This window comes from Salvelinus sp. IW2-2015, linkage group LG23 (assembly GCF_002910315.2).
Source record: "Salvelinus sp. IW2-2015 linkage group LG23, ASM291031v2, whole genome shotgun sequence".
NCBI classification, from domain to species: domain Eukaryota; kingdom Metazoa; phylum Chordata; class Actinopteri; order Salmoniformes; family Salmonidae; genus Salvelinus; species Salvelinus sp. IW2-2015.
In genome coordinates this window covers 11,286,272-11,347,219 of record NC_036863.1, presented here as the reverse complement: position 1 = coordinate 11,347,219, position 60,948 = coordinate 11,286,272, and the positions used below count along the sequence as shown (strand labels likewise).

The 60,948-nt window shown below is 42.1% G+C and overlaps 3 protein-coding genes across 6 annotated transcripts in view; all 3 read right to left on the bottom strand.

Moving 5' to 3' along the window:
• Nucleotides 1-571: 571 nt before the first annotated feature.
• Nucleotides 572-30,903, bottom strand: tbcelb (tubulin folding cofactor E-like b). 3 transcript variants are annotated; one of them, XM_023967618.3, is made up of 9 exons: nt 30,644-30,903; nt 27,979-28,197; nt 27,545-27,694; nt 26,472-26,611; nt 18,103-18,284; nt 17,094-17,356; nt 13,844-13,970; nt 13,374-13,490; nt 572-2,518 (listed from the first exon to the last, which is right to left on the bottom strand). In XM_023967618.3, the coding sequence occupies exons 3-9, from the start codon at nt 27,684-27,686 to the stop codon at nt 2,161-2,163; spliced, it is 1,329 nt and encodes a 442-aa protein (XP_023823386.1). In that variant the 5' UTR covers nt 27,687-27,694; nt 27,979-28,197; nt 30,644-30,903; the 3' UTR covers nt 572-2,160. The 3 variants fall into 3 exon arrangements, with proteins under 3 accessions (XP_023823386.1, XP_070290461.1, XP_023823385.1); XM_070434360.1 differs by having other exon boundaries at nt 27,979-28,191; XM_023967617.3 differs by lacking the exon at nt 30,644-30,903 and having other exon boundaries at nt 27,545-27,698.
• Nucleotides 30,904-41,334: 10,431 nt separating this feature from the next.
• Nucleotides 41,335-55,500, bottom strand: riox2 (ribosomal oxygenase 2). Its single transcript, XM_023967870.2, has 10 exons — nt 55,366-55,500; nt 54,645-55,073; nt 53,953-54,072; nt 52,427-52,555; nt 47,869-47,972; nt 47,430-47,535; nt 46,910-47,081; nt 43,678-43,766; nt 41,912-42,061; nt 41,335-41,567 (listed from the first exon to the last, which is right to left on the bottom strand). The coding sequence occupies exons 2-10, from the start codon at nt 55,065-55,067 to the stop codon at nt 41,409-41,411; spliced, it is 1,452 nt and encodes a 483-aa protein (XP_023823638.1). The 5' UTR covers nt 55,068-55,073; nt 55,366-55,500; the 3' UTR covers nt 41,335-41,408.
• Nucleotides 55,501-55,597: 97 nt separating this feature from the next.
• The window catches only part of LOC111950361 (TIP41-like protein), a 6,032-nt gene continuing 681 nt past the window's right edge, over nt 55,598-60,948 (bottom strand). The window contains exons 2-8 of one of the 2 annotated variants that reach the window (XR_002875489.2): nt 60,774-60,901; nt 60,383-60,562; nt 60,103-60,202; nt 57,309-57,440; nt 56,915-57,054; nt 56,709-56,771; nt 55,598-56,470 (exon numbers count right to left, since the gene is read on the bottom strand). Coding sequence is in view for 1 of the 2 variants with exons in the window: in XM_023967872.1 (XP_023823640.1) it covers nt 56,339-56,470; nt 56,709-56,771; nt 56,959-57,054; nt 57,309-57,440; nt 60,103-60,202; nt 60,383-60,562; nt 60,774-60,898 (828 nt within the window). In the remaining variant the exon portion in view is untranslated. The remainder of the gene's footprint in view (nt 56,471-56,708; nt 56,772-56,914; nt 57,055-57,308; nt 57,441-60,102; nt 60,203-60,382; nt 60,563-60,773; nt 60,902-60,948) is intronic. The other variant, XM_023967872.1, reaches the window with a different exon arrangement.

Genomic DNA, 60,948 nt, shown 5'->3' with positions numbered 1-60,948 from the left:
TAAAAAATAAACATTAAAAACAACCATGTGACGATATGGTCCTTAGCCTCTTTATGTTAGCATACAGTTCATTTAAAAAGTCAAAGAAACACGCAATACTTTATTCCTTAGTCCAATATTTACTTGTAAATAATATAAAACAAACCTAATTATATAACAATTTCCTCCTGGTTTCTTTGGCATTCATTGATACAAAGAACACTTCCACTTACCAACTATATTGAATTCCTTGAAGTACATACAGTAAGTAGCAGAAAATATCCATTGTTATCACGTAATACAAGAAGTTCTAGGTAAATAGGATGTGAAATAGGGCTGTAAAATAAAGCATTGCCAAAATAAAAGAGAAAACCATAAAACATCACCATAAAGCAAAACGTCCTCATAAAACCAAAGTATCTAAAACATTTATTTCCAGATATCAAGGCGATGGTAAAAGGTTGTAGACAGAAGTGAATTACAGTGCTACGAATTGTCAGATTTAACAGTCTGCAGGAAAACATTGGTACATAAATGATCTATTTGTGTGCATTTAATTTGATTTTAGCCAAAGACAAAATAAAAAAAAATATTTTTACTGGAGGCATTGATGCTTTCAGAAAAAATCTTAATCACTAAACAATAGTTATCGATCTGATCATCCTCCAATAACTTCATGTAACATCAGATAAACACATATGTACTATAGTATACACTTTTAGCGTAGGTCCCTCTAATTTGTTAAAAGTCCATGCAATCCCAAATATTAAATGGCCCACTAAAAAAAATCCATGATCCCAGCCCACATACAGTATTACACACTTTACCATTACCAATCATGCAAACACAACATATTAAAAGGATCAAGAAGCACCTGAGATTCACCTAAAATAATTCCCAAAGGACAAAAGTCCTCCAGTTATTTAAACAAAGCCTAGCTGTGACAGATAGTCACGTTTATTCAGCTTTTGCAAACGTTATTTTCTTAAGTTTTTCCACATAATATGTAACGTAAAAACAGAGGAATTTAGATTAAAAAGGGAAATGTAATTGGTAGAGTAATTGGTAAATAAACCCAGTATGTGGTTCACCTTGGTTTACTGATGTCTCCAATCTATAAGAGTAGATAACCTCTCCCTGATGCAAACGTTGAGTGAAATGAACCATAGGACTGGGCAACAACAAGTGGTGATTTCCCATTGGTCATTTCTCACATCTATCCGCCAATTGGAGAATGTCTCTGAATCAGAAGACACCTATTGGACAAAATGCACCAATGGGAGAGCACAAATTCTGGGGGTGCATCATTGACCCAGGGTCGACTAAAACAATGGACACTGGTTCCAGTGCAGGTGTGAGACGGGGCGAGAGGACGAGAGAGGGAGCGATAGAGAGAGGTGAGGAAGGCCACAGCCTGTTGGGCGAACCAATTGAAATCCAAGCACAGAGGAAGTGACCGTGACACAGTGGCCGGTGTGTGGTTACCCAGTGAGGTTGGCCTGGGGTTCTCCTTCCAACACCCACTCCCCCTCACATCCCATCCCCACTCCCCTCAGCAAGGGGGTAGAGAGCTGCTCCATTCATGAGGAAACAGACAGCAAGACGACCTGAAGCAACCTGAGCGCAGTGCACCTCCCCTCCTCCTCTTTCCGCCAGGTCACCTGTGTGAGTTGAGGTCAGTGATGTTCCGTGTGGTCTCTGTGTCACAAGCTCTATTATCCTCAAAGCTCAATGGAGCAAGTCTCTCAGTGCACCACCCTCCAATTTTGACTCAGAGGTTATCTCAGGACATCTGAAGCACGTGGTTCAAGACTGAGTGGGAGAGAGGGGGACTATGCTATTGTGTTAACATTAACTTAAAAACCATAAATATTTCTGATAAAACTCTCTTCTGTGCTCTCTTTTGACAGACCAAACGCAATGGAAAATCACAGTGGTGACAATAGCGGTGCTTCGCACCTAGCCATAACTTGACCCCTCAGTGTGATAGTGTGCGTGTAGCATACATGTGTGAGTCGTGTGTGTATACAGTAAGAGGCTTTGCTAATAAACATCTTTACAATCAATGTACTTTAGGAAACAGAATAAAACCATTAAAAAAAAAGAGACTGCATAGAAAGTTGGTGGCCAGAAGCTGGTCAGTCTGTAATTAAGTTCTGAGTCCTCCACACACACCACTTCTTAGGAGTCTGAGGAGGTGGATGAGATGGTGCGGCTCTTGGTTTTGGGCACCACCAGGATCTCATCCCCGTCTTGGATCATGTACGAGTGGAGTGCCCGGCTGCCGTACTTCATCTCCTCAGGTCCCAGTGCAGAGCCCAGCTCGCGGGCAATGTAGTACAGTCGCATGCCGTTGGCTGGCAGCCCCACCAGCGCCCTGAGCTCCTTCTTGAGCTCCCCAACCGTCTGCTCCAGCCGCAGGCTCAGCTCCTCCGTCCGCTCGCCCCAGCGCACCTCCAGGGTGGCCGTGCAGGGCGGACGCAGGTCCACCTCTGCCAACGGGGCAAGCTGCCCGTACTTGGACACCAGGACGTGGTACCTTTTGAGATAGGACAGGATGGATGGGAGGTTGGGATTGGTCATTCGTTCGAGAATAGTGGTGATTGGTCATTTGACAGGCACTCTTGTCATACTCCATAATGACAAAGTGAAAAATAGATTTTTTGAAATGTTTGCACACGAATAAAAAAAATTCAACAGAAATACCTTATTTACATAAGTATTCAGACCCTTTGCTATGAGACTCGAAATTGAGCTCAGGTTCATCTTGTTTCCATTAATCATCCTTGAGATGTTTCTACAACTTCAGCGGAGTCCACCTGTGGTAAATTCAATTGATTGGACATGATTTGGAAAGATACACACCTGTCTATATAAAAAGTTCTCGAGCTGGCCGCCCAGTGAAACTGAGCAATCGGGGAAAAGGGCCTTGGTCAGGGAGGTGACCAAGAACCCGATGGTCACTCTGACAGATTCTAGATTTCCTCTGTGGAGATGGTTTCCTTCCCAAAGGTTCTCCCATCTCTGCACACCAATCAGGCCATTATGGTACAGTGGCCAGACGGAAGCCACTCCTCAGTAAAAGGCACATGACGGCCCGCTTGAAGTTCGCCAACAGGCACCTAAAGACTCTCAGACCATGAGAAACAAGATTCCCTGGTCTGATGAAACCAAGATTGAACTCTTTGGCGTGAATGCCAAGCATCACATCTGGTGGAAACCTGGCACCATCTTTACAGTGAAGCACGGTGGTGGCAGCATCATGCTGCTGGGATGTTTTTTAGCGGCAGGGACTGGGAGACTAGTCAGGACTAAGGCAAAGATGAACCGAGCAAAGTATAGAGAGATACTTGATGAAAACCTGCTCCAGAGACTCTCAGGACCTCAGACTGGGGCGAAGGTTCGCCTGTCAAAAGGACAACGACCCTAAGCACACAGCCAAGACAATGCAAGTGTGGCTTCGGGACAAGTCTCTGAATGTCCTTGAGTGGCCCAGCCAGAACCCGGACTTGAACCAGATCGAACATCTCTGGAGAGACATGAAAATAGCTGTGCAGCGACGCTCCCCATCCAACTGACAAAGCTTGAAAGGATCTGCAGAGAAGAATGGGAGAAACTCCCCAAGTACAGGTGTGCCAAGCTTGTAGCGTCATACCCAAGAGGACTCAAGGCTGTAATCGCTGCCAAAGGTGCTTCATCAAAGTACTGAGTAAAGGGTCTGAATACTTATGTAAATGTGATATCCGTTTATTATTTTTAATAGATTTGCAAACATTTCAAAAAATCTGTTTTTGCTTTGTCCTTATGGGGTATTGTTTGTAGATTGATGAGGGGGAAAAAAGACAATTTAATCCATTTTAAATTCAGGTTGTAACAACAAAATATGGAGAAGGTCCAGGGGTGTGAATACTTTCCAAATGCCTTCAGAACGTATTCACACCCCTGGACCTTCTCCACATTTTGTTGTGTTACAGCCTGAATTTAAAATTGATTAAATTGAGATTGAGGTATTATGTGTAGGCCAGTGACACAATGTCAAAGTGGAATTATGTTTTTAGAAATTTTTATAAATTAATTAAAAAAGAAAAGCTGAAATGTCTTGAGTCAATAAGTATTCAACCCCTTTGTTATGGCAAACCTAAATAAAGTTCAAGAGTAAAAATGTGCTTAACAAGTCACATGATAAGTTGCATTGCATTGACTCACTCTGTTGCAATAAGTGTTTAAGATGATTTTTTAATGACCATCTCTAGCTGCTTGCTACTTTCAGTCTGCTACTCTGTGGCAATATACACCGCTGTCCTGGTCCAAACAAGCTAAAAAACGATGCCCAAACTGTGGTAAGACCGAAGAACTCAAAAGCGGTGGCCTGTGACATTTGTGATTTGTTTGTTCACATAAAGTGTGGAGATATCCAACCCTTGTCATATAATGAACCTGTAAAGTCTCAAAGTAACATTTAACTTGTTTGCAATGTATGCTGCTTAAATGCGGTGCCAAACATTGGGTTGCTGGACACAAGCAGGGATGATGAGTGCAATCTAGATGAGATAGTCGACTTGTCAGTAGTGGGGACAGAAAATGACATGTTTGACTGTTTCAATCGGAGAGGACTTCACTGTATCCATGTGAACGCATGGAGCCTGCAACCGAAATGAGAGGAATTAAAACTCCTCGCTTCTAACACCTGGGCTGCAATAGTTGCTGTGACAGACATGTCTTGATGGGTCAATTGAGGACAATGAGGTTGAGCTAACGGGTTATAGCATTCATAGAATTCACCGAAACGGTGGCGGTGTGTTTTTACTAGGTATTAAGTGTTTTTTAACCCTTGTTTATAACTGAAAATAGGTATTGAAGTTGCATGGGTAGATATACTTCTTCCTAAATGTCGTCCTGTCACTGTTGGTGTCTGCTATTGGCCTCCTGAGCAGAATAATGTCTATGATTTACTTGAATCGATGTGATCACAATGTATTTGCTGATAAGGAATGTATTCTGCTTGGTGATTTTAATACAAATATGCAGTTATCACCTAAGAACAGTACACAAGTAAATGCCCTATATAACTTTAATCAGTTATTTGGACTGAAACAACTGATTGTTGAGCCAAACTGGGTGAGTATTGACAGTAAATCAACTTTGGACTTGATTATTGTATCAGACCAAGAGAACATGTCAGTCAGGACTTTTAAATATTGGTTTTAGTGATCATATGGTAACCTACTGTACCTGTAAGCAATCCAAAATGCTGCTTGAGCCAGGTAATAACTACATGAAGGTACAGTCTATGAAACAATACTTAAAGGAACGTTTTGTAGAAGTACTTGGGAATTTGGATTGGTCTCATGTACTAACCTGTGATGTTGATCAAGCTTGGTATCTATTTAAAGATCTGTTTGTCTGCACTCGACTCTCTGGCTCCGATGAAACAAATTTGAATCAAACAGTGGTCAGAGAAATCGATCACCTCCGAGATCTTAGACCTCATAAGGAAAAGGGATCGCTACCTGGCCAAATTCAAAAGGACAAATCTACAAAACGATTATGATGGTTATATTAACTATAGGCAAGATACAAAACGGATAAGGCCAAATCCCAACATTATATAGACATTGTTAATGACAACTTACACCAGCCTCGTAAACGGTGGTAAATTTAAGAACATTGGCTCAAACTCCCCATAAGGTAAAATCCTGTAATATTGGCCTGGATATTATTATGTTTTATGCTATGACTGCTCTGGACACTATGGCCAGTCTTTCATTAACAACTTTTACCATAGCAAAGGTATGTTTGAGCCATGCATGGTAACAGAGGACAAAGTTTCCAATCTACTATGCTTAATGAGCACAAACAAAGCAAATGGGCTGAATAACCTTCCTGCAAGATTCATAAAGGATAGCGCTTGTGTCACTGCTAAAATGATAACACATATTGTAAACCTTTCTATTAGTGCTGGTACATTTCCCAATGATCTCAAAATAGTCAGGGTGGTTACACTCCACAAGAAGAGCAGTAAGACAAATTTAGGAAAATACAGGCCTGTGTCGATCCTCAGCACCTTATCCAAAGTTGTTGAGAGATTTGTTTTTAAAATCAACTTGAGGGATACCTTCAAGCACAAACTTCTTTATGAACTCCAATCTGGCTTTAGAACAGCTCATTCCACTGATACTTGCCTTATCCACCTTTTTGACCGCATCAAGCAGGAAAGTGAGAAGGGGAACTATGCAGGTATGGTCATGTTAGACTTGCAGAAAGCATTTGACACTGGACCATGATATTCTCCTGATGAAAGTGAAAATGCATGGGTCTAAATGATGGAGCAGTGAATTGGTATAGGTCTTATCTGAACAACAGAACACAAGTATGTAATGTTGGTGATGTTCTGTCAGAGGCCAAAGAAATATCCTGTGGAATACCGCAGGGATCAATTTTAGGGCCCCTCTTATATACGTTAATGGTATGCCAGAAACAGTAAAGTGTAAACTACTATTTTATGCTGATGACTCAGCCATACTGGTATCAGGGAAGGATACAGTTTACATAGAGGAGACCCTGAGTAAGGATTTGCATTTTGTTAGAGATTGGCTGACTGACACCAAATTGTCGCTACATTTAGGAAAAACTGAATCGATTTTGTTTGGAACAAAACTTAGATTGCTTAGGGCTGACAAGATAAAGGTAAACTGTGCAGGCAAGGAGAGTGAATCTAAAACAAGTGTACCTTATCATGGTCTGTCCCTACATCAATCCCTGGTAAAATTATTTCTAAAATGGTGTACAAATTTACATTTTTTAAAATCATAACACTAGATATTTTAACATTAAAGTTAAGAAACTGCTGGTCTCAACCTTGATTCATTTTGATTATGCCTGCTCTGCTTGGTATAGTGGGCTATGAACAAAGTTGAAAAAGAGAATGCTGGTCATGCAAAATAATGTTATCAGTTATATGCTTAATGTTCCCTCTAGGACACATATAGGGGTACAGGAGTTCTGAGAGGTGGGCTTGTTACCTTTGAAGTGCAGAGTGGACCAACTTAAATTTAATCATATGTTTGACATCTTAAATTATCGTGCTTCAGGCTATATGAAAAACCACATTGATATGGGTCTTTAACCAACACAGTCACAATACCAGAGCTAGTGTTATGTCTTGTAAAATCGCAAGAGTAAACAGTACTGCGAGGAGCACGTTTTTTCATACAGGCATTTGTCTATGGAATAGCCTTCCCTTGGAGATCAAGCAAAGAAAAAGTATAAGCTTTAAAAAGCAGGCAAAGGTTTTTCATTTGGACAAGGTTGTCTAACATGCTGACCAGACCGTACACGTCGCGTGCGCGAGCGTCGCAAAATAAATTTAGAAATCCATGTTATTCAATTATTGCGCACGCCAACGAGCGTCTGCGATGCCAAGGGCTAAAATAGAACTCATTCCTATTTCTGACGCAGATCGCGCTGCAAGTCCTGCCTCTCCCATCTCCTCATTGGTTTATAGAAGCATGTACCCACGTGCCATCTCCTCATTGGTTTATAGAAGCAGGTACCCACGTGCCATCTCCTCATTGGTTATACCCACGTGGGTGATAGAAAGACGAACTGTTTTGCAGGTAGTCGTGGTAATACAATGAAAGTTTAGATGCGATCCCCATATAATTTAAACGATGAAAAAGCCTGGAAGGAGGAGAGATGACTAGAAACGATTCGGTTGGCCGTTTTATGTGTGGATTAATTGTCGGAGTAGAGATCCTTGTGCATTTCAGGTAAAATAACAACTCAATGTTTATATCCCAGGACAAATTAGCTAGCAACAGCAAGCTAGCTAAATAGGACAAATTAACGTTAGCTAGCAAGTGCAAGCTAACTAGCTAAATTACCATACATGTTTAATGCTTTTCGACCTGTCCCCAAATTAATGTCATTGGTTCAGAGTTTGTTTTGATATTTTAACCTGCGTGTCGTGATCCTGCGTTTGGTGTGGGGGTGCAAAATAAATTTATGCACGGTGGCGCACGCGCGCAGCCGGTTTGGGCAAGGCGTAAGTAAGAGAAACCACTCCACTGCCCCTTGCGCCCCCTACTGCTGGTCAGGTGTATTTATTTGAATGATAGGTATGATGTGCAATGAAGATTGTTTTTTAAGGTTGAAATGTGAAATGAATATGGTTGATTTTTAAGGCTAGGGAAAAGTGCAGTGAATAGTGCCACTTTTTAGGATGTCAATATAAATGAATGTATTTATGGTCGTTTGTAATTTTGTCTAGCCTTTTATTCATTTTGTGTTATTGTATTTGCCAATCGAGGACCACGTTGGAAACAAGCGTTTTAATTAATAATTTTAAGTGATATCCTCTGGGTCCACATTGTACATTTTGTTGTATGTCTGTTAGCCAAAATAAATTCAATTCAATCTCATCTCTGTACCCCACACATAGACTTGTCTGTAAGGTACCCGAGTCGAGTAGTTAATTTCAAACACAGATTCAATCACAAAGAACAGTGAGGTTTTCCATTGCCTCGCAAAGAAGGGCACCTATTGGTAGATGGGTTAAAAAAAGCAGACATTGAATATCTCTTTGAGCATGGTGAAGTTATTAATTACACTTTGGATGGTGTATCAATACACCCAGTCACTACAAAGATACAGGCGTCCTTTAATGGCTGTGATAAGCGATAACCGAGGATGGATCAACAACATTGTAGTTACTCCACAGTACTAACCTAAATGACAGAGTGAAAAGAAGGAAGCCTGTATAGAATAAAAATATTCCAAAACATGCATTCTGTTTGCAATAAGGCATTAAAGTAAGCTTTTAAAAAATGTGGCAAAGAAATTAGCTTTAGGTCCTGAATACAAAGCTTTATGTTTGGGGCAACAACACATCACTGAGTACCACTTCATATTTCAAGCAGGGTGGTGGCTGCATCATGTTATGGGAATGCTTGTCATCACCAAAGACTAGGGAGTTTATTAAGATAAAAGAAACCGAATAGAGTCAAGCACATGCAAAATCCTAGAGGAAAAGTCTGCTTTCTAACAAACACTGGGAGACATCAGCTTTTCATCAGGACAATAACCTAAAACACAAGGCCAAATATATACTGAAGTTGCTTACGACACTGAATGTTCCTGAGGTGCCTAGCTACAGTTTTGACTTAAATCGGCTTGAAAATGTATGGCAAGACTTGAAAATGTCTGTCTAGCACTGATCAACAACCTACTTCACAGAGCTTGAAGAATTTTTTAAATAATAAATGTTCAAATATTGTACAATCCAGGTGTGCAAAGCTCTCCAGAAAGACATAGAGCTGTAATTGCTGCCAATGGTGATTCTAACATGTATTCGCTCAGGGTTGTGAATACTTATGTAAATTATATAATTCCGTATTTAATTATCAATACATTTGCAAAAGTTCATACTAACAAATTTTCACTTTGCATTATGGGGTAATTGTGTATAGAATGGTGAAGAATTTTTATTTATTTAAATCAATTCTGAATTCGTGGCTGTAACAAAATGTGGAATAAGTCAAGGGGTATGAATACTTTCTGAAAGCACTCTACATTATGGGAAACAGACCATTTTAATCCCACATGTTTTGCAGACGTTGTGATGTACTCTCAAACAAGCATATTCTTTTTCAGTTTAATACACAATGAATATATCTGCAAGATAACACCAGCAAAAACAGTGAAAAGGTTTGCAGTTTTTAATAGTCTAATCGCCATCTAAGAAAAATGCTTTATCTAACACTGTGGGGGTAAGTTGGGACAAATGTGTTAGTGAATGAGTGTGTGCTCGCTAAGAGTGGTGTGCTCGTTCGGAAAACACAGTGAACCCTCTACCCCTCTCTCAGCCGTGAGAAAGCCCCCCCCAACCCTCAAGGGAACACTGAGGTAGAGATAAGGAACGATTAAATAAAATCCCAGAGAAAAAGCCTTTCTCTTTTCAAAGCTACTATACCATCTGGGCCAATCAAAGCAATTTCCCCTTCCCACCCTCAAAACCCCGCCTGGCCAGGGTTTCAGTGCGTGTGTGTGCCACCGCCATGGGAATTCTACTCCAAGGCCCCAGTCAGTGCACAAAGTGCCATTCTGTGAGAAGCCCATTTCTACTCTCACTTAAAGGTCTCATTTAATGTGGTAACTAACCACTCGTACACCTCTGTATAAAATTGCGAGAGATAATGGAGGTATGGTAACGCTAAATGCCATTTTTAATGGTCCTAGCTTAGTGTGGTGCCTGAAAAAAAGCTGTGGCATTCATTTAATACCCGTGTTTCTATACACGGCCAAAAGTATTGGGGCTAATACCTTACCTTGTATCTACCCTAGATCTCTTAGGGACTTATCGTCTGGCATTTCATGCCTCTCTCACTCCCTGTTCTTTAATCCTCCTCAGCTGCCTGGTTGAGAGATGACATGCTAAAAGGTTTGTGTTACGTTGCATTTCCTCACTTCCCCCGGTATGCCCTCAATCCCCTTCCTCTGTCTCTTAATAATGACCCCATGCCCCATCTCTACATATCACAAGCCCCTTCCTCTGTCTCTTAATAATGACCCCATGCCCCATCTCTACATATCACAAGCCCCTTCCTCTATATAACCCCCCCTTCTTTACCCAGACCCCTCTGTAGCCCCTTCTTTCTCTCCTTACCTCAAGTGCACTCCTCTCTCCACACCACACCCCTCTTGTAAACCCCTCCCCTCTCTCTCCTTACCCCAAGCCTCCCCAGTCTCTCCACTCTCCAGCCTCGCATCGTTTCAATCTTCCCAAGCTGTTTCAGAAAGCCGCTTACGACCACCAAAGAGCTCTATTTTCATGTCACCTGACCATAGCACTGGTTCAAATCCAAGTGCCAATTCCGTTTATCAAACTCCAAACTATGATCAGTTGACATGAAAATATTTATCTTTGGCCACGCACAACAGCAGTGGTTTTGGTGTTGAAAAACAGAAGCATATGCAGAAAAGTAGCTCATACAAAAATATGGTGGTGGATCTTTGATGTTATGGGGATTTTTATAAATTTTTGTTTTACTTCCACTGGCCCTGGGGCCCTTAAGGTCAACGCCATCATGAACTTTACTAAGTACTAGAACATTTTAGCCAAAAACCTGGTTGCCTCTGCCATGAGACTGACACTTGGCCACACGTTTGTCTTGCAGCAAGACAAAATCCACAAAAAATGTGTTTAATTGACCACAAAACCCACATTTTGCAATGGCCATCTCAGTCTCCGGTCTTGAACCCCATTGAAAACCTGTGGTTTGAATTGAAGAGGGCAGTCTTTAAGAGCAGACGAAGGCTATCAAGGATCTGGAAATATTCTGTTTGGAGGAATGGTCTAAGAACCCTCCCAACGTGTTCTCCAATCTCATAAAACATTGTAGAAAAAGGCTGTGTCGTTATCCTCGCAAGGAGAGGGTGCTACAGTATTGCAAACAGAATCTCTTTCTCTGAGCAATTGTATTAGTATAATTAGTATAATATAATAATAAATTATTTTTAGGTGATCTGTATATCTATAGCTATGACTAAGACTGAGAGACTAAGCCAAGGCTACGGTTATTCAAAGGCAGCTGTCTGTCAAATCTGTGCAGGCTGCCGTGTTCACCTGGAAGGCTGTGACCCGCTCCCCAGGCTCTGATCTCTGAGGGGAGCCGGGGGCAGGCATGGGTTACTCTGGACCCGAAAGGGGATAGCCCGGCCGCCTAAGTCCTGTCCACATCCAACACACACTCGTGCACACGCAGCAGCCTTGGTCAGCTCAAAACCATACACACACACACACACACACACACACACACACACACACACACACATCCCCCCCGCTCAAAGAAACAGGCTAACCACGCTGTTCGCGGGCGTCAGCGTGGCCAGGCGCTAAAATACAAATTGGTTCTATTTGTGACGCTCAACACGCCTCTCCCATCTCCTCATTGTTTTTTATGAGCATATACCCACATGCCATCTCCTCATTGGATTTAGGAGCATATACCCACGTGGGTGAATGAAAGATGAACTTAGGTCCACACTCCGGTAGGTTGTAGTAATGCTGTAAAGTTGGTTGCCAACCGCCATATAAAGTACAAAGAAGAAAAATAAGCCTTAAAAGGAGATGACGGAGATGACAGATGACGAGAGATTAATTAGGTTTACCATTTTATCTGTGGATTAATTGTCGGGAATAGAGGACCTTGTGCATTTCAGGTAAAATAAAACAACCCAATTTTTATATACCATGACAAATTAGCTAGCAACACCAAGCTAGCTAGCTAAATTGCCATAAATGTTTAATGCTTTTTGACCTGTCCCCAAATTAATATAATTGGTTCAGAGTTTTGATATTTTGTTCTGATATTTCAACTTGCGTGTCGTGATCTCTTCTGGTGTGGGTGAACAAAATCAACGTGCGTGCATCCGGTTTGGTCAGCATGTAAGACCCAAAAGCAAGTAAATGCTGTTTAAAAGCAAGGAGAGAGAGAGAGAGAGAGAAATATAATTAAACAGAGGAAAAGTGAGCAAAAGAAAACCAAGAAAGCGGTTTGCGGCTTTGAAACACTTCCATTGCAGTACCCTGATTAATCTGAGACACTGTGGGGACGCTGTGTTGGTTTGGAGTCATTGTTCCACTGGCAGAAACACACCTGCAGAGAAAAAGAAAACCCAAGCACCCCCCCACCAAAAAAGGCACTTTCCCCACATAATTAGGAGGACAATATTCACACAGAGCCGAGCTACAACAGGTCTGGTTACACAGGGAAATGATTCAAGCTCTCAATCTCCCCCCTTAAGGGAAAAGAAAAGAGAGAGCGAATGAACGAGTGAAGGAGGAGGAGGTCAAAAAAATAATCTACCTGCCACCTTGTGTATCGGTTTTCCGATCTGAGTATTCAGAGGCACAAAGAAGTCATTGAGTAGGCAGTGACTGGTGCCATTGTCTCGCAAAGGTTACTTTCCCCCAGTCAGGGAGCGCGCTTTCCCCCCCGAAAACCCTTCCCTCGCATTCTCCTAAGGTTAAGTGGAATGTGGCTGGCAAAAAGCGTGGGCCAATTCATTTTTATGCATGGCCCCCCCCCCCCCCAATAAAATTCCCATCATGGGAAGTCCTGAGATGACAATATGTTACGGGATGTCAGGTGTGTTAGAACACTGAGGGGAGTGTTAACATAAGCAGAGAGAGGTAGGCGGTATCTGAGAGGTACTGACTCAAAGTGATTCCTGTCCGCTGTTGAGGTTGTTGTCTCAGAGGAATGCTAGTGCTATTATGAACCAGATGGAGGTTGTTCTTATCAGAAGAAAAATGTGTGCGTGTGTTTACAGTTCCTCTGACATACAGTAGCTCTACCTCAACAGACTGGAGTGTGTATGTGTGTCAACAGTACCTCTGAGGCAGCGTCTCTTCAGAACAGTCCAGGTAATGTCTGATGAAGAACCTCTCAGCGTCTTCCCTCTCTCCTTCCGTCACCACACTCCCATTCAACACAGTCACAGATGGCAACCTGCAAAAGGACAAAGATTATGAGTGTGTGTGACACATTTACACAAATCAAACAGGTGTGTATTCAATTGTGTTTGTGTGAACCTCTTCAAGAGGTTGAATACACCCCCCCCCCCCCCCCAACTCAAACAAATAAATTATTAACACCCTACCATTGTACTTGCACTAACACCTGTACTTGCCTTTTCTCACTAGTAGTGACTTTGCCGATAGCTGATTTATTGAATAATTTTTTTAACTTGCTATTGTGACTGTGATATGTGGTTGTCTTTCCTAGCTACCTTAAGATGAAGCACTAACTCAATCACTCTGGATAAGACTAAAATGTAAATGTGTGTGTGTGTGTGTACTCACTGTGCCACAGTGAGGCTGCGTCTCTCTTTGTTGGTGTAAGGCTTCAGTAAGGGAATCCCCATCAGCCTCACCTCCTCCAGCTTAGGGAAGAAATTCAGCCTCTCTATGTCCTCCCATCGGTTAAGCCCTTTAGGACACACATGTGCAAACACACGCATGCATGCACACACCCACGGATACGGAAATGATCAGCACTCATTCTCTATGGAAGACCAGGATACAGTATTGAGTATGGCGTACAGAAGTAGTACAATACAATACATAGTCCTAATCTATTTTCACATCAGACAGATCATAGAGGGCTCTTTCAGTGATTGAATGAGTGTGTATATTAGTTTCATTTATTTAGCCTATATAAGGGGGTAAAATGCCTTTAAAACGTAGTGTTAAAATACATTGGAATGTAACAGAACTTGAGCTCTTCTCAGTAGGGTTCCCTGTCCTGCATGAAAAAGGTACAGAAGCAGAGGAGTAAGAACAGGAGAAAAGGGAAGGAAAACAGGAATAGTGGATGGAGAGTTATTAGGTAGAGGAAAGAGGGATATTTGTGTTTATACAACGGGTGGGTCTAATCCTGAATGTAGATTGAAACCGCATTCCAGAAGGTGTCTATTCCACAAGTTAACACCAGCTAAATTTATGACGTTAAAATGCCTATTTTCTCTGTTCCATCTGACTGAGCAATCCACTGTCTCATCAGCCCAGCCAGGCTGTCTAATCACCACTATAAAAAAGTATCTAGACATTATCTCACATTGTTGTTTTCAACAGCGGAGATTTGTATAAACCTTGCCGTCTGTCTCTCCGACATTTGCAACATTGTTCAAATATTCAAATTCAATCACCAGATGTCCCTCCATAGTAATGAACATTTCGGGAGTTGGGACGAGACACAGGCATGCAACTTTTCTCAGCCAGTCGAACTCATGAATCAGCATCATTTTTATGGATATATACAGTCGTAGCCAAAAGTTTTGAGAATGACAAATATGAATTTTCACAAAGTCTGCTGCCTCAGTGTGTATGATGGCAATTTGCATATACTCCAGAATGTTATGAAGAGTGATCAGATGAATTGCAATTAATTGCAAAGTCTCTCTTTGCCATGCAAATGAACTGAATCCCCCAAAAAACATTTCCACTGCATTTGAGCCCTGCCACAAAAGGACCACCTGACATCATGTCAGTGATTCTCTCGTTAACACAGGTGTGAGTGTTGACGAGGACAAGGCTGGAGATCACTCTGTCATGCTGATTGAGTTGGAATAATAGACTGGAAGCTTCAAAAGGAGGGTGGTGCTTGGAATCATTGTTCTTCCTCTGTCAACCATGGTTACCTGCAAGGAAACACGTGCCGTCATCATTGCTTTGCACAAAAAGGGCTTCACAGGAAAGGATATTGCTGCCAGTAAGACTGCACCTAAATCAACCATTTATCGGATCATGAAGAACTTCAAGGAGAGCGGTTCAATTGTTGTGAAGAAGGCTTCAGGGCGCCCAAGAAAGTCCAGCAAGCACCAGGACCGTCTCCTAAAGTTGATTCAGCTGCGGGATCGGGGCACCACCAGTACAGAGCTTGCTCAGGAATGGCAGCAGGCAGGTGTGAGTGCATCTGCACGCACAGTGAGGCGAAGACGTTTGGAGGATGGCCTGGTGTCAAGAAGGGCAGCAAAGAAGGCACTTTTCTCCAGGAAAAACATCAGGGACAGACTGATATTCTGCAAAAGGTACAGGGATTGGACTGCTGAGGACTGGGGTAAAGTGAATCCCCTTTCCAATTGTTGTTTGGGGCATCCGGAAAAAAGCTTGTCCGGAGAAGACAAGGTGAGCGCTACCATCAGTCCTGTGTCATGCCAACGGTAAAGCATCCTGAGACCATTCATGTGTGGGGTTGCTTCTCAGCCAAGGGAGTGGGCTCACTCACAGTTTTGCCTAAGAACACAGCCATGAATAAAGAATGGTACCAACACATCCTCCGAGAGCAACTTCTCCCAACCATCCAGGAACAGTTTGGTGATGAACAATGCCTTTCCAGCATGATGGAGCACCTTGCCATAAGGCAAAAGTGATAACTAAGTGGCTCAGGGAACAAAACATCAATATTTTGGGTCTATAGCCAGGAAACTCCCCAGACCTTCATCCCATTGAGAACGGTGGTCAATCCTCAAGAGGCGGGTAGACAAACAAAAACCTACAAATTCTGACAAACTCCAAGCATTGATTACGCAAGAATGGGCTGCCATCAGTCAGGGTGTGGCCCAGAAGTTAATTGACAGCATGCCAGGGCGGATTGCAGAGGTCTTGAAAAAGAAGGGTCAACACTGCAAATATTGACTCCTTGCATCAACATCAATGTAATTGTCAATAAAAGCCTTTGACACTTATGAAATGCTTGTAATTACACTTCAGTATTCAATAGTAACATCTGAAAAAAATATCTAAAGACACTGAAGCAGCAAACTTTGTGGAAATTAATATTTGTGTCATTCTTAAAACGTTTGGCCATGACTATACAAAGAACTATCAATAGAAAAGAGGTAAAACAAAAAAGTGCAGCTAGTTTGCTGTCTTTCCATCTTCAGTTTAAGTGGTTGTGTTGTTGGCTAACTCCTCTGAATAAGTGTCCGGACGAGAGAGCAAATTTTTTACGCCGGGCGAAATCGCGCATCTTTATCTCATTGTTACGGATGTATCCAAATAAATGTCACAAGAAAACAGCTTAAACCAACGCAAATGCAGCTACTTTGCTGTTATTCTGGCTGCACTGTTTGACGTCACTGTAAGTTAGCCGTAGTTGGCTGACTAGCAAGCAAGGGATAAGAACGTTGGCAGCCAGTATGGCAATAGAACATTTAAAATGAACGACTGGGTCGCATCTCTGGCAAACGAACCAATAGAATGTTAGACCAGCCGGCTTGGGTAGCAACCCTAGATTTGTGTTGGGACTATATCTTGTGGAAGGATGAAATACTATGAATAAATTAATCAAATATATTTTAAAATATGAACATATTTTAAATCTTTATTTGAATATGTTGGTAACCCATTGTAAAAAAGTGGTAATGCCCTCGAAGCCGGTGTTTGGAGGATATATTGGCCCGGTTTCCCAGCCTAACAACACCCATGCCAATATATCCTCCAAACACCGGCTTCTCGAGCATTATCACTTAGGTATGCTCCTGCTTTGTGTGTGTGCGCACCTGTGTGTGTGTGTGTGTGTTTGCATGTGTATGAGACTCCCTTCGCAAACCTGAGTTGTTGAGGTTGATGCTGCGCAGGTTAGGAAACAGGCGCTGCAGTGTGTCCTGAGGTGTGTCCTCCTCCACAGAGCTGAGTCTGTTGTTGGACAACACCAGGGTGTCCAGGCACGGGTACATCGGCCCAAACTTACGGACCTCACTCCACTCCTGTAGCTGGTTGTCTGTGATCTGGAGCAGGCGCAGGGAAGGGCAGGGGACCGGGGACTCAGCAACCTGGTCATAATCATTCAGACAAAGGAAGAGCTCCTCCAATCTGCAGGGGGAGATAGTATGAGAATCAGAGGTAGCTGGGTCGTTCCACAAAGAGTGACTTTTGCATCCCTTTGATATTTTAAGTAAAACTTGTACACCAATATTGAATTTTAAAAACCTGTTATGTTAAATGAAGTGCCCTTTAATATAGACCACACAGAGAATTCAATAAACAGATATAATTTTTTTTATATAAAGTTCTGCATTTTGACATGTCAACCCTGTGCCACTTCTAAGAAGTTTCAACCCACTTAATCCCAAAATGTATCCGGGTTTTTACCATCATTGTAAAGCCATAGTTATTGTGTTGCTTTGACAAAGTAATTTCTGAAAATGATTATTTATTTAATGCGATTAGTGATTCATTTGTTCCTCGTTTTATGGTCATCGCTGTTACGTGAACTGATCTCTCATTTTAATACTGTATAACTATACCTTTTAAATATTTTTTTTTCAGAACAAACATTGAACATGTAATAGTCAAATCATAGTGTAAAAACAGGTGAGGTCAACCCTGGTACTTTATTTGGCACTTAACAGGCACGTACTAGTGCTTTTTTTGTACCTCTTGAGATTGGAAACCGTGTTTATGAAGTTGAACATGTCCTCTTTATGACAATGTTAAAATTAGGTGAAATTAAAAATATATTTTGGACCAAGTTACACTTCTTAAAAGGCAGCAAATTGTATTCACGTGTGCCATGTGTCTGGTTTGTGATTCACAGTCCACTATCTGTCATGACTTACTCAGGGGTCTGGCGTGTGAGTGTGTGTACCGTGTCCCAGGTGACACGCGTGTTGATGAGGACCAGGCGGCGGACTCGGGAGAACACCTCAGCCAGGCCTGGCTCCAGTTCAATCCCACTCAGAGGGTTCATACTCAGGTTAAGGAAATCCAGGTTGGGGATGTTAGACACAATCGTGCAGATCTGGCAACCCAAAAGACAGATTGGAGATATTATACACAAATCACACTGTATTTGTCACATGCACCAAATACAACAGGTGTAGACTTTCGCTATAACGTAGAGTTAAAAAAGAAGGATGAGCAAAAAAACAAACAATTAAATAGTAACACAAAATAACATTGGTTTTGGTTTGTTTCATTTAAAAGGGGCTGATATAACATTGATTCGACCACAGAAAAAACGTTGATAATATAGTGCAAACTAATGGGGCGAACTCAGTGAAGTTCAATCTCGTGCGTCTCTGTGCCGCATCGCATTTCTTCTGCGCGGCAGTCCTGGAGGAGGTGCGCGGCCAGTTCTGGTCAAAGATGCGCGTGCAGCTTTGAGGGAACATTGCATGTGTGTAGGGGTAAAAGTGACTAGGCAATCAGGATAGATAATAAATATGTAGAATAGCAGCAACATATGTGGAATGTGAAAGTGTGTCTGTGGCATCAATATGCACTTGTGTGTGTGTGTGAGAACGTATGTAGTGTGTGCTGGAGTGTCAAAGTAGCATGTGTGAATGTGAGGGTAGAGTCCAGTGAGTGTGCATAGAGCCAGAGCAAGAAAAAAAAGGGGTCAATGCAAATAGTCCAGGTGGCCATTTGATGAACTGTTCAGCAGTATTATGGCTTTGGGGTAGAAGCTGTATACACTGTAGTGTACTGTGTTAAGAACGATATACTGATGATTATTCCCGATTGGAAGGCCTGGGCCCTTGAACCATAAACTAGGTCATGGTGTCCTTAAGCAATTAAGAAATTTGAAATGTATAGTCTATTCAAACCCTAGGTCTCAGCCTTGATTTAATGTTTTGGCCCCAGGCATGGAAGGCTGAAAGCGCAAAAAGATAATACAAGAGCGTATAGGTCTGCCCTGCGAACCCCTTAGAGCAGGGGTGTCAAAGTCAAATGGACGGAGGGCCAAATAAAAAATGTAGCTACAAGCCGAGGGCCGGACTGTTCGAATGTTCATTGAAAAAATTTTAAATGACGCATATAGTCTAGTGAACCTAATTGAACCTACTGAAAACCTAACAAATATATTCCAATATGATCAGATAAATAAAGCAATATTTTCTTATGGCTCTGTCAGTAATCTTTAATTTTCAACAGACACAAAAGACAAATTTCCTTTATATAAAAATCCCCATAACATGAACATTAAATGAAAGAAACCGGTATTCAAGGCACCATCAGTAGCCTATATTTTCTATTTTAGCAAAAGTGGGCTAAATTTACTTCAAAGAAAAAAACAATAATAGCAATTTTCTATCATCCACTCGAACGGAAATATTTTTAAAATATAATTGGATTGAAATACAATAAAATAAAGTGCAAAAATCTATTAATCAAAAACAACACTTTGTTTAAGGAGAAGTAACATGCAGTGAAAACAAATATTAAACTTTAACTTTTAAACTTGAACTGAGTAAAAACTCTAAATATGTGATTGCACAGTAATGTTCACTTGTTTGAGGTTGAGGGTGATACTTGGTGGTGTCCCATCTTTTCCACAAGTTCATCAATGTTCGGGGTAAGGCTCTGAGCTGAGGAAATCCTCAGAATTGAGTGGAGGTGTTCAGCAGTAAGTCGACTTCTGTGTGATGTTTTGGTTCAGGTTCATAAGAAAACAGTTGTTCACACAGGTATGTGCTGCCAAACATAGACAACGTTTGAGCAGCCTGGATGCGCAGCTGGGGCATTGTGTCGGGGAGGAAACGGGCGAACTCCGCAGCACCCACTGCCGCATATTTTGCCCTCAGTGCATCATTGCATTGAGGTCAATCAACTCCATTTGGAGGTTTGGTGGTGAGCTTTCCACGTCAACAGCAAATGGGTTACCGAGCAGTTCCAACCTGCTTTTTGTGCTTCAAAGTCAGCAAATCGGCGTCGAAAGTCAGCGGCAAGCATACCTATTTTATCAGCCAACTGTGCGCTCGGGAACGCACTGGTAGAGAGCTTCTCTTTCATGGTCTGGCAGCTGGGAAAGTGGCTCAAATTTTCTTTCCGCATCTGCGTCTCCCACAGAGTCAGTTTGGTTTTAAATGCCTTCACTGTACTGTAATATCAGAGATGACATGATCCCGACCCTGCAGCTGCAAGTTCATTGCATTCAGATGACTCGTAATGTCACACAGAAAAGCCATTTCACACAGAAACATTTCGTCTCGGAGTTGGTTGTGTCTTTCCCTTTGCTGTCCAAGAACAGACAAATCTCCTCACGAAGCTCGAAACATCTTGAAGCACCTTTCCCTGGCTTAGCCATCGCACCTCTGTGTGATAAGGCAAATCACCATGCTCCGTTTCTAACTCCGTCAGAAATGCCTTGAACTGGCGGTGATTCAAACCTTTGGCTCTGATAAAGTTAACTGTGCGCGTGATGATGCTCATTACATGCTCCATTTTCAAGGCTTTACCGCACAACGCTTCCTGGTGTATGATACAATGATAAGCTGTCAGCTCACCTGTCGCGTTTTCCTCTTGCATCTTTTCCCGTATCTTCGCCACCAGTCCGCTCCTGTGTCCACACATCGCAGGTGCTCCGTCGGTTGTCAAACCCACGAGTTTTCCCAAGGCAGCTCCATCTCATTTACACATCTTGACACCTCTTCATACAATCATGCCCCGTAGTTGTGCCATGCATAGGACGTAAAGCCAAAAACTCCTCTGTCACGCTTAGGCTGGAGTCCACTCCGCGATGAAAATTGACAACTGGGCAATGTCAGAAATGTCGGTGCTCTCATCCACAGCCAAGGATATGCAATGAAATCTTTTCCCTTTTTCACAAGCTGCTCTTTTAGATTGATGGACAACTGGTCTACCTCTCTCGGCAATGGTGTTTCTGCTCAGACTCACATTTAAAAAGAGTTGCCTTTTTTCTGGGCAAACTTCGTCACAAACTTTAATCATGCAGTTTTTGATGAAATCCCCCTCCGTAAATGGCCGGGCTGATTTAGCGATCTCTTCTGCAAAATAAAACTGGCCTTGACAGCAGCCTGGCCTTGTGATTTGGCTTTTTTGAACAGAGCCTGTCGAGATTTGAGGCCTCGTTTTAATTCCTCTGCCTTTTGTAGCCTTTGTTCCATGTCCATATTCTTGTTTTTGTCCGCGTGTTCGTTTCATAATGTCGTCTCAGATTATACTCTTTCAGTACCGCCCCACTTTCTCACCAGAAGACACACAGGTTTTCCAGCTACCTCCGTGAACATATACTCCGACTCCCACCTTGTTTGAAACCCCCGTTCTCAGTGTCCACCTTCCGTTTTGCCATTTTTGATGGGTATCTGAAAGTTAATTTTACTGTGATGCTGACGACTGCTGTGCAATAAAAATTGAAATGAAGCAGCCTACTGCTCGGTGCGTCACCGTTGCATGTGGGAAATGTAGTATTGGTGCGTGTAAAAGATCTGCGGGCTGCCGGCTTGCTGCGGTCTGCGGGCCGGTTCTAATAATAAATCAAGATCATCCCAGGGCCGTAAAAAACCTTCTCGCGGCGGCGATGTGGCCCGCGGGCCTTGACTCTGACATATGTGCCTTAGAGGAAGGTATCTGTTTTCTCATTTGCATATACCTGTCTATGTCGTCTCTATTAAACCTTTGAAACAGCAATATGTAACTTCTTGGGTGACCCACATATAAATGTGAGTTATAGATCTGTCATGCTCATAGAACGCAAGTCTAAGAAACAGTAGATTTTTTCTACGTGCGCTAGTTATATGCTTCCCATTATTACATTCAGTTTTATAGTCTTTTACTTTTGTACACCATAGCTGAAAATACAATATTTTTGGTTATGGAAAATATATTTCACAGCGGTTTAGATGGTACAATGATTCTCTACACTATATTGCTTGTTTTGTCACAAACTGAAATGGTGGAGTGCACCTTTAAATACACTGCTCAAAAAAATAAAGGGAACACTTAACAACACAATGTAACTCCAAGTCAATCACATTTCTGTGAAATCAAACTGTCCACTTAGGAAGCAAACTGATTGACAATAAATTTCACATGCTGTTGTGCAAATGGAATAGACAAAAGGTGGAAATTATAGGCAATTAGCAAGACACCCCCAAAAAAGGAGTGATTCTGCAGGTGGTGACCACAGACCACTTCTCAGTTCCTATGCTTCCTGGCTGATGTTTTGGTCACTTTTGAATGTTGGCGGTGCTCTCACTCTAGTGGTAGCATGAGACGGAGTCTACAACCCACACAAGTGGCTCAGGTAGTGCAGTTCATCCAGGATGGCACATCAATGTGAGCTGTGGCAAAAAGGTTTGCTGTGTCTGTCAGCGTAGTGTCCAGAGCATGGAGGCGCTACCAGGAGACGGCCAGTACATCAGGAGACGTGGAGGAGGCCGTAGGAGGGCAACAACCCAGCAGCAGGACCGCTACCTCCGCCTTTGTGCAAGGAGGTGCACTGCCAGCGCCCTGCAAAATGACCTCCTCAGCAGGCCACAAATGTGCATGTGTCTGCTCAAACGGTCAGAAACAGACTCCATGAGGGTGGTATGAGGGCCCGACGTCCACAGGTGGGGGTTGTGCTTACAAGCCCAACACCGTGCAGGACGTTTGGCATTTGCCAGAGAACACCAAGATTGGCAAATTCGCCACTGGCGCCCTGTGCTCTTCACAGATGAAAGCAGGTTCACACTGAGCACATGAGCACATGTGACAGACGTGACAGAGTCTGGAGACGCCGTGGAGAACGTTCTGCTGCCTGCAACATCCTCCAGCATGACCGGTTTGGCGATGGGTCAGTCATGGTGTGGGGTGGCATTTCTTTGTGGGGCCGCACAGCCCTCCATGTGCTCGCCAGAGGTAGCCTGACTGCCATTAGGTACCGAGATGAGATCCTCAGACCCCTTGTGAGACCATATGCTGACACATGCACATTTGTGGCCTGCTGGAGGTCATTTTGCAGGGCTCTGGCAGTGCACCTCCTTGCACAAAGGCGGAGGTGCGGTCCTGCTGCTGGGTTGTTGGCCTCCTCCACGTTCCCTGATGTACTGGCCTGTCTCCTGGTAGCGCCTCGATGCTCTGGACACTACGCTGACAGACACAGCAAACCTTTTTGCCACAGCTCACATTGTGTGCCATCCTGGATGAACTGCACTACCTGAGCCACTTGTGTGGGTTGTAGACTCCGTCTCATGCTACCACTAGAGTGAGAGCACCGCCAACATTCAAAAGTGACCAAAACATCAGCCAGAAGCATAGGAACTGAGAAGTGGTCTGTGGTCACCACCTGCAGAATCACTCCTTTTTTGGGGGTGTCTTGCTAATTGCCTAATAATTTCCACCTTTTGTCTATTCCATTTGCACAACAGCATGTGAAATTTATTGTCAATCAGTGTTGCTTCCTAAGTGGACAGTTTGATTTCACAGAAGTGTGATTGACTTGGAGTTACATTGTGTTGTTTAAGTGTTCCCTTTATTTTTTTGAGCAGTGTATATAGCCTTATACTTTACATCGAACATTTCTACACACCTTGACCGGTTTTGAATTCCTGTAGTATTTACTATAGTTGTATTTTTTGTTATCTTTTTGGGTCTTTCTTCAAGGAAACCTCCTGAACAAATACTAAAAGAGCAAAAAGTAGGTCGGACTGGGGTCTGAACGGCTAGGTTCAGCACTACTGCCCTTTTTCTATAACTTGTATGGAGCACAATATATTAGTCTACACTTGGCATGTACAGTTGAAGTCGGAAGTTTACATACACCTTAGCCAAATACATTTAAACTCAGTTTCAGAATTCCTGACATTTAATCCTAGTAAAAATTCCCTGTCTTAGGTCAGTTAGGATCACCACTTTATTTTAAGAATGTGAAATATCAGAATAATAGTAGAGAGAATGATTTATTTCAGCTTTTATTTATTTCATCACATTCCCAGTGGGTCAGAAGTTTACATACACTCAATTAGTATTTGGTAGCATTGCCTTGAAATTGTTTAACTTGGGTCAAACATTTAAGGTAGCATTCCACAATAAGTTTGGTGAATTTTGACCCATTCCTCCTAACAGAGCTGGTGTAACTGGTTTGTAGGCCTCCATGCTCGCACACGCTTTTTCAGTTCTGCCCACACAATTTCTATAGGATTGAGGTCAGGGCTTTGGCCACTCCAATACCTTGACTTTATTGTCCTTAAGCCATTTTGCCACAACTTTGGAAGTATGCTTGGGGTCATTGTCCATTTGGAAGACCCATTTGCGACCAAGCTTTAACTTCCTGACTGATGTCTTGATGTTGCTTCAATATATCCACATAATTTTCCTTCCTCGTGATGCCATCTCTTTTGTGAAGTGCACCAGTCCCTCTTGCAGCAAAGCACCCCCACAACATGATGCTGTCACCCCCGTGCTTCATGTTTGGGATGGTGTTCTTCGGCTTGCAAGCCTCCCCCTTTTTCCTCCAAACATAACAATGGTCATTATGGCCAAACAGTTCTATTTTTGTTTCATCAGACCAGAGGACATTTCTCCAAAAAGTACGATCCGTGTCACCATGTGCAGTTGCAAACCGTAGTCTGGCTTTTCTATGGAAGTTTTGGAGCAGTGGCTTCTTCCTTGCTGAGCGGCCTTTCAGGTTATGTCGATATAGGACTCATTTTACTGTGGATATAGATACGTTTGCACCCGTTTCCTCCAGCATCTTCACAAGGTCCTTTGCTGTTGTTCTGGGATTGATTTGCTCTTTTCGCACCAAAGTACGTTCATCTCTTGGAGACAGAACGCGTCTCCTTCCTGAGCGGTATGACGGGTGCGTGGTCCCATGGTGTTAATACTTGCGTACTATTGTTTGTACAGATGAACGTGGTACCTTCATTTACATTTACATTTAAGTCATTTAGCAGACGCTCTTATCCAGAGCGACTTACAAATTGGTGCATTCACCTTATGATATCCAGTGGAACAACCACTTTACAATAGTGCACCTAACTCTTTCAAGGGGGGGGGGGGGGTTAGAAGGATTACTTTATCCTATCCTAGGTATTCCTTAAAGAGGTGGGGTTTCAGGTGTCTCCGGAAGGTGGTGATTGACTCCGCTGACCTGGCGGTCGTGAGGGAGTTTGTTCCACCATTGGGTGCCAGAGCAGCGAACAGTTTTGACTGGGCTGAGCGGGAACTGTACTTCCTCAGAGGTAGGGAGGCGAGCAGGCCAGAGGTGCCTTCAGGCGTTTAGAAATTGCTCCCAAGATGAACCAGACTTGTGGAGGTCTACAATTTTTTTCTGAGGGTCTTGGCTGATTTCTTTTGGTTTTCCCATGATGTCAAGCAAAGAGGCACTGAGTTTGAAGGTAGGCCTTGAAATACATCCACAGGTACACCTCCAATTTACTCAAATGATGTCAATTATCCTATCAGAAGCTTCTAAAGCCATGACACCATTTTCTGGAATTTTCCAAGCTGTTTAAAGGCACAGTCAACTTAGTGTATGTAAACTTCTGACCCACTGGAATTGTTATACAGTGAATTATAAGTGAAATAATCTGTCTGTTAACAATTGTTGGAAAAAGTACTTGTGTCATGCACAAAGTAGATGTCCTAACCGACTTGCCAAAACTATAGTTTGTTATCAAGAAATTTGTGGATCGGTTGAAAAACGAGTTTTAATGACTACATTTTACTATAGAATTATATAGTATTCAGTAGTATACATGACTCATGATGTATAGTATTCTACAGTATTCTACAGAATACTATATAATTCTATAGTAAACTGTACTACTATAGTAAACGGTACTATTTTTTATGTGGGCATTGGCACTGATTGACAGATGAAAGTCTTGTTTGTTGGATTTGTTTGTTCAATGACACTAATTGTTTTTGGTGCCGTTTTGTTTTGCGTGCTATGGTAGTGGACACTGTCCATTTGCTACATGCTTCTTTAATGCTAGCCAAGAGGTGCTGGACATGACAAATAACCAACTATTGGACTTTTAAAAAACTGTCCAGATAAAACAACACCTTAGATGTGTAGAAAATAAGGCAAACTTTTATCAAAAAAGTTAACAATCTCTGAAAATTATGAAAACAATGAAAAATGTGTAATATTGGCCGTGTACTGCCAGCCTTCGTGCTAATAACTAGCTGCTAATAAATAGATGGTGCATAACATGGTAGCAAGGGTGAGGAGGATAAGAAGAACTACAGTACCCACCTCCCCCCAGTCCTGCAGCTGGTTGTGGGACAGGTCCAGCTCCACCACGTGGGCACAGAAGGTGGCCACCTCAGCCTTGTCCCCAGCTTTACTGATGCCACAACCGTCCAGGACCAGCACACTGGGCAGGTTCAGACGATCTGGAGCGAGACAACAATCTTTCTAGTGAATAATTGTTCTTTATTGAATCAAACTGTACCATCAATAAGAATCACATTCACATTACAGGGGACAACAACCTGGTATCACTTATTGTCATTACTTATTTTGGCATCACTACATAGGCAGTATCCTTGGGGCGCTAAGGCATTAGAGAATGACCCATGATGTGTAGATACCCTATATAAGGGATATAGTGTAAGTAGGCCTACATGGAGTTTACAGTATTCCTGGGTAACTAGAAGATGATAACTTGTGTGATTTCCCTGTATAACACATGCAAGTAAGCCTACATGGAGTTATTACTGCTTAATTCAGGTGTTTTTGTAAAACAGAAAGTAGGCTGTAAAGTATGGCCCTTGACTCTTCTACCTTTAGAAATAACAACTTTTTCAGTTCATTAGACTATAAATCACATCGCACCCACCAACTCAGTTTAGCAGGTAACATAACAAATGCTACAGAGAAAAGATGCATAGGCCACCATATCCCTGAGTTATTACTCAAAGTCAGCGCACTAAGTCGGCCTTCAAATGCTTGTCGGAACTGGGAAACTTCACAGTTATGAAGTCATAAGTCCGACATGACTGTGTTCAAGTGGTTTTGAAGTCAGAATAATTCCTCAAACAATGAGATTTTATCTAGCTAGAGGAGCTAGCTAACATTGGTAATGATAAAGTTAGCTAACTTGTTTAACGTTGCCAATATGGTCAAACTAGCTACACTATCTACATTGATAAATTTGACAATGTCAAAAATGTATTTGCTTTATAATCGTCACAACTAGTGTAAAATTATCTCCAACATTACCACTCGGAAGTGGTTGTTGTCCAGTCGGAACCTCGTATTTCCTACTTGCGAGGAGAATTTGAAGGCAGCATAAGCTACGGATCTATAACACCTTAATCTCTGACCTTTGATGGGCGACCCCTGTGAACTAGACAGTACCACGACACCCATGCCGTTCCCACGACAGTATGGGAAATTCTCTGGGTTGTACTTCTCACTGACCACCTGGACGAAGGTGCGCCCCTCCTCTTCATCAGAGGACTCCATGGCCCCAACTGTCTGATCAGAGAGAGTGAGAGGCTTACACCCAGGGGTATGGTTACAAAGTACAGTAGGACTTGTTGGGTACACCACATGTCTATGCCAATCAGACTTGGAAACACTTGGTATAGCATATAGAGGCTACTATAGGACTTTACAGATAAAGCACATGGCTTTAGTTACATGCCCTTTCAACTGACTTGTCTACTGCTAGCATACATGCTAACAAGTCAAATCTTGTTCACTTACCAAAACATTGACTTAAGGTTAGCAGAGAATGTTTGAAATATTGACTCACAAATATGACTCCTCTAGGGGTAGTTGGTGTGGACCACAGGCCACAAGTTGGCCACAAGTTGGTGTGGACCACAGGCAGACACCTCTGGGCTGTAGTGTTGTGAGGAGGTGCTGTCTCTCTCCCCCTCTGGCACCGGCCAGGCCTGGTGGATGAGGAGCAGCCTGGTGGATGAGGAGGCAGTGCCAGGGGCTCACGCAGCACAGGCCTGGTACACTGCGGCTTAGGGAGAGAGAGAGGGCCCAAGAGGGGGGGAGAAAAAGAAAGAGAGCGCGTGTCACATGAGCTAAAAGAGTGACCCCATTATCCTTCCACATTGTGACATCATCTCAATGAAGTAACCATAGATATATAATGACCTTTTCAATAGAAGTAACAATGATTCACTCTACTCTAATGTTCTTTAACCTATCCTGTTGAACTCTCGTTTGATTTAATACTAGTCTGACAGAAATCACTGATCACTAACATTTGTGGTTCACTTAGCCTGCATAAGGTTTACGCAACAGTCTATTTGTTGAGTCAAAAGAAAAGTCCATACACTCTCTCCAACTCCAATGGTCATGGAGTGCTACTGGGTACACAGGCTTTAGTGAAAGCTTACAAAAAAATATTTCATTTTTTAAACTGCAGTAAAAAGGGCAGTAACTGCAGTCGACTGTGGTATTTTGGATGCAGTAATTGCAGTTACACATTTTGGATGCAGTATTTGCTGCAATATTTTTTTTCAATTTCAAATAATCAACTAATGATGGTCTTCAGTCTGACTCTGAACCACAATTAATTGAATCAAGGCCTGGTCTGTTTCTGCTGGGCTGGAACAAAAGCCTACACTCTCAGTGGCTCTCCAGGTATGAAGTTAGAGATCTGTCATCCCTTTCGTAAGGACACAGGTGTCTGAGCAGGTGTCGGATTCTTACAGTGCTTCCTAAATGATCAGACTTATCGGTTTCGCTATCTGGTTGGGTTAAGCTCTGTCTGTCTGCAAACTGATTCTCTGGCCTGGACCCATCTGAACTAACAACCTACCCTTTTCACACCATCATGCTGACTCGAACCATACAGAACTAGCCTAACTCAATTATTTTTTTTTCATTTTGCCCTTTCCAGCACTATGGTGGATACGTAACCAGGCCAGCGCAGTTAAGCTTGGCTCAGTAGTGTAAAACAGCCAATAAACCAGTAGGCATATCTCAAGTGGTTTTGTTCCCAGCCCTGAGCCGTCTGAGACAACATGATGACACCATACAGACAGGGTTCTGTCAAGAACCTGTGTGAAGTCCAGTTAGAGAAGGTTTCCCATATCAGAGACCCTCTGGTTTCAATCTCCGATACACCTGGGATCAAAGAAGTGTCTCCTAATAGCCCAGATCAGGTGCTTCTGACGGCAAACTGGGATTACACTGAGATAACTTTGTGTTTGAGTATGAATCCAGGAAGATTAGCCCTGATAGTCATGGGTATTTTAGCTCATTGTAAGGGCCAAGAGAGTGACAGTGGTACTACAGGTGCAACATTAGTTTATAGCTACATTACCAAGCGATCTTGGCTGGTATTTTCAAGTTTGTCCGATAAAATAGACTATAGCAATGTGATTTTTGGGGTTCTAAACCACAACCATAGCCTGCTTGCCTTGACAAGTCAGCCAAACTTGAGATAACTCCAGTTATTATTGAAGAGCATAACTCAAATTCTTTAACACACTTGTTGACAAAGTGAACATTATTCTGTAACCACTAGGCTTACTGTATGCTCAAACATAGGCTACTACCTCAAAACATGAGCATATGCCATATCATAAGGACACAACAGAAACAGGTTTTGGATGTCAAGGTTACATGTGACAAAACTGAACGATAATCTCCTATAGCCTGTGAGCACGACTTCCATTACAAAAGACTACCGGTAGGGTATATGTATGCATGTATATTTATTATTATTTTGTATTTTAATTTTTTTCGGTAGGGTATATTAATGAAGAGCGGAGTACATGGTTGGCCTATGGGAGAAGAAGGGGGTAGGGGTCATGCGCACAGCTGCCATGACAACACCTTTGTGCCCAAACGCGTAATATAGGGGGGGGGGGGGCAGGGGGGCATTAGAACAAGATATAACAATTAGTTAATCATTCTTGAACGTGGCCAATGTGACTGTGACGTAATTGCAGTGGATTTCCTACATTGTTAGAAAACTTGCTATTCTACTTGAATAAACTATTCAAGTAAAGTTATTGGGGATTTAAAAATATATATGTATAGAAAACTTGCACAGTTCTATACGTTTCTGTATTCTGAACCGGTTTTCATGCTGTGCCGCAGCAAATTTTTTGAATTGAGAAAAACATTCCCCGAAATCAGAATGACTCCAAAAAAGAAAAATCGACAGTGAATAAAAACACCCAAAATGCATCAAACTACATTGCTTTGAAACCAAGCTGTATAAATCGATATGATCAATGGATTATTCTTTGATTGCGACAATGATATGTGCTTGAAGTAACAGGTTGTAGGCTACTTGTACAATACTACGGGGACATACATGCTCATTTACTGTAGCTATGATTTAGGGAATATATTGTAACCTAAAACAATGGTCCTTAACAATAATCATCGGGAAATATACCTGCGCCGTCAGACCATTGACATATATATAATTCGATTCCACTTACCGTTCTCTGTCGTTCACTTCGAATGTTTGTTATTTTCGTTCGGTTAGGTAAGGGTCGTCACTAGTTACAACAGCCACAAAGTCATAAACCCCGCCTATTTCTACAATTTCTCTTGTTAAAATATGATTTTAAGCCTAACCGTAACCTTAACCACACTGCTAACTTTATATTAAGACCAATAAGATATTTTACGATATAGTTTACAGCTATGGCTGTAATATCTACTATAGTGGAAATATTAGGTGACACTCAAAGACCCACCCCCTTCGTTGAGGAAGTGACGCAATTTAAAAGAACAGTCAATCAACTCTCAAAAGAAAACACTTTTTAAAAGTCGATTTTACAGATGATGACAAAAAAATGTTGTGGAGAAATACTGTGCAAATGACTAAATACAATTCCCAAACGCATTGATGAAAAAAATCCCCAGTGTTACACAAATGGGCATATAGGACCTATGAACACACTGGAATAATGGAATAACTGTGATTCATCACACATCATGCTTATCAGGAACAGAAGAAACTAACATTTTATGACGCAATGTTTTTATATATTTAATATAATCCAGAGCCATATATAGCTTTGTATGGCTCTGAAATAAACAGTGAAAAGTATCTCCATGTCTCGCTGTATCAGCCATAAACCTGCCCTGAGTAATGTCAAAGTGTAGATATTCTCAAAAAAATAAGACTAATGTTCAGAGTTCACAGACACACAAGTAGGTCAATGTATTGAATCTGAAGAGAGACACCTTTAGTTCCCTCTACTGGAGAAAGAGGTAATTGTTCTGCTTGTGTGTCTTCAGTCAATATAAATAAATAGTAATGGCGTCTTTTTGTAGGCCTAACTCTACCATGGTTGTCCAATCTCGTCTCTTTTATTTATTTTAGCCACAGATTTACTAGCCGTATTTCTTAACAAATCTGAGAATTGAAAAGGGATACGTATTTTTGGTAAAGATATAAATATCAGTCAATTTGCAGATGATACTGCCCTTTTCCTAAAGTATAGAGCGGCTATTCCCTTGGCTATTGACAGAATCAAGACATTTTCAATGGCCTCTGTATTGACTCTCAAACTTAACAAATGTGATCTCATGCCAATTCATTGCTGTGACTCCGTCAACATTGCCTCCATACCTGTTAAAAATGGGGGGAAAAAATGTTTTGACCCGCTTTTTCTCCCCAATTCCATGGTATCCAATTGTTAGTAGTTACTGTCTTGTCTTATCGCTACAACTCCCGTACGGGCTCAGGAGAGACGAAGGTCGAGAGCCATGCGTCCTCCGAAACACAACCCAACCAAGCCGCACTGCTTCTTGACACACTGCTCGCTTAACCCGGAAGCCAGCCGCACCAATGTGTCGGAGGAAACACCGTGCAGTTGTCAACCGAAGCCGGCGTGCATGCACCCAGCCGCCACAAGGAGTCTCTAGAGCACAATGGGACAAGGACATCCCATCTGGCCAAACCATTCCCTAACCCGAACGACGCTGGGCCAATTGTGCGCCGCTTCATGGGTCTCCCGGTCGCGGCCGGGATCGAACCCGGATCTGTAGTGACACCTCTAGGACTGATCAGTGCCTTAAAACGCTGCGCCACTCGGGAGGCTTCATTGATATCCTCGCATCAACTTTGGATTTGATTAATAATGAAGGTTAGATTTGTTTTCTATTTTGTGACTACAACATAAACTTATTTAAAAGTAAGAACCACTCACTGACATCTGATGTTTTAATACTTTATACTCCAGCTATCTGTATCCCCTCATCTATAAGCCCACAAGAGTGACCAGTTCATCTGCCACCCTTATTGATAATATAGAGTCTGCTTACCATACTTTCCTCACATCTTTCAATTCTGTATTTTACCACAGCTTTCCTTTAGTTAAATCACGTAAGAGAACAGCAGATGGGTTCTGGAAACCTTGGTTTACAACCGGTTTTAAAAAATCCTCAGTTAAAATCCTGTATAAATTATGCAAATTCCAAAAAGTATAAGAACAAATTTACTCATCTACTTTGGATATCCCCCCAAAATTATTTTACAAACAAATTCCAAAAATCCTTAAATAATAAAGTCAACTTGGAAAATCCTCAATCAACTCTTGAATAAAAAGACATCTACAACTATTCCATCTCAATTTATTGTTGAAAAGAGGACCTACAGTGATCCTGATGTTATTTCATGTTAATTGTGTAACATTTTTGTGAATGTAGGTTCCTCTCTGTCAAACAAAAAACTGATGGAAATCCTTTGTATTACATTAAGGGACATTTCCCTTCTCTTCAGTTTGATCCTCCTGATGTAATGGAGGTGATGGAGATCATTGTTAACTTTAAGATATCAGCAGCAGGTCATGACGAGATTGGTTCCTCTGGGGAAATCAGTGTCTTCCTCGATTACTGAGCCTCTAAAATATATCTCCACCAAATCAATGCAAACTGTTATTGTTCCTAAAGATTTGAAAATTGCCAAAGTTATTCACCTCTATAAATCTTGCGATCCCAGATGTTTTACAAATTATTGCTCAATATCTGTACTGGCATGTTTTTCTAAAATCCTTGAAAAATTGGTGATTAAGAGAATGTTGAAACATTTAAATCGACACTGTATTCTATATGAGCACCAATATGGTTTTCGTAAAAACTACTCCACAGATATGGCTCTTTTGCAACTTGTGGATCAAATCTTTACAGCCCTGAACAACAATCTTTTTTTTTTTACATTTATCCAAAGCGTTGGACACGGTTGATCATGAAATATTACTTTCTAAATTGCATTATTACTGTTTTCATGATTTTATATAAAATTGGCTATATATTTATGTTTATGTTAGAGAATAATATGTTTATGCAAATGTTTAAATAATTTGTTTTATTTAGTATAGTAAAAGCTTCTGTCTTAAGCATCCTAAATAATGCCATAGATTCAGTTTTTGAAAAATAGTCAACTTCAAGGCAAAAAAAGGGGAAGCATGATGTAAACCTAGTATTCCAACTGATTATAAACTACTAACATGCTGACCAGACCGGACACGTTGCAAAATAAATTTAGAAATCCATGTTATTCAATTATTGCCCGCCAACGAGCGTCTGCGATGCTAAAATAGAACTCCTTTCTATTTCTGACGCAGATCGAGCTGAAAGTCCTGCCTCTCCCATCTCCTCATTGGTTTATAGAAGCAGTTACCCACGTGCCATCTCCTCATTGGTTATACCCACATGAGTGATTGAAAGACTAACTGTTTTGCCGGTCGCAAGTGCAAGCTAACTAGCCAAATTGCCATACATGTTTAATGCTTTTCGACCCGTCCCAAAATTAATGTCATTGGTTCAGAGTTTGTTTTGATATTTTAACCTGCGTGTCGTGATCGCGTTTGGTGTAGGGAGACAAAATAAATGTATGCACGATGGCGCACGCGCGCAGCCAGTTTGGGTTCTGTGTAAGGCCAACGACTTATCGCTGCGCCACGGAGTATGTATGAAAACAGCGGAGGAAAAAAACGTATATCTGAACATCACACGCTGCTATTTATTGCTGACCAGCAGATGTCACTAATGAATATTATGAACAGATAATGATGCTCTGAGTAATGAACCGTTTTTTCAGCAACAATTTGGTGAAAGGACACGTAGCTTTAAGAAAGCTTCGGTTTCCCATCAATACTAAGGGTCCGTTCGTAAATGCACTCTGGCTATCTACTCCGATTTCAGAGCACTCTCGTCAGAGCGTGCCAGAGCGCAGAATAACTGATGAATTTACCAACGCTCAACACACATTGAATATGGCAGGTGTCAGTAAACGTGGCAACGGTTACAGTCACCAACACTCTAGATAACCAACACTCTAGATAACATGAAAACAGCCATGGTTTTTTTTTGGTAATGGATCAATAAAGATGCATGTATTATTGTGTTGGTTAAATGAAATGTGTTGTCTCTTCTTGGCCATTTGTAGTGTGGAGATCCCAGATGGATGCCTGGTATTCTATTGTTGATGTGCTTGCTTCTCAGAAATCGACAGTGAGTGAACTAAAAAGTGTTGGTGGGGTCTCCACTCTCCAGGCTGTTCAATCTTGGTTTCATCAGACCAGAGAATCTTGTTTCTCATGGTCTGAGATTCCTTTAGGTGCCTTTTGGCAAACTCCAAGCTGGCTGTCATGTGCCTTTTACTGAGGAGTGGATTCCGTCTGTCCACTCTACCACAAAGGCTTGATTGGTGGAGTGCTGCAGAGAAGTTTGTCCTTCTGGAAGGTTTTCCCATCTCCACAGAGGAACTCTGGAGCTCTGTCAGAGTGACCATCGGGTTCTTGGTCACCTCCCTGACCAAGGCCCTTCACCCCAATTGCTCAGTTTGGTCGGGCGTCCAGATCTAGGAAGAGTCTTGGTGGTTTCAAACTTCTTCTATTTATGAATGATGGAGGCCACTGTGTTCTTGGGGACCTTCAATGCTGCAGACCTTTTTTGGTACCCTTCCCCAGATCTGTGCCTCCACACAATCCTGTCTCGGAGCTCTACGGACAATTCCTTCGACCTCATGGCATGGTTGTTACTCTGACATGCACTGTCAACTGTGGGACCTTGTATAGACAGGTGTTTGCCTTTCCAAATAATGTCCAATCAATTGAATTTACCACAGGTGGACTTCAATCAAGTTGTAGAAACAGCTCAAGGATGACCAATGGAAACAGGACGCACCTGAGCTCAATTGCAAATCTCATACCAAAGGGTCTGAATACTTTTAATACATTTGCAAAATGTTTGAAAAATAACTGTTTTTCGCTTTGTCATTATGGGGTATTGTGTGTCGATTGATGAGTAAAAAAATATTTGATCTATTTTAGTAACAAAATGTGGAAAAAGGGAAAGGTCTGAATACTTTCCGAATGCACTGTACATGATGTCATGATAACCAGTCTGTGCATTATTAGTCCATTGCCAAGATGTCTGGAGTGGACCTTTACAGCACTGAGGAATGTACGCTTACCCTGCAGGATTGTTAGTTCAAGCTCCACTCCAGTGGTTCCCTCTCAGTCCTTACAATGCTGTTAGAAGTAGGCCTAAAGTCTGCCTCTGGTTGCATTGAGGTTTGAACATGGGTCACTTTTCAAGTGAGGGGGAATAGTAGCCTAGCTGGACATTCATGGCAATTGGTAGTGGATGGTTGGTTGCCCCATAATTCTGTTACTTTCAACATCTTGATGGGATGTAATGGACTTCAAAAATAAACACTGTGTCCAGCATAGGTTACCTAAATGGGCTTTACATTTTTCTAATAACAAAAGTAGACTACTTCCTATTTCATAATGAATGTCTCTGTATGAGTTCAATTAGGCCTATATAGTTTCATAAGAGTTTCTATTGTAAACGAATTGAGTTACAATTGTATCAGTTTATTTCAAATTGCAATTTTCTCATGTAAACAAATGGCACAACAGCCCATTTACAAATAACTATTTTGTATCTTTGAAACAAATTTTCAAAACTAGAATTACCTTCACACTGTCTTGCCTACACCGGTAGAAAATATTGACAATTTGTTTTGTAATCAATCGTAAAGAGTTTCAAACCCCTTGTACAACACTACGAAATGCATGCTAATTCTGGCCAATAAGGTAAATGAGACAGACCACGTTTTGTGGCTCACTGCCAAGCTGTGTGGTTGCTACTTTTCCGTTAGATGGCGCCGTTGCAGCTGTATAGCAGCGAGCCATTTCACTACAAGGTTGACAACACATAAGGGGGAGTGAACGAGTGCACACTTCTGGAGAAGGGTAGAGAATCGGTAGCAGCCATAATAAATTGACTCAGTGATAAGACCCTAACTCAAGTGTCTACTGCTAAACATCCCGTGGCCCCTAAAGAGCCTTCCTCTGTATAGTTATGGGCCTGTCCATGCATAACTGCCAGGACCGGCCCGCTCATTACGTAGGGTTTCCACCACTTCCGAATTTGCCAAACGAAGTCCCGCCCCATTTAATTTCAACGGGAGCACTCGAAGAAATGGGCAGGGGATTGTGGGAAGGTGAGCTGGCGAACCCTTCTTATTGAGCAGATGTTTGCTTGAAAGTCTTCCATTCATGAAACATAGTTCTAGGCAATCACAACCAAAAGAGATGGAGGAAAGCCAATCCACGCTGTGTCTGGTTTTCCAATTCTATATGGTTTTACTTTGCTAGAATACAGAGTCAAAATCATAAGGTCAAAAGCATGATTGCAGAGATTGTTGGTGTTGATGCTGAGTGAAGAGAGATTTGCACAACAATGTTTGCTTGTGCTGCTAGCTAGCTATGAACATCGAGCAACCTAAACCTCAACACTGAAATTGTGAAATGTCCCACCAAAGGATAGAAATCACCAGTAACATAAATTAAAAACATTGTAAATGATACACTAAGCATGAATTGTCCATGTAATATGCCACCAATGGTATTATGGTATCTTGATTCTCATATTATAGCTCTTTCATTATACTGGTGTCATGACATTGACGATTATAGCCAACTTCCTGTAAAACACATAGGCCTACATACATGAATGGGTTTTGGGTAAAGGATAGTGGCTTTGACTTGCAAACATTGTTGTGCAAATCTCTCTTTACCCACTATCAACATCTCTGCAATCCTCCATGCCATTGACCTTCTGATTTTGTATCTGTATTCTACAATCATTCGCAGCAAATAAACAAGATAGAATTACAACGCTCCCCATGCCACATTTCCTTTTGACATTTTTCATTAGCCTACAAATTGCCAGCTCCTTATTTTCATATACAGTTCTGTACCTAGAATACAAGGGTTTCATTTGCACTATACAAGTGTTGCATTTGCAGTAAACAATTTAATGTCAATATGCAAATGTTGTGTGAGTCTAGCTATTCTCTGCTTCAGATGTACAATGACAAGGGGCACATTGATTGCACATGCCCATTAGGCCAGTTATGCCATCATACTGAAGGCCTTTGGCTGCATTGGTGATGCATGTCACTATGATAAGCTGCTAAATGTGTTCACATGGCTGATATCCTGAGACAGTGACAATCAAATAAAACCAATTGGAGAGCTCACAACTGGACAAAAAGGTAATGTAATTTGAGAAAGTAACAAACAGACAAATTAGAGACTGATCCCCTTCACACCTTTTTATTGCAGAATTGTGATCTGTGATGAATGAACATTGACACTCGTTCATTTTGAATAATGATTTTAAGTTAAGAATTAAAACAAGTTAAACACTTCAATGAATCAACATTGAATGAATAAAAACCTAATTAAAAAAAATGTACAAATAATCTAACTTGTTTGTAAATATTAGACATCTTAGTGAACATAATTTCAGATGAATAAAAAAGTCCATACCAGAGGTGATCAACCTTGCTCCATTCCCTGATCTACTGGGTAAGCAGACTTCTATTCCAGCCCAGCAATAATACACATTATCATAAACTCATTAGGTTTGATAAGTTGAATCAGGTGTGCTAGTGCTGGGCTGGAACAGAAGCCTGCACACCTCCAGGAGGAGGATCGTCTTGCTACAGTTGTAATACGTTTGTAGCCTAAGTTGTGTATGACTTGTAAATGTATTGTTGAATAAAACATTTGCTACCATAAGTGCACATACAACCCAAGGCATACAACGATGTGCCAGAAGTCTCTTGTGACATGCACTGTACAATGACAAGGGGCACACTTCATCTGCAGACATGCTTTCACAGCTCTCCATATGTGAGGACAGACATCACAAAGAAACAGGCTTCACTTTATTACAATTAGACAGCCCTGACTATTATCTCTTTGTCTGTCTTCAGTTTTCCTCTCTAGGGACTAAAACTGGAGAATATTTTCATATTGTCATCCCACCCTATATTAACTAGTCTACCTACACCCTTTTAAGACAGCTGAAGCAGGAAATCCTTTCACCCTCTTCCATTGCTGTTATCTATACTGAACAAAAATATAAACACAACATGCAACAATTCCAACAATTTTACTTAATCAGTTAATTGAAATAAATAAATTAGGCCCTAATCTATGGCTTTCACGACTGGGCAGGGGAGGGCATAGTCCCACCCACTTGGGAGCCATGCCCAGCCATGGTTTTCCCCCACAAAAGGGCTTTATTTCAGACAGAAACGCTCCTCAGTTTCATCAGCTGTCCGGGTGGTTGGTTTCAGACGATCCCGCAGGTGAAGAAGCCGGATGTGGAGGTTCTGGGCTGGCGTGGTTACACAGGATCTGTGGCTGTGAGGCCGGTTGGACGTACTGCCAAATTCTCTAAAACAACAGAGGCGGCTTATAGTAGAGAAATTAACATTAAATTACTTGGCAACATCTCTGGTGGACATTCCTGCAGTCAGCAAGCCAATTGCACGCTCCCTCAAAACTGGAGACATCTGTGGCAGTGTTGTGTGACAAAACTGCACATTTTAGAGAGGCCTTTTATTGTCCCCAGCACAAGGTGCACCTGTGTAATGATCGGCTATTTAAATTGGCTTTTTTAAATAAAAAATGCCACACCTGTCAGGTGGATGGATGATCTTGACAAAGGAGAAAAACTTACTAACAGGGATGTGAACAATTTGTGCACATTTTAGAGAAATAATATTTTTGTGCATATGGAATATTTCTGGAACGTTTTAATTCAGCTCATGAAACATGGTACCAACACTGCATTTATATTTTTGTTCAGTACAAATGCATTTGGAGCATGAATATTTAATTTACAATGATAAATAGGCAAACGTCAAGATAACAAGCTAATATGAAGTTAACGTTAGTTGGTGATATTTCACTTAGTTCTGTAAAGTTGGCTAGCTAGCTAACAAGCAGCTCAATAGCATACACAGCTAGCTAAAAATACTTAACATTTTTTTTTGTATTTACTTACTTGAATAGGTTCACGCCTACGTCCATGAAGCGGCCAATCTTTTAGAGCGAGGTTGTCGAGCTCATCCCTTCTCGTCGAAGCGAAGATTGACGAGGGCGGACATTTCTGAACTGACCAAGACGCAACTCCAACAACATAAAACCTCACATTATTTTGGCAAAAAACAAAGACGATTTAGCTCAACCGGTGGCATGTGGGCTTGTTAGGTGAGCGCTGATGCCGTCCTGTGATAAGCAGTGGTCACTGTCAATAGCGCAAAATATTTCGCTTGTCCTTTCCGAGCACGCCTCTCCAGGGTGCTATTGGAGACGCGAGGCTTCACCAACTTGTCATCCCCCCAAAATATTTTAACATAAATCATGTAGCAGATATAGATTACATCATGCAGGTTTCTCCGATCAAATAGCCTAACCTAAATGGCACCCAATCAAAAAAAATATTAACAAACATCCCCCAAAAACAGGACATGTCAAAGTAAAATGGACAATCAGGCTACTCACAACTGCGGTCCAGGAGTTTCCCTTACGAAAAAAGATTGCAGTCAGAGTGCAGTATGACTAACTGTAGTATGCTGCAAATACTGCGTCCAAAATAATGTTTTACTGCAGTAATTTTGCAGTGTAACTGCAGGTATTCTGCAATCACTGCGTCCAAAATACCAGTCGACTGCAGTTTCATAACAATTTTTTTTGTGAGGGTTCACCCCGTGGGCTAAGTAGTCATGATGGTTTCAAGTTTGTATCCATCCATTTTTTATGAACATAGCGAAAAATAAAATACATCTGCATTTCCCGCTGTGTACACACATTGATTCTCATTGCAAATAGGCCCAGGATAACTCCTGATAACGTTGAGTAGCTGCTGATATTGATCTTATAAATAGCCACATTCATTCGTCACAGGAATCGGGACTAAAGCCAATGCAACGGCCTGTTTAACAAACGGTGGGCCTACCGCAGATGGGCATTCATAAAATTCCACTGCAACCAGACATGCAGCCTAAACCCTAGTGTAAGCAAGGACCGACGCAGACGTCTTTTAGGCGTATTTTTTGCAGCTTTTGGTGTTTTACAAACATTACGCCGACCACATTGATGGGCATTCATAAAATTAAATTGCAGGCAGACACTGTAGGCTACACCCCAGTACACACAGACCGATGCCTTTGACATATTTTTGGGGTCCTGTCCATACCGGCCTAGATTTCCACATTGGTTTTTAGTCCTGACCAAATCTGAACCAATCATAGACGTCTACATTTTGTCCAGTCTGGACAAGCCTTGATTTGGGCTATATACTTCTTTGTTTGGTTCAGGTTTCAACTTTCATTCAGAACCTAAATTGAAACTAACTTCAACTTCTGGAAAATAAATATTTTCAAACTTGCTTACTGGGACTATTCTATTTTTTTGGGAAGGGGGAAATGTTTTTTGTCATGCATGGGTGGCAGAAAGGCCAGGTCTGATAACTGCTGCTCTCCTCAGAACACATATCATCCAGCCTAAGTTCACAGATCTCTTCAACTACAGTGTACCTGTGGAACCAAGAAAGTCTGTTTGCATACAGCCACTTTGCATTGGAAGCTCTGGGGGTGTTAAGAGCCTGTGAGCACTCAGATCGAGCCAACCACATCCCTGTGTCTACTCCCCCGCTTTGCCCAAGCAATGTTGATGTATTTGATGCGTTTCCAGTCGATAAAGTGTGTTAACTGTAAATGTAATATTGTGTTTCAGATCTGGAAACAGACACACACACACACACCACACACACACGTTTAAACGAGATGAAGTAAACCGTAGAATAAAGGACTCTTAATTTATTGTGTGACCAAATGGAAAGCAGTGGTTGTTGGTGTCAGAGTATGCTGTTGGGGTATTAGCACACCTCCAGCAGGCCCTCCGACCAGAGCACCAGGGCCATCTGGACTTTGTCATTGTCCAATTGCCTTTTTAGCTGAGACACAGGGATGGGCTGTCCCGCCTGCAGCTGCCTGATGGCCGGGAGGTCTTCGAAGGGGAAGGTCATGCCGGGGGTCTAGGAGATAGGCGGAGAGATACGACGACAGACAGAACTTTACAAACAGCTTCAGACATGACAATGCATTTTGCCTGTGTAATCAAAATATCAGGAATTGGGCCTTATCTACAGACATATAGCTTCTGATTCAATACTTTGATGAGGGTCAATATGAATTACAGTAACAAAAACATCTTCATTCATAAACCATTCAAATCCTGGCTGACTGGCAGTGTATAATCTACTTTAAGAATCCTATATAATATCCAAATGGTAAAGGTACTTTAACTAAAATCCTATATCCATACATAATATTGTACTGTCAACTAAATACATTGTCTATGCAAAATGTGCCAGGTTACCTCAGAGGGTGCATCTTCCTCCTCTTCACCACTATCATCATCATCACCACCACTATCATCATCATCATCACCACTCTGTCCCATCATGTGTTTCTCCCTTCTGTTCCTCAGAGAGTGCATCACATCAACCACCAACGATACCGACCCATCCTAAACACACACAAACACACACTTTAGTCCAAGAGCAGCTAGGTAAAATACACTGCTCAAAAAAATAAAGGGAACACTTAAACAACACAATGTAACTCCAAGTCAATCACACTTCTGTGAAATCAAACTGTCCACTTAGGAAGCAACACTGATAATAGACTGGAATAGACAAAAGGTGGAAATTATAGGCAATTAGCAAGACACCCCCAAAAAAGGAGTGATTCTGCAGGTGGTGACCACAGACCACTTCTAGTTCTATGCTTCCTGGCTGATGTTTTGGTCACTTTTGAATGCTGGCGGTGCTCTCACTCTAGTGGTAGCATGAGACGGAGTCTACAACCCACACAAGTGGCTCAGGTAGTGCAGTTCATCCAGGATGGCACATCAATGCGAGCTGTGGCAAAAAGGTTTGCTGTGTCTGTCAGCGTAGTGTCCAGAGCATGGAGGCGCTACCAGGAGACAGGCCAGTACATCAGGAGACGTGCAGGAGGCCGTAGGAGGGCAACAACCCAGCAGCAGGACGTACCTCCGCCTTTGTGCAAGGAGGTGCACTGCCAGAGCCCTGCAAAATGACTCCAGCAGGCCACAAATGTGCATGCGTCTGCTCAACGGTCAGAAACAGACTCCATGAGGGTGGTATGAGGGCCCGACGTCCACAGGTGGGGGTTGTGCTTACAGCCCAGCACCGTGCAGGACGTTTGGCATTTGCCAGAGAACACCAAGATTGGCAAATTCGCCACTGGCGCCCTGTGCTCTTCACAGATGAAAGCAGGTTCACACTGAGCACATGAGCACGTGACAGACGTGACAGAGTCTGGAGACGCCGTGGAGAACGTTCTGCTGCCTGCAACATCCTCCAGCATGACCGGTTTGGCGTGGGTCAGTCTGGTGTGGGGTGGTATTTCTTTGTGGGGCCGCACAGGCCTCCATGTGCTCGCCAGAGGTAGCCTGACTGCCATTAGGTACCGAGATGAGATCCTCAGACCCTTTGTGAGACCATATGCTGACACATGCACATTTGGCCTGCTGGAGGTCATTTTGCAGGGCTCTGGCAGTGCACCTCCTTGCACAAAGGCGGAGATAGCGGTCCTGCTGCTGGGTTGTTGCCCTCCTACGGCCTCCTCCACGTCTCCTGATGTACTGGCCTGTCTCCTGGTAGCGCCTCCATGCTCTGGACACTACGCTGACAGACACAGCAAACTTTTTTGCCACAGCTCGCATTGATGTGCCATCCTGGATGAACTGCACTACCTGAGCCACTTGTGTGGGTTTGTAGACTCCGTCTCATGCTACCACTAGAGTGAGAGCACCGTCAGCATTCAAAAGTGACCAAAACATCAGCCAGGAAGCATAGGAACTGAGAAGTTGTTTGTGGTCACCACCTGCAGAATCACTCCTTTTTTGGGGGTGTCTTGCTAATTGCCTATAATTTCCACCTTTTGTCTATTCCATTTGCACAACAGCATGTGAAATTTATTGTCAATCAGTGTTGCTTCCTAAGTGGACAGTTTGATTTCATAGAAGTGTGATTGACTTGGAGTTACATTGTGTTGTTTAAGTGTTCCCTTTATTTTTTTGAGCAGTGTATGTAAACTGTTACAACTGAAGGCACTTACTGATGAGCTTTGACACGTCTCTAAAGACACCAGGATGTGGTCTTTAAACCTCAGACACACCGTATCTTCTAAAGCAGGCATCTTTCCAGCTGTGAAGAACACACACACACAGACACACACAGATTTGAACTAGAGAGAAGGACCTAGGCTAATACATGTACACTCATGCCCAATTGCACATTAAACTCCTCCTGGGAACTTCTTGTAGCTCTGAAAGGATTGGATAGCTATAAGTTGTACCATATTAGTTACTTAATACTCTTGTTACTTATTATATATATATATATATATTTTTGAACCTTTAATTTAACTAGGCAAGTCAGTTAAGAACAAATTCTTATTTTACAATGGCGGCCTACCCCGGCCAAACCCGTAACCCGGACGAAGCTGTGCCAATTGTGCGCCGCCCTATGGGACTCCCGATCACGGCTGGTTGTGATACAGCCCGGGATTGAACCAGGGTCTGTAGTGACGCCTCTAGCACTGAGATGCAGTGCCTTAGACCGCTGCGCCACTCGGGAGTTGAAACTTAATACTCTTGGTTCTGAAGGAAGGTACTAAAGTTTTGTGCTGCTTTCTTCGCCTTTGGCCATGACAGGTACCATATTACTGAGTTAAATCTTTCAGATCTACAAGAGCAGGCTTTGACCATGGAATAAGTCTCCTTCCTTTATTATTTACAGCGCAAGCATTGGTTCCAAAATGCTTGGTTTCAGCAAGATGGTGACTGGTCTTTCTATAAACTAGGATACCAGTAGGATTTCCTACGCTGGACAACTTATTACAGCTGTTGAAAACCTCTGGAATGTGATCAAGAGGAAGATGGATGGTCACAAGCCATCAAACACAGCCGAGCTGCTTGAATTTTTGCACCAGGAATGGCATAGTCACCCAACATCAATGTGAAAGACTGGTGGAGAGCATGCCAATATGCATGAAAGCTGTGATTGGAATAACCCTGATTTTCACCAAATATTGATTTCTGAACTCTTCCTAAATTAAAACATTAGTATTGTGTTGTCTTGCATTATTCGAGGTCAGACAACACTGCATCCTTCTTGTTATTTTGACCAGTTGTCATTTACTGCAAATAAATGCTCTAAAACGACAATATTTTTATTTGTAATTTGGGAGAAATGTTGTCAGAAGTTAATAACAAAAATGTTCATTTTACCCAAACAAAACCAGAGGAACTGATAATTTTGCAGTGGTCTTAATTTTTTCCCAGAGCCACATGTACAGTTGAAGTCGGAAGTTTACATACACCTTAGCCAAATACATTTCAACTCAGTTTTTCACAATTCCTGACATTTAATCCTAGTAAAAAATCCCTGTCATAGGTCAGTTAGGATCACCACTTTATTTTAAGAATGTGAAATATCAGAATAATAGTAGAGAGAACAATTTATTTCAGCATTTATTTCTTTCATCACATTCCCAGTGGGTCAGAAGTTTACATACACTCAATTAGTATTTGGTAGCATTGCCTTTAAATTGTTTAACTTGGGTCAAATGTTTTGGGTAGCCTTCCACAAGCTTCTCACAATAAGTTGGGTGAATTTTGTCCCATTCCTCCTGACAGAGCTGGTTGCAAACCATAGTCTGGCTTTTTTATGGCGGATTTGGAGCAGTGGCTTCTTCCTTGCTGAGCGGCCTTTCAGGTTATGTCGATATAGGACTCGTTTTACTGTGGATATAGATACTTTTGTACCCGTTTCCTCCAGCATCTTCACAAGGTCCTTTGCTGTTGTTCTGTAATTTATTCATACTTTTCGCACCAAAGTACGTCATCTCTAGGAGACAGAACGCGTCTCCTTCCTGAGCAGTATGAAGGCTACGTGGTCCCATGGTGTTTATACTTGCGTACTATTGTTTGTACAAATGAACGTGGTACCTTCAGGCGTTTGGAAATTGCTCCCAAGGATGGACCAGACTTTTGGAGGTCTACAATTTTTCCCCCTGAGGTCTTGGCTGATTTCTTTTCATTTTCCCATGATGTCAAGCAAAGGGGCATTGAGTTTGAAGGTAGGCCTTGAAATAGATCCACAGGTACACCTCCAATTGACTCAAATTATGTCAATTAGCCTATCAGAAGCTTCTAAAGCCATGACATTGGCCACTTATTGGCCATTTTCGGGAATTTCCCAAGCTGTTTTAAGGCACAGTCAACTATGTATGTAAACTTCTGACCCACTGGAATTGTGATACAGGGAATTATAAGTGAAATAATCTGTCTGTAAACAATTGTTGGAAAAATTACTTGTGTCATGCACAAAGTAGATGTCCTAACCGACTTGCAAAAACTATAGTTTGTTAACAAGAAATTTGTGGAGTGGTTGAAAAACAAGTTTTATTGACTCCAACCTAAGTGTATGTAAACTTTCGACTACAACTGTACATAAATCTAAATTATTACATCTTAGTCATTTAGCAGACACTCTTATCCAGAGCAACTGACAGGAGCAATTAGGGTTAAGTGTCTTGCTCAACGGCACAGACATATTTTTCAGTCTGCCCGGGGATTCAAACCGGCAACCTTTCGGTTATTGGCCCAATGCCAATGCTCTTAACCGCTAGGCTACCTGCCGCACAATTGTATAACATTGATGTCCTTACAATTAAGTGCTTGATAAAGTGCATGAATTTGACTTGCCAATGTCTGTATGAACCCTGCTTAAAGGATGTATAGTCCTAGGCCTATGTTGTATAGGTGGAGTTATGGATCAATTTGCATATATTCCTCTAAGTACACATGAGCTGCATGGAAAATCATTTGTTTCAAACCAGTTTTAAATTTTGATCCCAATGTCACACATTGGCCCCATTATTTATAGAAAGACCCAGATCCCGAACAAAGTGGCTAGCGATACTGTACCTATCCATATTCAATGCCTATTTTCCAGACCTTACTATAAATGTTACTCTCCCTGCTTAGCTCAGATTCAGCAAGCTTCCGGACAGATGTTAACAAATATGTTAAGTCTGTCAGAAAAACTTAAGAGGTGTATTCTAAAGTATCAATGCACATCACTATTTAAATGCATATCTGTAGCCTGTACAGAAACATCACTTCTTAGTAGAAAAACACCACTGTCCATTTTTCATTCAAATTCATTTATATCTCAGAATATGGCTGTGTCCAGTTACTGTTTCACATTCTATAGGCAACACACACTGTCTGTAATAAACATTCTACTCATTGGACTTTTAAATATTATTCAGCAAGACACACCTGACGATGTGATGTCATCTTGCTCTGGTGTGTAAGGTGGCAGTCTGTGGAGGGCAAAGTCCCTCTTCATGTCCCCGGCACGGAGTTCGTGTTCACCCCTCTCCATCTGATCTGCCACGCTCCTCAATAATGAGGCCAACTGCCTGCTTGTGTCTGGGGCTGCGTTGGCTCCCTGGTACAGACACAATGTTATAGTGCTTAATAGATAGCAGTAGATAAGACTGAACTACACAGATAGGCCATTATTTCAATAGGCATACATTGTAATTTCTATGATGAAACGAAATTGCAGAATTTAGCAGAACATGCAACCATAGTGACAACTAAAGTTTAGACATTAAACATTCAACTCATCGTTCAGTGCAAATTCCTTATTCCTCCTTTAGGTAAATCACTGAACTGTAAGTTATCACTCACATTCACCAATCTGACCATGGCAGATGAGTGTTTCCCTCAAGGAAGGACAGAAGGAAGGATGAAATGTTTAAGTGTTGGAACAGAGTACGGAGGTGGATCTCACCATCAAGATTCTCCTGGGCATGCCTACCCTCCTGGTGATGTCACTGGTCTTAAGGGAGTCATACAAGAAATTGGGAAACACGTTGGCCAGATAGTCTCCCCATGACCTGAGGTGAAAAAAGTTGAAGTAACTTTACACATCAAGATTATGAATTTCCATTGTTTCAAATTAGAGAATGAAGAAGTGGTGGGGCTGAGATAGCGTTGAGGTTAGAGAGGTATAGCCAGTTCGAAACCCAGGGGAAGATCTGTCAGGCTACGAGTTGGCAAATTCTGACTAAGGCCATTGATGGCTGAAACATCATGATATTAATAGCTGTATAAATAAAATATCAGGTTTTTAATAGTGAGCATTGCGCGTATTACTTTTCAAGGAATGAGTTCGCAACCAGAGGGTCGCTGGTATCAATTTCTTAGGTGCCACAGTGAGTCTCACGTACGTGTTCTGGTAGGTACTGAGGGTCAGGTGGGTAGAATGATCCACTCCCACGGGGGTGTCAGCCTGATGGATGGTTCCTCTGGGAAAGTAGAGCAGATCACCTGCCTATGGAAAGAAAGAACAAACACCCCCCTCACTTAACCTCAAATAGCTCAAGCCACAAGTCACACTATGTTGCAAAAATACTCCAATGAAGCATTTTCCAAATGTGGATCAAGACTCATAAGTGCACTACTGCGGATTACTTTCGGGTTGTGGCCTTTGACTGGTCTTGCCTAGAGAGACATTGGTTTTGTTTAGTCGACAGGAAACCCCTAAAGCTCTAGCCTGGTCACAGCACAAAAAGGTTTGTGATTCAGAACCAATAGTTGGTGAATTAATGGTGCCGGTTGGTTGTACTTGTTATCAGACAAGTGTGTCTTCTCATGCATTTTCTCTCACTAAAGCTCAGTAGTGCTTGACCCTTGTCCCTGGGACCCATGTTGCTGACCCTGTGCTGTGTGTAAAGTACGTGCTCTGGGGTGAAGTTTCTCCTAGGTACAGATCTAGGATCAGTTTCCTTTCTCTCAAGCTTAACCTTTAAGTGGCAATCTGCAGTTCAAACAATATCAATGCATGGCCACCCTGCCAGTTTTGGTCAAATTCATAGACAAAGCTATGGATGCAAGGACTGACCGTCCATGGTATTAAAATGGTTAAAACTTGTTTTGAAGCTACACAGTGTTTGTTTACAATTACATTGTTTGCAAACAATGAAGTAAAACAGGCTTACATGTTGGGTTCTGATAGTGTATGACAGTTAATCTAAGCTCATGAGGCATTTATAGTTGGGCCGGGACAACATCAGTAGCGCGATACTCAGTATCGTGGCAAGGAAACAAAACACGAAGCGGGTAAAACTTCTTTAGGAAAACAGCCCTACTATTAGAAATAAACATCATCATGTTGTCATCCAGAGTCACATTTCTTTATTTTCCAAGCACACAATATTTGACATACAGCAAGTTTTTACAGGACCAAAGAGTCTAGTCTGTGATACTGGTAAAGAAAATAAAAACAAATGCAATATCACATTTACATAAGTATTCAGACCCTTTACTCAGTACTTTGTTGAAGCACCTTTGGTAGCGATTACAGCCTCGAGTCTTCTTGGGTATGACGCTACAAGCTTGGCACACCTGTATTTGGGGAGTTTCTCCCATTCTTCTCTGCAGATCCTCTCAAGCTCTGTCAGGTTGGATGGGGAGCGTCGCTGCACAGCTATTTTTAGGGCTCTCCAGAGATGTTCGATTGGGTTCAAGTCCAGGCTCTGGTTGGGCCACTCAAGAACATCGACTTGTCCCGAAGCCACTCCTGCATTGTCTTGGCTGTGTGCTTAGGGGAGTTATCCTGTTGGAAGGTGTACCTTCGCCCCAGTCTGAGGTCCTGAGAGCTCTGGAGCAGGTTTTCATCAAGGATCTCGCTGTACTTTGCGCCGTTCATCTTTGCCTCGATCCTGACTAGTTTCCCAGTCCCTGCCGCTGAAAAACATCCCCACAGCATGATGCTGCCACCACCATGCTCAACCGTAGGGATGGTGCCAGGTTTCCTCCAGACGTGATGCTTGGCATTCAGGCCAAAGAGTTAAATCTTGGTTTCATCAGACCAGAGAATATTTAGGTGCCTTTTGGCAAACTCCAAGTGGGCTGTAATGTGCCTTTTACTGAGGAGTAGCTTTCGCCTGGCCACTCTACCACAAAGGCGGAACACAATGCAAATAGTCCGGGTAGCCATTTGATTACCTGTTCAAGAGTCTTATGGCTTGGGGGTAAAAGCTGTTGAGAAGCCTTTTGGTCCTAGACTTGGTGCTCCAGTACCGCTTGCCATGCGGTAACAGAGAACAGTCTATGACTAGGGTGGCGGAAGTCTTTGACAATTTTTAGGGCCTTCCTCTGACACTGCCTGGTGTAGAGGTCCTGGATGGCAGGCAGCTTGGCCCCAGTGATGTACTGGGCCATACGCACTACCCTCTGTAGTGCCTTGCGGTCGGAGGCCGAGCAGTTGCCATACCAGGCAATGATCCAACCTGTCAGGATGCTTTCGATGTTGCAGCTGTAGAACCTTTTGAGGATCTGAGGACCCATGCCAAATCTTTTCAGTCTCCTGAGGGAAATAGGTTTTGTCGTGCCCTCTTCACAAATGTCTTGGTGTGCTTGGACCATTCTAGTTTGTTGGTGATGTGGAACTTGAAGCTCTCAACCTGCTCCACTACAGCCCCGTTGATGAGAATGGGGGCGTGCTCGGTCCTCCATTTTCCTGTAGTTCACAATCATCTCCTATGTCTTGATTACGTTGAGGGATAGGTTGTTATTCTGGCAACACCCGGCCAGGTCTCTGACCACCTCCCTATAGGCTGTCTCGTTGTTGATCAGGCCTACCACTGTTGTGTTGTCTGCAAACTTAATGATGGTGTTGGAGTCGTGCCTGGCCATGTAGATCTGTGCCTCGACACAATCCTGTCTCTGAGCTCTACGGACCATTCCTTCGACCTCAAGGCCTGGTTTTTGCTCTGACATGCACTGTCAACTGTGGGACCTTTATATAGACAGTTGTGTGCCTTTCCAAATCATGCCCAATCAATTGAATTTACCACAGGTGGACTCCAATCAAGTTGTAGAAACATCTAGGATGATCAATGGAAGTAGGATGCACCCGGGCTTAATTTCAAGTCTCATAGCAAAGGGTCTTAATACTTATGTAAATAACATTTTCTAAAAATCTGTTTTAACTTTGTCATTCTGGGGTACTGTGTGAAGATTGATGAGGAAAACACTTCATTTAATCCATTTTAGAATAAGGCTGTAACGTAACACAATGTGGAAAAGGTCATAGGGTCTGAATACTTTCTGAAGGCACTGACAGTCGTGGCCAAAAGTTGAGAATTACACAAATATCAATTTTCACAAAGTCTGCTGCCTCAGTTTGTATGATGGCAATTTGCATATACTCCAGAATGTTATGAAGAGTGATCAGATGAATTGCAATTAATTGCAATGTCCCTCTTTGCTATGCAAATGAACTGAATCTCCCAAAAACATTTCCACTGCATTTCAGCCCTGCCACAAAAGGACCAGCTGACATCATGTCAGTGATTCCCTCGTTAACACAGGTGTGAGTGTTGACGAGGACAAGGCTGGAGATCACTCTGTCATGCTGATTGAGTTGGAATAATAGACTGGAAGCTTCAAAAGGAGGGTGGTGCTTGGAATCATTGTTCTTCCTCTGTCAACCATGGTTACCTGCAAGGAAACACGTGCCGTCATCATTGCTTTGCACAAAAAGGGCTTCACAGGAAAGGATATTGCTGCCAGTAAGACTGCACCTAAATCAACCATTTATCGGATCATCAAGAACTTCAAGGAGAGCGGTTCAATTGTTGTGAAGGCGGCTTCAGGGCGCCCAAGAAAGTCCAGCAAGTGCCAGGACCGTCTCCTAAAGTTGATTCAGCTGCGTGATCGGGGCACCACCAGTACAGAGCTTGCTCAGGAATGGCAGCAGGCAGGTGTGAGTGCATCTGCACGCACAGTGAGGCGAAGACTTTTGGAGGATGGCCTGGTGTCAAGAAGGGCAGCAAAGAAGTCACTTCTCTCCAGGAAAAACATCAGGGACAGACTGATATTCTGCAAAAGGTACAGGGATTGGACTGCTGAGGACTGGGGTAAAGTCATTTTCTCTGATGAATCCCCTTTCCAATTGTTTGGGGCATCCGGAAAAAAGCTTGTCCGGAGAAGACAAGGTGAGCGCTACCATCAGTCCTGTGTCATGCCAACGGTAAAGCATCCTGAGACCATTCATGTGTGGGGTTGCTTCTCAGCCAAGGGAGTGGGCTCACTCACAATTTTGCCTAAGAACACAGGCATGAATAAAGAACGGTACCAACACATCCTCTGAGAGCAACTTCTCCCAACCATCCAGGAACAGTTTGGTGACAAACAATACCTTTTCCAGCATGATGGAGCACCTTGCCATAAGGCAAAAGTGACAACTAAGTGGCTCGGGGAACAAAACATTGATATTTTGGGTCCATGGCCAGGAAACTCCCCAGACCTTAATCCAATTGAGAACGTGTGGTCAATCCTCAAGAGGCGGGTAGACAAACAAAACCCCACAAATTCTGACAAACCCCAAGCATTGATTATGCAAGAATGGGCTGCCATCAGTCAGGATGTGGTCCAGAAGTTAATTGACAGCATGCAAGGGCAGATTGCAGAGGTCTTGAAAAAGAAGGGTCAACACTGCAAATATTGACTCTTTGCATCAACTTCATGTAATTGTCAATAAAAGCCTGACACTTATGAAATGCTTGTAATTATACTTCAGTATTCCATAGTAACATCTGACAAAAATATCTAAAGACACTGAGGCAGCAGACTTTGTGAAAATTTATATTTGTGCCATTCTCAAAACTTTTGGCCACGACTATATATCATTAATTTAAAAGTCCCAAAATGTATGTCGCAATTTCCCCCAATAAATGCAAACCGACCCCAGATTACAGCTTCACCCTGCTCCTAACGTACCTTCAGTATGATGTCGTGTGTGGGGCTGCCGATGCGCTCCTCAAGCTCCACGCAGTACTCTCTGGCCAGGGGCACCGTGGGGCTGTACAGACGCCAATGTTTCTCGCCCTCCAACTGGAGGATAAACACCTGGGGATAAATACACATATTTAGCAGATGTTATCGCAGGTGCAGCAAAATACTTGTTTCTAGCTCAAACAGTAATAACGAACATTACAAAACAATACACACAAATCCCCAAAATTCTAAGAAAGAAATGAAGAAATATCATAATGAGCCATGTCTGTGTCCAGAATATAAATATATACACTGAACAAAAATAAAAGCAACATGTAACAATTTCAAAGATTTACAGTTAAGGAAATCAGTCAATTGAAATACATTCTTTAGGCCATAATCTATGGATTTCACATGACTGGGAATACAGATATGCATCTGTTGGTCAGATACCAAAAATAAAAAAAGTAGGGGTATGGATCAGAAAACCAGTCAGTATCTGCTGTGACCAGCATTTGCCTCATGCAGAGTGACACATCTCCTTTGCATAGAGATAATCAGACTGTTGATTGAGGGCAGTGGAATGTTGTCCCACTCCTCTTCAATGGCTGTGTGAAGTTTCAGAGTTCCAGAGCATGATGAGCACCCAGATGAGCTTCCCTGAGATGGTCTGTGTGTTTGTGCAGAAATTCTTCGGTTGTGCAAACCCACAGCTTTATCAGTTGTCCGGGTGGCTCATCTCAGACCATACCGCAGGTGTAGAAGCTGGATGAGCTCCTGGGCTGGCGTGGATACACATGACTGCCGTTGTGAGGTTTGTTGGACCTACTGCCAAATTGTCTAAAACGACACTTCTGGTAGAGAAATTAACATTCAATTCTCTGGCAACAGCTCTGGTGGACATTCCTGCAGTCAGCATGCCAATTGCATGCTCCCTCAAAACTTGAGACATCTGTGGCATTTTGTTGTGTGACAAAACTGTACATTTTAAAGTGGACTTTTATTGTCCCCAGCACAAGGTGCACCTGTGTAATGATCATACTGTTTAATCAGCTTGCCAGATCTGTCAAGTGGATGGATTATATTGGCAAAGGAGAAATGCTCACTAACAGGGATGTAAACACATATGTACAACACAAACTTCGGAGATCTATTATTTCAGCTCATGAAACCAAAACTTTACATGATGCGTTTATATTTTTGTTCAGTATATATATATATATATGATGGTGTGTAGACAGTATGGACAGTATATGAATAGGAAAGCTATGTACAGCAGTAGTTATATAGGATTACTAGAATACAGCATATATATATGAAGTGGGTAAAACATTATTAAATATTGTCTAACCCTCAAACTATACTACAAACGTTGCAGCCAGGATTATGTTCAGTAGGGAACACCGTAGCAAAATTATTTGAAACGTAAAGTACAAATTTTAGTTTCTTATGGGTAGCTATGATATGTTTTGGTTCCCACTGAACACTACCCTGATGTGGACCATTTTGGGGCCAGTTCAGTGTTGTACCTCCACGTCGTCGTAGTGTGGGGGTAGCCCTTGGGAATCCTGTGGGGTGATGTAGACGTTGGAGCCCACAAGAGCGCCGAAGAAACACTCCAGCTTCTCCTGAATCCGCCACAACTCGTCCTGGAAACACACAGTTAGTTAGAGAGCTGGCATCTTAGAATCTCCAAATAGAATAGTATTGGGTTCAGCTCTGCACAAATATGGAATGATCAAGATCTTCAGATATTTCTGTGCAATAGATTTTAATTCCTGTTGTGTTCACCAACATATCCTAGTTCAAGGCTTTCAAATTTAAAATAGGCAAATCTGAATCTGAGCTAAACAACATCTTAGCTAAAGGATATCTGTCACTACCAGTCCCTTTCTGTTACCACAGAGCCACTGCCACAGTGCTGCATTAACTAGGACCGTCACTCCTTTTTCTACAGGGATGCAGTTTTGGCAGGCCAAGATCTAATAATACCTTATTCAACTGATCAACAGTCATAATTAATACAATCAAGCTGAATCAGGTGTTTAGGTAATAATGCTAGACTGGGACAAAACCCTTCCCCACATACTGTGGCCCTACAGGAGCAGAGTCAAGTTCAGTAGGCACAAAACATGTTCTCATGTTTCATACTATCACAGACCAGAACCCACGATTCAGGAGTACAAAACACTGTGGATAAACACATGTCCACTACTCTCACCTTAAACCTCTGAGGCTGGTGGAACTGGATGGTGGCCTTCTGGTTGAAGTCCTTCTTGAGCTGGTTGTAGTTGACACGGCCTTCCTTGTTCAACACAGTCTTGTTGCCCTGGACGCAGCGGCACACATTGAGGTCTCTGGCATACGTCAGGCCCTGGGCGCACAGCCCCTTCAGGTCTGAGAGCTGGAACAGAGACTTGTAGTAGGAGGCCAGGCCTGGGTCAGACCTCTGGAGGTGGAGGGGCTTCTTCTCCCAGTAATCAGTGAAAAATTCCTCCTGTCCCACTGGGGAAATTATGCTCTGGAAGACAGTGTCTGGGGTGTCGAAGCAGAAAGGAGAGGGGACGCCATTGGAGTCTGTTTTCCTATGTTTGGGAGCGACCTCTTCATCTCCGGCTGCTGCTTTTCTTCCGTTCCTGGGCATCTTTAGCTGATAGAGAACGTTAACGTTACATCAGTGGCATTAGATTAGAAGATAACTAGTTAGCAGTTTCAATTTTGCATTGATATCAAATTAAGCTTAACAGTGCCCTTGGTGAAGTTATGCAGTTGGAATAGCCCGTTCGATAGCAAATACTTGGTGTTATGTAGTTACTGTAGCAAGCTTTAGATACAAATGTTAGCTAGCTAATAGCATAGCTTATGGGCTAACGTTGATTAACGTTAGCTAGCTTGCAAACTGTAGCTAACGTTATATAATGCTAAAACATAGCTAACATTACCTGTTTTGCTTATGTTCCCACATTCGGATTTAACACATATTAGCTATAAACTTTCCCTTTGCCCAAATCAGCTTGGTTTGATAGCTACACATGTGAGAATGGTGTTCTGTCCTGCAGCATAAAATGTCCGAAGGTAAACAAGTACTTTCCATTCCGCTCTGGTGATTCATGTCTCTAGTGTGGATTATTTCGAAATTGTATTCAATACAGAAATGATACGCAACAACTACAATAAAATGTATTACAACATTTAATGTTGGCATGTTAAGGCTAAAGACTTTTATTAGTTGACATTTATCTTGAATACAATAAAACAAGCAGAGCTGAGCAGGTTCTGTAAGGAGACCGTTCTATTACAACAGCTAGCAAGATCAAAATCTTAGTTTGAAAAAGGGGAAAGGTAGTGAGATGTCATTAAAGTGAGATGCACAACAGAGGGGCTCCTCGACTTCAGCAGTGAGCTCTCCTCTAATCAAGATCCAATGTCCAGTAAAAGATTAAACGCATACAAAAAGTTAATTTATTTACACTGGCTCTTTCAACATTTTGATAACATGAGGAATGGATCTCTATAATAGCTATCTCTGTGATAGCCAAACCAAGTCTGGGTGTATTTAACATAGCACAACATTCAAATATCAGACTACGTTATGTGGAATTCAACAAACCCATTATGTGGAGTTCTAATATAAAAGACGCAATTATCACAATTTTCCGACCAAAATATTTGCGTTGACGAAATGTGAAATAAAGCAAAAAATAAGAGGCCACTTGAAAATGCCAAAATTAAGTTCCATTAACTGTTGTTTTTCCTGTGTAGGGAGGCAGGTGCAGTGTTTTTCTGGTTTAAAAAAAACAATGTATTTCTTTGTAGAGCGGAGGGAGGATGAACTCTGCCCTGGTTGGCCGACGCTCATCTTAAATCCAGACAGGAGAATTTGATGTCCAATCACAGGACCCAGCCTGCTCTCCATCACTGGGGGGCCTCTGTGTCCCCTGGATGGGGGCCTGTCTCAGGGAACTCCAACTTCTCGCACTCGGTCAGCTTCAGAGTTAAGTGCTGGGCGATCTCGTTGGGGTCAGTATACAGAGCAGCAGGGACGTTCTGGAAGGCAAAGAGAGAGAAACTAAATGCCGTTGTCTTTTCTAGATATTGCCATTGACTAATTGTTCTCCATTTACAATAGTGGTATGATTGCATCAGCTGCAGTGACATATACACATGTAGCATGAATGTTTTGGACAATATTTTAGTGATGTCACTGCACGATGCTGAGCTTGTTCCACTTGCCAGCGGACTTCCGCTACACATGTACTTTTCAAACAGAGAAGAAAAATCTCACCTTCAATTCTGAAATTTTGCTTTCCCGAGTGCTAAACTCTCTGATCATGTAATTCTTTCCAGTCTGTAAAGAAAACCTTTGTAAGCGATGAGTAATTTCATAAGTAGGCATAGCCATTATGTAGTTGAAGTTACATAGTGATGTCCATTTCCTTCTAAAGTTATCCACAGAATTTGACTCCAATGCACATCCATTCTGGTGGTTACCGTTAATCGATTGCCATTTCCCAGGAAAGCCCAGTCACACTTGCCTCGTGATAGAGCCGCGTGTCATTTATCCGGATCAGAACTCCATCCACTCGCAGGAAGAACCGCAGAAGCAGGAAGAAACTGGTGGGCATCACTCTCTGTATCACACATAAGTGGGTAACAAGAGAGTAAGTCATTCTTCAAAATCTCCTCAGAACAAATGATGCAAGCGTTTAAGAAAATCCATTAAACATAAGTACTATAGGTGAATATAAAAAGGCTTTTTTTATTCCTAGTCTTACAGCCCCCGCAAGAAAATGTCCTTTGGTGCTTGTCACACAGCCACAGACATCATATGAGGCGAATGTGCATCATCATGAAGTGTCAGTTCCTGTCTGAAAGTGGCACTCACTATTTTGACGCTGATCATGGACACGCCGTGGTCGTGAAGCTCGTCCTCAAACAGCAGCACGTCATCGAAGAACATGATTTGTTCTCGCGCCTTCAGCTTCTCCATGTCGATGCGCTCCAACGTTTCTGTCGCCTGATGGAAGAAAGAGGTGTATTTATTAGTGCAAACCGTAGCAAAAAACAAAACGTTTTGCAACTGAACATTTTTTATTTTTATTATTGGACACATTCAGGTAGGTAGGTCTCTCGTTGTTTCGGCATGTTTGCCTCAATTTGATTCCTAATGAATAAGGCAATAGACAGCTTGAGATAAGATAATGAATATTATGCCTATGCGAAAGAAAAATTGCTTTCCAGGCGTACTATATTGCAGTTGTTGCATTGCATCAGCCGATGGTTGTGTTCCACATCATTGACGGTGCAGTCGGGCGTCAGAGACTGACATACCATATGGTGTGGTTAGTTGATATGTTAATCACCGAGAGATCTGGCAGGCGTTTGCAATATAGACGACCTGAAACGCAGCCAATGACTTGGGGGTGAATCCTGTCTTCCACACTTACAGTACCAGTCAACAGTTTGGACATTTTTTTTATTTTTTTTTTACAATTTTCTACATTGTCGATTAATAGTGAAGACATCAAAACTACGAAATAACATATGGAATCATATATTTTATATTTGAGATTCTTCAAAGTAGCCACTCTTTGCCTTGATGACAGCTTTGCACACACTTGGTATTGTCTCAACCAGCTTCACCTGGAATGCTTTTCCAACAGTCTTGAAGGAGTTCCCACATATGCAGAGCACTTGTTGGCTGCTTTTCCTTCACTCTGCGGTCCAACTCATCCCAAACCATCTCAATTGGGTTGAGGTCAGGTGATTGTGGACACCAGATCATCTGATGCAGTACTCCATCACTCTCCTTCTTGGTCAAATACCCCTTACACAGCCTGGAGGTGTGTTGGGTCATCGTCCTGTTAAAAAACAAATTATAGTCCCACTAAGCACAAACCAGATGGGATGGCGTATCGCTGAAGAATGCTGTGGTAGCCATGCTGGTTAAGTGTGCCTTGAATTCTAAATAAATCACAGTGTCACCAGCAAAGCAAAGCACCCCCACACCTCCTCCTCCATGCTTCACGGTGGGAACCACACATAGAGATCATCCGTTCACCTACTCCACATCTCACAAAGACATGGCGGTTGGAACCAAAAATCTCAAATTTGGATTCACCAGACCAAAGGACAGATTTCCACCAGACGAATGTCCATTGCACACATTTCTTGGCCCAAGCAAGTCTCTTCTTCTTATTGGTGTACTTAAGTAGTGGTTTCTTTGCAGCATTTCAACCATGAAGGCCTGATTCACGCAGTCTCCTCTGAGATGCGTCTGCTTCTTGAGCTCTGTGAAGCATTTATTTGGGCTGCAATTTCTGAGGCTGGTAACTCATTGTTATGAATTTTATGAATAAATGACTAAACGATGTATACATTTAAGTAGAACTAATTGAATTCTACCCTGTTTTTCTATATTGATAAATAATGTTAGTTCATAAGAAAGAGGTTATGTAGCATGTACATGGGAAGAGAGGAATGTATGTGTGTGCCTAAAGAAAACTAAGTGGATCATTAACCTATGTTTGAACCGACCCAGCTATAACTCTGTGGAGATAAGACAAGACAGCGAGAGCCCCTCCAGGTTTTCCGTATCTGGGGGGGACTGGAACTGTCAGCTAAGTGGTAATAAAGTGTGGTGAGACTTCAGGAGATAATCCAGATATAGTGTGTAATGTATGTGCGTTAGTGTGTTGGAATGGACTTTGGAATCAGCTTTGTCTTGTCGGACAGGAGGAGGGACATTTTAGGACGCTATGACGCTATGTGGGATATATAAACTAATGTAAATGGTATTTTGAGTAGAGATCTCTCGAGAATAAACACTATTGATTAATTTGGTGGCTGGTCTTTGTCTATTTTATGCAAATAAGAATCTTACAAATTCTTAGAAATGGACAGAGTGTTTGCTTTGTTATAATTAAATTGGTTAACGAACACATAGGAATCGAATTCCTTTCTCACTCATCCTCTGCAGCAGAGGTAACTCTGGGTCTTCCTTTCCTGTGGCTGTCCTCATGAGAGACAATTTCATCATAGCGCTTTATGGTTTTTGCGACTGCACTTGAAGAAACGTTCAAAGTTCTTGACATTTTCGCATTGACTGACCTTCATGTCTTAAAGTAATGATGGACTGTCCTTTCTCTTTGCTTATTTGAGGTGTTCTTGCCATAAGATGGACTTGGTCTTTTACCAAATAAGGCTATCTTCTGTATACCACCCCTACCTTGTAACAACACAACTGATTGGCTCAAACGCATTAAGGAAAGAAATTCTACAAACTTTTAACAAGGCACACCTGTTAATTGAAATGCATTCCAGCTGACTACCTCATAAAGCAAAGGGTGGCTACTTTGAAGCATCTCAAATAAAATATTTTGATTTGTTTAACTTTTTTGGTTACTACATGATACCATATGTGTTATTTCATAGTTTTGATGTCGTCACTATTACTCTACAATGTAGAAAATTGTACAAATAAAGAAAAACCCTGTAATGAGTAGGTGTGTCCAAACCTTTGACCGGTACTGTATGTCAAATATACATTTAATCATGTATCAATGTGAGACTAAATTAAATTTTGACTTAAATTCAAATTAAGATTTGCCCCTTATTTTGTAATGTGTTTGTTTGTGATATTGTATTGTATCCACAGTGTGAACTGAAAGGCCTTTCACCCTCATCTGCTGGTCCTCTCCTAACAAAGTGCCTCTGTAGTCTGTGGTATATGTCCAGTCATAGTGTTTCACAGCCTCTTTGGAGTGTTCAGAATCGGCCCTGGGAATACAACCACATGACAACAGTCTCAGATCCATTCTCCATAACGGGACTGGTAATTGACTGATTATTCAACACTTTTTATCGAAACAATTTAAAAATGCAATTTTTTATTTCACAAGCATATAGACAATGAAGGTGGATAGTGTTATCACAGTGGTATTATGATAGTGGTTGTACCTGCTCTCTTGCCATTCCTGTGCACAGGCCACTTTCACAGAGTCCTGCATGTTGTTGACCCTCTTAAGGGCATCGATGGCATTAAACTCAATGCCATAGCCGTCTGTGTGCTGAATGCGTAGAACGTTGTCCCCAAACAGCATCTCTGGGAGTGAGGGCATGTGCATCTCCTCCCCTAACCTGGGACAAAACTGTCAAGATTGAAACCTGAACAACTAACCTCAATGACAAGATTTGAATGATTAATGTTGGTGTGCAAATATTTAAAGTAAGACCAAGTCGATAAACAAGCTCCCCAATGTAGACTAAACCTTAAGAATACTAAACAGACAACATTAAAGAAAAGGTTTAGTCTGACACAAAAATCGGCAAAATACTTGGAACAGTTTACCGTTCAATGTCCTTAGACTTCATAATGTGGGTTTTTGCTGCAGTCACTTTCCATGGTCCAAATATGAAGTCTTGCTTACTGCTCTTAAACCCATGGGTCATCATGGCTGACAAATTGGCCAACATCAACTGTAAATACAGTCAAACACCAAACCCATCAGAGACATAAGTAAATA

What these genes read in the sequence shown, in the direction of transcription:
- tbcelb (XM_023967618.3), bottom strand. Translation starts at nt 27,686, where the DNA reads ATGGAGTCCTCTGATGAAGAGGAGGGGCGCACCTTCGTCCAGGTGGTC. An exon ending in CTCACACGCCAGACCCCTGA is followed by an intron (nt 17,357 to 18,102) that starts GTAAGTCATGAC and finishes CTCCCCCTGCAG; the next exon opens with ATTGGAGGAGCTCTTCCTTT. An exon ending in CATCAACCTCAACAACTCAG is followed by an intron (nt 13,971 to 17,093) that starts GTTTGCGAAGGG and finishes TGTGTCCTAAAG; the next exon opens with GGCTTAACCGATGGGAGGAC.
- riox2 (XM_023967870.2), bottom strand. Translation starts at nt 55,067, where the DNA reads ATGCCCAGGAACGGAAGAAAAGCAGCAGCCGGAGATGAAGAGGTCGCT. An exon ending in ACCAGCCTCAGAGGTTTAAG is followed by an intron (nt 54,073 to 54,644) that starts GTGAGAGTAGTG and finishes GTGTGTTTCCAG; the next exon opens with GACGAGTTGTGGCGGATTCA. An exon ending in CACACTACGACGACGTGGAG is followed by an intron (nt 52,556 to 53,952) that starts GTACAACACTGA and finishes ATTTATCCCCAG; the next exon opens with GTGTTTATCCTCCAGTTGGA.